Genomic DNA, 72,089 nt, shown 5'->3' with positions numbered 1-72,089 from the left:
CACTGGACAAGAGACATGTACCTGGGTGTCAGCAGGACCAGGCTGTGATCAGATCTGCCAAGTGGGGTAAGGGCAGTGGCACTGTATGTGTCCTTTATATTTGCATACAGAAGGTCCAGTGTTCCATTGCCCCATGTAGGGCAGCTGCCATATTGATAAAAAGTTGGTATTGTTGCCTCGAAAAAAATGATTAAAATCCCCAGTAACTGCTACCATAGCATTGGGATATTGAGTTTGTATTCTAGCAAGGGTCAAAGGAATAGTATCTCACGCTACATTTGTGGCAGCCGATGGTTGAATGTAAATGGCAACTTAAATGGCAGCTGAGAATTCCCGAGGCAAGTAACACGGTCGTATCCCAACAGCTAGGAGCTCGATGTCCGGGCTACAATCCCTCTTCCCTCTTTTTACCACTCAGTGTAATGTCTCTGTCCACTTGTACGGTCTTGAAGTTGTGTATTGTAGAACAATGGTCCAGAAAATGCGCATGCAGCCAGGTCCCAGTTAAGCACTTCCGGTATTCCCTCTGGGTCTTAATCAGTGCACCAAACTCATCCATCTTATTTCCCAAAGACCTCACACTTCCCATGATGATTGCTGGGATAGAAAGATTTGTCTACTATGATAGATGTCAGAAGTTTTCTAAAGTTCATGTATACAACATCTGCTGCCTTGCTCTGGCCAATTCTGTTGGTCATCTCTTCAAAAAACTCAAATTTGTGAAATATGATTTCCCACACACAAAGCCACACTGAGTATTCTAATCAGTCCTTGCCTTTCTAAGTTCTCTTTTAGAATCTTCTCCAGCAACTCACTCACCACTCACTGCATGCTCACCTTCTGCCCTTCTTAAAAACAGGCAAAACATTAACCACTCTTCAGTGCTCTGGTACCTCATCTGTAGATAAGGATGTTACAGAAACCTCTGCCAGAGCTGCATCAATTTCTTCCCTTGCTTCCTACATCATGCTATGATATACTTGGGCAGGCCTCAGGGACTTAAGCACCACCAATACCTTATTGGTAATATTGATTCACCCGCCACTTCACGAGAACATAAGAAATAGGAGCAGGAGTCGGCCATCTGGCCCGTCCAGCCTGCTCCGTCATTCAATAAGATCGTGGATGATCTGGCTATGGACTCATCTCCACTTACCTGCCTTTTCCCTGTATCATTTCATTCCCCATCTATGCAAAAATCGATCCAACCTTGTCAGTGAGGTAGCCTCCACTAATTCATTGGGCAGAGAATTCCACAGATTCACTACCCTCCGGGAAAAGCAGATTCTTCTCATCTCCATCCTAAATCTACTCCCCTGAATCTAGAGGCTATGTTCCCTAGTTTTAGTCTCACCTATCAATGGAAACAACTTTCCTGTCTCTATCTTATCTATCCCTTTCATAATTTTATATGTTCCTATAAGATCTCCTCTCATTCTTCTGAATTCCAGTGAGTACAGTCCCAGGCAACTGAACCTCTTCTCATAGTCTAACCCCCTCATCTCTGATGTCAACCTGCTGAATCTCTTCTGCACTCCCTCCAAAGCCAATATCTTCTTCCTTAAGTAAGGAGACCAGAAATGCACACAATTCCTCTTATATTGGTAATGTTTCTTCTTCCCTCTCAATTCTAATTGAGAATTTGTCTTAACCCAAATTGTCAATGAATATCTTTTGCCTCTACAGTAACTGCTTGACCTGTGCAGTCCCTCCAGCATCTGCAGCCCCCTTTGCCTTCATAGAGCTGTGGGCATACCATCGTTGTTAAAGAAGGTAACCTTCAACTACCTTCACATGGGCAAAATGGATGAGAGAAACAAGTTCTCAATTTTTCAGCAATGTCCAGAGCCAAGGAATGAATATTTTCAAATGTGTAATCAGAAACAAGAGAAAATCTGCAGATGCTGGAAATCCAAGTAACAGACACAAAATGCTGGAGGAACTCAGCAGGCCAGGCAGCATCTATGGAAAAGAGTGAAGAGTTGGGCCGAAGTGATGTTTTGGGTCGAGACCCTGCATCAGCACTCCCGTGTCCTGATGAAGGGTCTTGGTCTGAATCGGCAACTCTTTTTCTTTGTTGCTGCCTGGCCAGCTGAGTTCCTCAAACTTTTTGTGTGTGTTATTTTTAAAAAGAAGGATGGGATTGGTCGAAAGAGTTGTTCGGCCTGTTCCAGCGGGGATGTCTGGAGCAGGTGTGGGATGCAGATGGGAGTTGAGGCCAAGAGCAGCTGGTGTTGCAGGTTGAAGGTGGGAATAAATCTGGCAATCGGGGGCAGGATCAAGATCAGAAAGGTGTTGTGGAGGGATTGTTTCAGTGTGTGCTGGGAAGAGCTGAGAATTTCAGTGAAAATTTTATTTTATCGCAGCCCTCTTAGCGTGGCAAGAGAATCCCACAATGGGCATGGTCCACATGTCCTCGCCAAGTTCTCCTGCAATGCCACAGCACGAGAAAGACACCATCATGTACGTTATTGATCCTGTAAGCCATCGTAGTTGGCAAGACAATTGGAAGTATAGATCAAATTTCCAGATGGCTTTATTTGATATGGAAACTGTGATATACTCTGGGCTAAACTGATCTTCACTTATAAAGTGCTGACAAACCCAATACCAAGTGACCTCATTTCTTGGCACCTGACTTATGCACACCCTTATTCCTCAGCCCAGTCTCTCTGAATTCTCTGTTTCATTCCCTCATGCAGAAGCATCGACCATTCATCGTAAAATCAACCCCTTTTCCCTCTAAAAACACAAAATGCTGGCAGAACTCAGCAGGCCTTACAGCATTTTGTGTTTTTATTTATTTCCAGCATCTGCAGATTCACTCGTGTTGCCCTTGCCCCTCTGTGCCTTTACCTCTTCCTAGTCTTTCAGCAGCACCTTTACCACACATCCTTTTTAAAAGTAGTGGGAGAATCTAGGACCGGAGGGCAGAGCTTCAGAACAGGACGTCTCTCTAAAACAGAGATGGTGGGGTGGGGGAGGAATTTCTTTAGCCAGAGCATGGTGCATCTGTGGAATTCATTGCCAGAGCACAGATGGCTGTTGAAGCCAAGTCATTAAGTATGTTTAATGCAGAAGTTGACAGGTACATAATTAGTAAAAGTTTGGAAGATGGGGTTGAGAGAGAAAATAAAGATTCAAGATGAATGTCATTTGCTGTACATCAGTGTAAAGGTGAATGAAATAATTGTTACTCTGGACCCGATCCAGCACCAAAAAACACACAAAAATCAAAGAACACAACAGTAATAATAAAAAATTACAGTAAATATAAATACATATGATAGCTAATATAGATAGATTGATTGTATGTCCATAAAGTGACACATGGCACAGGAGTGTCTGACAGGAAATGATAAAGTAGTGGTGATTGGGGGGTGTGGAGGGATGGGTTAGTGGATGGAGGTGTTGATCAGCCTTATTGATTGGAGGAAGTAACTGGTTTTGAGCCTGCTGGTCCTGGTGTGGATGCTACATCACCATCTCCCTGATAGGAGTGGTGGGGTGGGATTTTTCATGATGTTACTGGCCCTTTTCCAGCACTTGCCTGTATTTATGTTCCTGATGGCAGGTGGGCTGGTGTCAGTCGTGTGTCGGGCAGTTTTGACAACCTTCCTGTCCACTGCAGTGCAGTTTCTGTACCAAGCAGTGACACAGCTTGTTAGGAGGCTCTTCGCTGCACACCTGCAGAATGATGTTAATAGGGATGTGCAAAGTCTGGCTCTCTTCAGCCTCCTCAGAAAGTAGAGGCGTTGGTGAGCTTTCTTGACAGTGCAGGCTGTATTCTGAAACCATGAGATGCTGTGTGAGATGTGCTCTGCCAGGAGTTTGAAACTGCTTGTGGTTTCCACCGCTGTGCCGCTGATGTAAAGGAGGGTGTGAGTGGTATGAGTTCATCTGAAGTCGATAACCATCTCCTTTGTCTTGTTGATATTAAGGGAGAGGTTATTTGCCTGGCTCCAGGCTTTGAGCTCTTCCACCTCCTCTCTGTAGGCTATCTCATTGTTGTGATGATGGGCCCCATCACCATCTTGTCATCCATGAACTTGACGAGGTGATTGCTCAGGGGTTTGGCCGTGTGAGCAGACTGTACAGTAATGGACTCAGCACACAGCCCTGGGGAGCACCCGTCTTGAGGATGACGGAATGGTGGAGCAGATTCAATGGGCCAGAAGGCCTAATTCTACTCCTGTGTCTTATGGCATAATGGATGATATTAGGAATCTCCGTCTTTCAGTGACGAATGCAGGAAATGTTGCATCTGTCTGCTCTCCAGCTGCTGCATGTTGCCCCCTTTAGGCACTCAGAGGAAGCCCAGATATTTTAATCACCCAGACCTCACACACCATGACTCGGTGATTTAGCACACTGAGCCTGTCCTCTGTCAAACCAGTTCTTGGTCTGGGTTGCTCACCCGCTTTTCCCCTAGCTTATGCACAGGCCTGATGATTCTGAAGGTTCACGTAAGCGTTGATGAGCATGTCTCTTCTGTTTTGCTGGCCTTCAAAGTCAATTTGAAAGCTTAGACCATAAGATATAGGAGCAGAATTAAGCTATTTGGCTCATTGAGTCTGCTCCACCATTCCATCATGGCTGATTTATTATCCCTCTCAGCCCCATTCTCCTGCCTTATTAAAGGTGATAATTTTTAAATTAGCCAAGCATCAGACATAAATGAAATCTTAATTATGCTCAACAATGTAAACATTTCTTTTCAATGACCTAATTTTTCTGAAAATATATATACACAGATCATAGTGTTGCTTCTTAGCTAATGGCTGCCTTGGAATGAACTAACCATGCACAATTACCTTATCTGTTTGTAGATTAATGGAATATTCTTGAAGCCTGGTTTCATCCAGTCTTACTGTGGTCATTATTCCAGTCTATTAGAGATTCTCTTCCTTTCACTAATAATCTTTTAAACATAAGAGCTAACTTCAGGAGTTCTTTTTTTAAATTAGCTGGTTTCATTCACCTTCCAAGAATCGCAGTGTAAGTGGCTTCATTATATGGAATTTGAGCTGAGCTTTCTTTGAATTTATTTTGTGCATCTGTCAATTAGGCCCTTAGGTAGACAGCTTCGTGTTTTATTTATTAATGCGCACACTCAGAGCTGATGTTACGCGAATCAGATGAAGTACAGAGGGCTGCAGTCCTTATTTTGGGACGTGGGAGTTCAGTGTGGTTTGAACATCCACGAGCAGGAAGTGACTCCAGGTGCTTTCAGTCCGGATCAAAGTCACAGAGCTGCAGGAACTGAAGCCCTTCGGCAACCAGGAAGAGGTCACCTCCCAATATGAGAATCGGAGTGGAAGATAGGAAGTGTGCCGGGGTGTGAGTGGGTGGGGGGGGGGGGGATGGAGGAGAGATCCATTGTTTCAACAGGGAACACTTGCTCATTGCAGAATAACTCCGAGTGAAGCAGCTAAAGGATAAGCTTGACTCCTTTAGAGGTGGTTTTCCAACTGGTAATTAGAGGGAGGGGGTGGGAGGTCTAACTAGGGCATTGTAATGGGAAATGCAGAACTGCTACCGACAGTAAGCAGTTTCTTTCTTTCTCGATTACTAATCATAAGTGCCATGTGATATTCTGATCAGGAAGGTGGAGGAGGGGGGGTTTTGCTGAGTGATTCGCTGTGTGGTTCCTGCATGAAAACTGAAGCACAGCCTTCCCATATTCAATACTAATCTTCATATTCCTTCAACTTCCCCAGATTCCGCTACCACCAGGGTGAATCCACAAGGCTTCTCCATTTAGATGTAGGGTTGATACTTCTCTCGCTGGGGTGTCTATAGATAGGGGTCACAGTATCATTCAAGAAACATACAGACATAGAAAACCTACAGCACAATACAAGCCCTTCGGTCCACAAAGTTGTGCCAAACATGTCCCTACCTTAGAAATTATTAGGCCTACCCATAGCCCTCTGTTTTTCTAAGCTCCATGTACCCAGCTAGAAGTCTCTTAAAAGACCCTATCGTATTTGCCTCTACCATCGTTGCCGGCAGCCCATTCCACGCACTCACCCCTCTCTGAGTAAAAAACTTACCCCTGACATCTCCTCTGTACCTACTCCCCAGCATCTTAAACCTGTCTCCTCTTGTGGTAACCATTTCAGCCTGGGAAAAAGCCCCTGACTATCCACACGATCAATGCTTCTCATCATCGTATACACCTCTATCAGGTCACCTCTCATCCTCCGTTGCTCCAAGGAGAAAAGACCGAATTCACTCAACCTATTCTCATAAGGCATGCTCCCCAATTCTCCTCTGCACCCTTCCTATGGCTTCCACATTCTTCCTATAGTGAGGCGACCAGAACTGAGCACAGTACTCCAGGTGGGGTCTGACCAGGGTCCTATATAGCTGCAACATTACCTTTCGGCTCCTAAATTCAATTCCACAATTGATGAAGGCCAATACACCATACGCTTTCTTAACCACAGAGTCAACATGCGCAGCTGCTTTGAGCGTCTTATGGATTCAGAACCCAAGATCCCTCTGATCCTCCACACTTTCAAGAGTCTTACCATTAATACTATATTCTGCCATCACATTTGACCTACCAAAATGAACCACTTCACACTTATCTGAGTTGAACTCCATCTGCGGCTTCTCAGCCCAGTTTTGCATCCTATCAATGTTCTGCTGTAACCTCTGAAAGCCCTCCACACTATCCACCACACCTCCAACCTCTGTGTCATCAGCAAACTTACTAACCCATCCCTCCACTTCCTCATCCAGGTCATTTATAAAAATCACGAAGAGTAAGGGTCCCAGAACAGATCCCTGAGGCACTCCACTGGTGACCGACTTCCATGCAGAATATGACCCATCTACAACTACTCTTTGCCTTCTGTGGGCAAGCCAGTTCTAGATCCACAAAGCAATGATCCCTTGGATCCCATGCCTCCTTACTTTCTCAATAAGCCTCGCATGGGGAACCTTATCAAATGCCTTGCTGAAATCCATATACACTACATCGACTGCTCTTCCTTCATCTATGTGTTTAGTCACATCTTCAAAATATTCAATCAGGCTCGTAAGGCACAGCCTGCCCTTGACAAAGCCATGCTGACTATTCCTAATCATATTATACCTCTCCAAATGTTCAGAAATACTGCCTCTCAGACTATCTCTACTCCCTTTCTTGAATTAAGGAACAACGTCTGCAACCCTCCAATCCTCTGGAAACTCTCCTGTCCTCAATGTGGTGAACTACATATACCTGTCTGGACACGCCCCCTGCTGACTGCTCCTGTGGCTCCTCCCACAGACCCCTGTATAAAGGCGATTGAGGTCTGAGCCCGGCCTCTCTGTCTCCAGGATGTAGTATGGTGGTCAACCACTGCTTGTTCCTTCTTCCAGTCAATAAAAGCCGATATCTTGCCTTTACGTCTCAGAGAGAGTTATTGATGGTGCATCACCCATTGATGATGCAAAGATCATCGCCAGAGGCTCAGCAATCTCCTCCCTCGCCTCCCACAGTAGCCTGGGTTACATCTCATCCTGTCCTGGTGACTTATCTAACTTGATGCTTTCCAAACGCTCCAGCACATCCTCTTTCTTAATATCTACATGCTCAAGCTTTTCAGTCTGCTGCAAGTCATCACTACAATTACCAAGATCCTTTTCCATAGTGAATACTGAAGTATTCATTGTTACGAACCCCGTAACTGGGTGTCTTACCAGCAGAGATAGGAGTAGCCGTTGAAGTCTGATGATACTATTTTTAACAGTATTTATTAGTAAAAATACACAAAAATAATATCAATGCAAATATACAGATAATATACGTCATCAATACTAAACCTAAAAGTGCGGGGTAATAATCATCAATAAGAAATCAGCTCTATCGTTGTCTAGGGGATAATGAATTGTCCGATGGAAATATAAAGTTCAGTTCCGTTCATACAGGCTGCAGTTGTTGCTGATCACCATGTGGCAATTGGAGAGAGAGAGAGAGAAAAACTTGCCGACTTTCCTTGTTACGATCTTGATCCGCATCCGGCCTTTAGCTAGACCGTTCCGTGGAGGACTCGTCACCCAGGCAAGGGTGGACACACACACAAGCCCCCACCGATCTTGTAGCGTTTCTCCTGGTGCACCTGAGGGGTGTTCCCCAGACCCGACTTTTTATCCCCACTCACGGGGTCTCAGATGTCAATCAGGCTGGGATGATGCAATCCCTCAACCAGACCACTCTGGTTGCCCCCGAGGGGTTTCAATGAATAGTACAGTACTCAATACACAATTTCTCCTTCAAGAGATAATAGCAGTAATCTCTCTCTTTGTCAATAGGAGACATTCCACCTTGTGTATTCTGCGTTGTCTATAACAACTGCCTTTGCTGTTATCCTGTGTCTCTCTCAACTCCCTTGATAACAGCATTTGAATAGTAGCGATTTGCGATTCTCCAAAAGGAGGGGGCGACTTTGCACCCTTCGGCCCATCAGAGTTGCTCCACATTCGTAACATCATTAAGTACCTCTGCTATTTCCTCCGGTTCCATACCGGAGGAATGTCACACTAGATAGGTCCTATTCTTTCATCAAGACTGAGATGAGAAGAAATACTTTCCCCCAGAGGGCAGTGAATCATAGAAATATAGAAACATAGAAAAACTACGGCACAATACAGGCACTTCAGTCCATAACGCTGTGCTAAACATGTACTTACTTTAGAAATTACCTTGGATTACCCATAGCCCTCTATTTTTCTAAGCTCCATTTACCTATCCAGGACTCTCTTAAAAGACCCTATCGTATCCGCCTCCACCACCGTCGCCAGCAGCCCATTCCATGCACTCACCACCCTCTACGTTAAAAAACTTACCCCTGACATCTCCTTGGACTTCACTACCGAAGAGGTCTGTGGATGCTCTGAGTATATTATTGACACAAATTAATAGAATTTTCAGTATTAAGGGGATCAAAGTGGGTCTTCCTCAAGAAAGTGGCACTGAACTAAAAGATCAGCTACAATCTAAATCAGGTGTTCCCTACCTGGGGTGCAATGACCCCTTGCTTAATGGTATTGGTCCATGGCATAAAAGGGATTGGGAAGCCCTGATCTTAATAGTGAAAGAGAAAGCGTTCAGGGCTGAATGGTCTACTTCTGCTTCTTGTGTTTTCACTTCATCTTATTAAAAGTTGGGGTTTCCCTGTGGGGAATTACAACAATGGAAAGTATTGGAACATTAGAAATGCAAGAGTGAAAGAAAATGAGGAAAAGTATCATCAATCTTTTAATAAACATATTAACAGTGAGAGGGAATGGGTCCTGCAGGAAACTTGGGAAAAAGTACTAGATGCTCCAGCCTTTTGTGGAAAGGAAAATTATGTCAATAGACTGGAGGGGATGGCAATCTAAATACAGTATACTGTTGAAGAAGGGCGTATGTGAGGAAGTTAGAGAGCAACTAGCATTATTTCTATTGTTATGTACCACTGGACTCTATTGAACAGGACAAAATAAGCAATCTCAATCAAGCATGCATTTATAGTGCCACAGTAAGTTTCTGTGAAATAAAGTAAGAAATATTGTATGTGGTATTTTTAGAAGTATCAAAAAGATTTTGATTTGGCAATACAATAACGATGTGGCAGATGATATTAGAAATGATGTGGTAAGATAGGAAGAGAAATTGTTGGAGGGCAAGAAGCAATGAGCAGTACTTTGCGAGCCATGACAGCTTTTAAATCAAAATCTGATCCATGGGTTCATCGTTTGCTCAAGCTATCCTCATTTCTAATGTGCAGTACCCCTACACTGTCATTGAAATTTAATAACTTCATTCATCAATGAAAAGAATATCCTGTTGTTTGACCAGATTGGTAACTTGCCTCATCTGTTACAAATTACCTGTCTTGTGCTTTCTTACTTAGAGTGGGGCCGCATTCACAGGAAGTGAAAGAAGCAAAAGATTCAATAAATTCCTACTAAAGTGAATGGTATAAACTATATTGCCAGTATGGGATTGTACTGGTGAAAATGATAGGTTATAGTAATTAAACAAATCAAAAGTTTCCTTTAATTTTGTCCTTTTAGATCATGCAATGCTTTTCCTTTTGGTGTATGGGGGAGGGAACAGGAGTAGGGAAAGAGAAGAGAGAAAAGAAGAGAGAAAATCAAAGGTGGTGATAAATTAGTATACAGGAGGGAGATTGAAAATCGGGCTGAGTGGTGGGACAACAACAAGCTCTCACTCAATGTCAGCAGGAGGAGGAAACCAGAGATCCATGAGCCAGTCCTCATTGGGGGATCAGAGGTGGGGAGGGTCAGCAACTTTAAATTCCTCAGTGTTATCATTTCAGAGGACCTGTCCTGGGCCCAGCAAGTAAGTGCAATTACGAAGAAAGCAGAGCAATGCCTCTGTTTTCCTGGAACTTGGCAAAGATTTGGTATCTCATCAAAAACTTTGACAAACTTCTATAGATGTGTAGTGGGGAGTATATTAACTGGATGCATCACAGCCTGGTATGGAAACATCAATGCCCTTTAATGGAAAATCATACAAAAAGTAGTAGATATGGTCTAGTCTATCATGGGTAAAACTTTCCCCACCATTGAGTATGTCTTCTTGAAACACTGCTGCAGGAAAAGAGCATCCATCTTCAGGGACCCCCACCGCCCAGGACCTGCTCTCGACTCACTGCTGCCCTCAGGACTCAGGCAACCAGGTACCTCTCAACCGTCAGGCTCCTGAATCAGAGGGGCTAACTCTACTCAACTTCACTGAACTCCCAACCGTCAGGCTCCTGAATCAGAGGGGCTAACTCTACTCAACTTCACTGAACTCACAACCGTCAGGCTCCTGAATCAGAGGGGCTAACTCTACTCAACTTCACTGAACTCCCAACCGTCAGGCTCCTGAATCAGAGGGGCTAACTCTACTCAACTTCACTGAACTCCCAACCGTCAGGCTCCTGAATCAGAGGGGCTAACTCTACTCAACTTCACTGAACTCCCAACCGTCAGGCTCCTGAATCAGAGGGGCTAACTCTACTCAACTTCACTGAACTCCCAACCGTCAGGCTCCTGAATCAGAGGGGCTAACTCTACTCAACTTCACTGAACTGTCCCCACAACCTATGGACTCATTTTCAAGGACTCTTCATCTCATGTCCTCGATGTTTATTGCTTTCTTATCTATGTATCTTCTGGTCAGGATAGCAACAGCGAACAATGATTGCTCGGACAACATCTTCCAGATAGTCAATCATTTTGGCTTTTCTATGTCTTCTGCTTATTCTTTTTATCTTAATTTTGCTTTTGAAATTGCTGGAGCCTGGAATTTAGTCTGTAGTTTGATCGAGTGAGCTTGCGCTCTGCTGTCCCTGAGGAAGCTCCAGGAGAGAAGCGTGAGTGCGATCTACCATGAGCAGAAGCTCAGAGACGAGATAATGGGCCATAATTTACTACATTTCTCGCTGACTAAAGCGTCAAAGTAGATTGAAGCATCGAGGCCAATGTGGAGGAGAGTGAACGGTTCCCAGAGAGGCTGCTGGCTCAGGTCACTTTCCTTGGCAGGGCCACTGGTTTGAGTCACTGCCCTCGGAGAGGCCGTTAGTTCAAGTCACTGCCCTCAGCGAGGCCACTGGTTCAAGGTGCTGCCGTTGAAGGGGCCGTTGGTTTGAGTTGCTGCCGTTGGTTCCCAATGCTCTTGGAGATGTTATCAAAATTGTGAGATTTATGGATTGGACTGTAGTCCAAACTAACTGTAGCCGATATTGTCCTCTTTCAGTTCTACGTTTCTTTTCATTTTCTCACCCATTCTTTCTTGTTGTGAATTGGCGGGCTGGGCATTTGGATGATCTGTTTGTCTTTGTGCAAGGGAGGGGTTGGGGTGCCTGGGATCTGTGAGTTTTTCTTCCTTTTTCTTTTTGTGAGGGAGGGTTTGATATCTTTCTTTCAACTACTCCTATGGAATTCTGGATTCTATGGCTATCTGGAGAAGACAAATCTCAGAGTTGTATTCTGCATATATACTTTGATAATCAAATGAACCTCGAATCTTCAAAATTTAAATATGTATTTTTTCTTTCTTTTTATACGTGTACCATTTGTTGTCTTTTGCACACTGGTTGCCTGCCCTGTTGGTGTGGTCTTTCATTGATTCTATTATGGTTATTGGATTTATTGAGTATGTCCACAAGACAATGAATCTCAGGGTTGTATATGGTGACATTTATGTACTTCAATAATAAATTTAGCTTGAACTTTATCTGATGATCATGGAATTGTACAGCACAAAAGCAGATCCTTCAACCTATATCAAACAGACATCAACCACTCTCTGTGTAAAAAATACTTTCCTCTGCAATCCCCATTAAAACAACTTCTTTCCAGTTAAATATTGCCTCTTGTATTTGATACCCTTACTATGGAAAATAAAAAGAATCTGACTCTTTACCTTATCTGTGGCTCTTATGATTTTATACAACCCTGTCAGGTCATCTGTCAGCCTCAATCAGTGCAGGGAAAGCAAACCCAGCTAATCCAATCTTTATTTCAGCTAAGGTTCTCTAATCTGGTGAAACACTGCTGCACTTTCACTAACACAATCATGTCCTTCCATAGATTGATTTCCACAGATGCTGCCTGACCTGCTGAGTTCCTCCAGCACTTTGTGTGTATTGCTCTGTATCCTTCCTATAATGTGGCAACCATAACTGTACTCAATATCCCAAGTCTAGTTTGTAAAGCTGCATCTTAACATCTCAGCTTTTATGTTCAAATCACCAGTCTGTGAAGGCATATCTGCCATCTTCCCACCTGTGTTATCTCTTTCAGAGAATAATGAACTTGAACCACATGTCCCTCTTGTTCATCAACATTCCTGAGTATCCTACCATTTGTGGTATATAACCTACTCCTATTTGACTTCCAAAAAGGTGTCGGCATGCACTTAAATTCCAGCTGAAAATACTCAGCCCAACATTTCACCTCATCTACATACTGCTGTAGCCTATGACAATCATCCTCACGAGACGTAACATCGACAACTTTCATGTCATCTGCAAATTTACTAATCCTGTCCAAGTCATTAGGGAGTGAAGGGGTTAACATATGAGGAGCGTTTGGCAGCTTTGGGCCTGTACTGACTGAAATTTAAAAGAATGTATGGTGATCTTATTGAAACCTACCGAAAGTTGAAAGGACTCGATAGAGTGGATGTGGAGAGGATGTTTCCTGTGGTGGATTTGAGAGGAAAGTATTTTTTACACAGAGAGTGTTTGATGTCCTCCAGAACTAGAGCGTACAGCCTCAAAATTGAGTAGTGACCTTTTAGAACAGAGATAAGGAGGAATTTTTTTAGCCAGAGAGTAGTGAACCTGTGGAATGCTCTGCCACAGACTGTGGTGGAGGCCAAGTCTATGGGCATATTTAAGACGGAAGTTGTTCGTTTTCTGACCAGTCAGGGCATCAGAGGATAGGGCGAAAAGGCAGGTGAATGAGGTTGAGTGGGATCTGGGATCAGCCATGATGGAATGGCGGAGCAGACTCGATGGGCTGAATGGCATAATTTTGCTCCTATGTCCTGTGGTCTTATAGTCTAAGTCTGTTATTCTGTCACATGGACCAGCCCACATTGATTGCTGTGCTAAAGTTGAAGCAGACAATGTCTACCACCCTGCCATTTTAGTTAACTTCTCACTTGAGTCTGCACTTGATTCTGACTTAAATCAAACACAAGGGAACACACTCTGATATTTGAATACAGTACTCTATTCATGTGCACAGGTGGTAGGGTGAAGATAGGTTGCTACTAAAGGAGGTGTGAGGTGCTCCTTCCCTCTAGCCCACAGGGCATCCTTGGACAAGGTGTAGCATCTCCGATCAGGGGTATGTGAAGCCATGGGAACAGCTGGTGCATATCACAAGTCCTAGCTACGTGACCGCTGATGCCAGGCTGACAATCTCTGGAGAGAATTGATAATGGCTGGGGGGGGAGTCACCTGTCTTGTAAAGACACTGTCCAGAAGAAGGCGATGGCAAACCACTTCTGTAGAAAAATTTGCTACGAGAAATCTTGGTCAAAAACCATGATCACCCACTTCATATGACACGGAACATAATGATGATGTCATATGACACAGTACATAATGGTGATGATGATGATGATTCCTGTGCACTTTAGAATATCTTTATTCTGGTCATCTGTACTATAACACTTCTTCCTGAAGGGAAAGATCCTGAGTGTGAAGAATTTCAGATTTATACAAATGGTTGATTTGAAATTTTCCACCAGATGGCAGTGTGACTTCTTTAAACTTTATATGTCACCTTTAATTATAAAACTTAAGAAATACATGGCATAATCAATGTTTATTCTTCCTGTTACAACTCAAATGGCTCAAACATTAAAATTCATGTGTTTTCTCTCCTCAGATCCTAATCCATCTGATATGCATTTCCAGAATTTGATGTTTTTAAAAATATTTTTCATGTCCATTGACTAGTTCAATTTTTATCCTTCAGTGGTTAAGAGAAATGTTAGTTCTGAAAGGTATGATGTTGTCAGCAGTTCACTGTAATGCAATATGGTAATATGATGAATGTTGCTTTGTTAATTGATAGGTTATGCTTTGATGGACATGCAATGAGAGCTTCATTTAGAGAATATGTATTTGTAGCAAGAATATAAATACAACTTCTTCAGGACTCCTTTCCTGTTGCTTTTACTGATAAATTCAATCACGGAGTATAAATCCCTGCCGTTCAGCCCTAATGTTCTCAGTCCAGACTAACTGAATTGCTCAGGACAGCTAGACCCCATTCTTCCTTGGGAAGAAAGAATCAAGAAAACATTTCATCCCGAATGGAAAACACTGCACTCATGCACCAGTACTGGTCCTCCCCAACTCATGAATATATGACTTACGTACAGCCCGAGCATATGAACAGTTTACAGGAATGGACCCCTGCCGTATCCAGGGGAGGCCCTGCACGGGTATATATCTTTTCTTGAGCAACACATGCAAAATGCTTGAGGAACTCGGCAAGTCTGGCAGCATCAACGGAGGGGAATACACAGCTGATATTTTGGGCTGAGTCCCTTCATCAGGACGGGAGAAGATGCCTTTCCATGGTCCACAGTCCTCTGCTGTTAGATTTCTTCTTCTTCAGCCCTTTACCTCTTGCACCTACCCCCTCACAGCTTCTTACTTCATTTCCCTTCTCGGCTACCCACCCACTTTCCCCCTCACTTGGTCATACCTATCACTTGCTAGCTTGTACTCCTTCCCCTCCCTCCAACTTCTTATTCCGGCTTCAGCCCCCTTCCTTCCCAGTCCTGATGAAGGATTTCAGCCCAAAATTGTGATTGTTTATTCCCTTCCACAGATGCTGCCTGACTTGCTGAGTTCCTCCAGCGTTTTGAGTACATTGCTCAAGATTATCAGTATCTGCAAAATTACTGGTGTATATAATATTTCTTCAGTTTGTATGATGGGCAAGTCGCCTGCTAAGCCAACAGTACTGGCCATTCCTAATTGCTATGAAAGGCGAGGGGCCTTATTGAACCACACAGGCTCTTCGTTCAAGTTCATTCATTCATGCATGTACACTGCCAAATGAAACAACGTTCCCTGGACCAAGGTGCACAACACATTACTTATAACTCACACACATAACACATAAAGTAATATTACCACTAGTAAATTCACTAATAATAAGGTGTATTACAACAAAAATAAACAGTATAAAGCTACTGGCGGTTCATGCATGATGAGACCAAGATGGTGTTCAGTTGTCCTACAGCATGGGCTAAGATGCTTTTACCCACCCTAACAGTTCTTGGCCTAATGCTCTGGTATCTCCTGCCTGTAATTACATTTGTAGTTCCCGCTGCTGTCATAATCTTTAATGACCACATGGGTTTCCTTCAGGTGCTCCAGTTTCCTCCCCCTTTCCAAAGATGTGCGGGTCAGAATCAGAATCAGGTTTATTATCACCGGTGTGTGTCGTGAAACTTGTTAACTTAGCAGCAGCAGTTCAATGCAATACACGATACAGAAGAGAAATAGTAAATAAATAAATAAATCAATTACAGTATACGTATATTGAATAGATTAAAAATCATGAAAAAAATATATATTAAAAAGTGAGGTAGTGTTCACAGGTTCAATGTCCATTTAGGAATCGGATAGCAGAGGGGAAGAAGCTGTTCCTGAATCGCTGAGTGTGTGCCTTCAGGCTTCTGTACCTCCTACCTGATGGTAACAGTGAGAAAAGGGCATGCCCTGGGTGCTGGGGGTCCTTAATAATGGACGCTGTCAGTTGGTTTAATGGGTGTAATTGAGTTGTGAAGGCTTGTTGGGTCAGAAGGGTCCGTACTGTGTCACGTCTCTAGAATAAACTGCTATAACTCTCTGTAGTATCATGATTTTTGTCACTAGGGGATGGTAACGCCTCATGTTCATAACCAATAATGTGCTTAGCCATATGAAGATTTCTGTAGTTTAATCAATTGCAATATTAAGACCTCTAAGGTATATTCATATTGCCTTGGCATATTTCCCATTTACGTTGTCAGGTAATTTGTAAATAGCCGAAGCAGGAGGAAAGCTGTTGGACATAGACTGTTGCTTAGGGGCCATAATTCCCAGTCTGTAGCAGGAAAAGATGTACTTGAATCAGAGAGCTGAGAAATGATTTGTGGGCTTTTGAGGTGACCTGTTGAGGCAATCAGACTGCTTGCAACCAGCCTTGGCCACCCCCTATAGACAGATCACTAATTCCCACAACCTTTGGAACATCTTTAACAAAACAGTGCACTGAAACTCAGCAATGAAATCAATCCCTTGTGAAAATCCACTTATTAATTTTACTTACTTTTGAATTTATCCACATTTCTCAGGGCTTTTGGTAGTACAGGAAATAACTGAACAGGCCATCTAGAAGTTAAGCAGCACCATCTTCTCCAGGCATATCACTAAAAGCATGATCAAATAAAGGTTGATACAGCCACATAAAGGAACCAGACAACTACCTGGCCGAGTGCTGAGGGAATGTGCGGCCCAACTAACAGAGGTCTTAATGGACTACTTTGCAATAGTCCACTACCTCCTGGGTAGTCAGCCACCCAGGGAGGCAGCCACCATCATTCTGGTGCCCAGGAGAGCAACAGTAACTGGCCCAAACAATTACCGCCCAGCGGCACTGACCTCAGCAATCATGAAGTGCTTTGAGTGATTGGTAATGGATTGTATGAAATCTCACCTTCCAGCTACATTGGTCCCTTTTCAGTTCACCCATCACTCAAACCGGTGCGTTGATGATGCCATAGTCTTGTCCCTCCATCCCGTCCTGTCCCACCCGGAAAACAGTGCCTCATACGCTGGGATGTTGTTCATCGGCTTCAGCTCGGCGTTTAATATGATCATCCCTCGGAGTTGGCGGGTAAACTGTTCTCATTGAAGACTCAACACTCCTCTCTGTAACAGGATCTTGTACTTCTTGACGGAAAGACCCTAATCGGTCCGAGTTGGCAGCAGCCTCTCAAGCTCCTTCACGCTGAGCGCTGGTGTTCTTCAGGACAATATGCTCAGCCTGCTGCTGTTCACACTGCTGACTCAAGGCTGTACTGCCAGATCCTTTTCAAACTGAATCATCAAGTTTGCTGATGATACAACAGTGTTTGGCCTTATCAACAACAATGATGAGTGGACACACAAAGAGGAAGTAGTGAGGCTTTTCAAATGGTGTGAGAACAACAACCAGCGTCTCAATGTGGACAAGACTAAAGAGATCATTTGGACTTCAGGAAGCTGCAGGTTGACTACTCTCCGTTGCACGACAATGACTTTGCTGTGGAGAGAGTGAAAAGCACAAAATTCCTTGGTGTGCACAACGTGGATGATCTAACCTGGATCCACAGCACCTCACTAGTCAAGAAGGCACAGAAGTGTCTACACTTTCTGAGGAGACTGATGTGCACAAGGCTCCCCGCCCCCTTTCTAACAATTTCCCACAGGAGCACCATCAAGTTATTTCTGCCTGGGTGCATCACTCTGTGGTACAAGAGTCACAAGGCATCAAACCGCAAGATCATACAGAGGACAGTAAAAATCACAGGGAGGATCACCAGGGTCTCTGACCCCTCTTTGTGGCACTTACAGGGAGTGTTGTACACAAAGGGCCCGAAGCATTGCTAAGGGTCCCTACCACCCACCTTACAGTGGGTCTTTGACCCACTGCCACCAGAAAGGAGGTACAGGAACATCAGGACTTGGGCTGGCAGACTGGGCAGCAGCTTCTCCCCTCAGGCTGTGAGACTAATGAATACCCTGTCTCCAGCAAGGTCTCACTTTTAGGACAACGAGCAGTTTACTGTTTATCAGTGCTGCGAACTACATGTACTTTGAATAATATTTTATTGACTTATTTGTGGTGATATTTTGTTTTATGTGCTGCGTGTGAGATATGTTTTGTGGTCTGGTGGAACGTTATTTCCTTTGGTTGTATGCGTGTACAGTCAGATGATAAAAAACTCGAATTTGATGAGGAGCCATTAAGCTGGATGCTAAAAGGTTAATCAAAAAGGAGGCCTTTACTGGATCGTCTTAGTGGAAGAAACAGAGATGCAAACATTGGAAATTTGGAACATATAGTATTGGCAACTGAAGGAACTGTTCCCAGTGTGGGAGGGAGTAAAATCAGGAGTTCTAAGGAGAAAAAAATGAGAAAGTGAAGATATCACAGAGGAAAGTAAGACTGGAGAATACAGAGAAAGGAAAGCTCGACCATGGGGGTAATTTGAAAACAGAAGTGCAATTTTAAAATCATTACAATTGTAATTGGAAGTCAATGTAGGGTGTTAAACTTAGGGCGATGCGCAAAAATGGGTTGACTCGAGTTAGAAGAAGGCAGCAGCTTTTTGCATGGTCTCAGGTTACAAGGAGCAGAACATGGAACCTCTGACAGGAGTTTAACAGTGCCAGGTCCAGAAGTGATGAGACAAGGCAAGATGGAAATAGATGACTTTATTCATGGTGTGGAAATAAGGTCAGAAGCTCATAAGACCAAGGAGCAGAAGTCAGCCGTTTGGCCCATCGAGTCTGCTCCACTATTTTATCATGAGCTGATCCATTCTCCCATTTAGTCCCACTCTCCCACCTTCTCACCATAACCTTTGATGCCCTGACTACTCAGATACCTATCAATCTCTGCCCTAAATACACCCAATGACTTGGCCTCCACTGCCGCCCTTCCAGCGAATTCCACAGATTCACCACCCTCTGGTTAAAAAAATTTCTTCGCATCTCTGTTCTGAATGGGCGCCCTTCAATCCTTAAGTCAAGCCCTCTCGTACTAGACTCCCCCACCAAGGGAAACAACTTTGCCACATCCACTCTGTCCATGCCTTTCAACATTCGAAATGTTTCTATGAGGTCCCCCCTCATTCTTCTAAACTCAAAGGAGTACAGTCCAAGAGAGGTCAAACGTTCCTCATATGTTAACCCTCTCATTCCCGGAATCATTCTAGTGAATCTTCTCTGAACCCTCTCCAACGTCAGCACTTCCTTTCTTAAATATGGAGCCCAAAACTGCACACAGTACTCCAAGTGAGGTCTTACCAGTGCCTTATAGAGCCTCAACATCATATCCCTGCTCCTATACTCTACTCCTCTAGAAATGAATGCCAACATTGCATTCGCCTTCTTCACCACCGACTCAACCTGGAGGTTAACCTTAAAGGTATCATCTTAGATTAAGTATCAGCAAAGTTGCATGTAGTACGGTTTGGTTTCATGCTGTTGCCAGGAAGTTGGATAGCATTGGTGTTAATGGAATAGAAGTTGTAGAGAAGTGAATAGCCTGGACCTTCATCCCTTCATCATGTTTAATTGGAGGAAATTGCTGCTCACAGGACACATTGTCTGGTGATATAGAGACAGATGACAGGTCAATGCAGACAGTGGTGAGTAGGACTTGGAACTGACATTGCCTTTGGATCATGTCACTGAGGAGCAGAAAGGTGTCAAGGTAGATACTTGGGAAATACCAGATGTGGGAGTGGGGAAAGATTGCAAGATCAGGCTTGTCAATAGCTGTAGAAAGATTAATAAGCATGAGGAGTGATTGTGAAGATGTCTTGCAAGGAGCATACATTCACATTACCTGGAATCAATCCATTGCTGTTTTTCTTTCCACATTGGGGAACAGATATACAGGCAGATTAAAGAAAGGTGTAAAAACAATAGGGTTGTTGTCATGGGGAACTTCAACTTTCCTGATATAAACTGGCACTTTCTTAGAGCAAGGGTTATATGGAGCAGAGTTTGTTAGGTGCATCCAAAGGGTTTCTTAAATCATGTGTAGATAGTCTAATGGAGAAGGGGCTGTACTAGGCCTAGTGTTGGGTAATGAGCCTGGACAGGTGACAGTCCTTTCAGAGGGTGAGCAGTTAGGGAACCTTAAGTTTTAAGATAGCTATAGATAAGGATATGGGTTGCTGGGTTGAGATAGGTCTCTACCAAAGGAGGTGTAAGACACTCTTTTCCTTTGCTAGTCTACAGGTCACGCCTGGGCAAGGTGTAGCATCTGCTTAGCCCCCTGATCAGGGTCACGTGAAGCCATAGGAGCAGGTGGTGGATGGTCATATGAGCAGCCGTTCCATATCTCAAGTCCTGGTTATGCGACCACTGATGCCAGGCAGACACTCACCAGTCTTGCAAAGACACTGCCCAGAAGAAGACAATAGCAAACTGTAGAAAAATTTGCCAAAAACAATCATGGTCATGAGACCATAAATGCCCACGTCATATGAAACGGCACATAATGATGATGTCATAGGACATGGCACATAATGATAGTGGGAGATAAGGATAAGTATGGACCTTTTGAGAGAGTATTAGATTGGACCAAGGCAAATTATGAGAGCTTTTGGCAGCGACTAGGGGGAGTTAATTGGAAACAGCTGTTTTAGGCAAGTCCACACACGACACGTGGAGGGTGTTTAAAGACCAACTGCACAGAGTACAGGACAGGTAAGTTCCAGTCAGAAGGAAGGACAAGGAGTGCATAGTAGGAGAACCTTGGATGTCAAGGAAGGTGACAAATTTAGTCAAAAAGAAAAAGGAAACATATGTAAATCTTAGGAAGCTAGAATCAAACAGAACTCTTGACAATTATAAAGAAGCCAGAAAAAATACTCAAGTATGGAATTAGGAAAGCCAGAAGGGGCCATGAAAAATCCATGGCAAGAAGGATTAAAGAGAATCCCAAGGCATTCTAAACATACATTAAGGACAAGAGGATAACTAGGGGTAGAGTAGGACCACTTAAGGGTAAAGCAGGGTGGGGGGGGGGGGGTTAACATGTGCTGGAATACAGATGTGGGTGAGGTCCTAAATGAGATTTACCAAGGACAAGGATTTGGAGAATAGGGAGATCAGTGCTGAGGGCATTAATATGCTAGGATATTTCGAAGTAAAGGAGGAGGTAGTATTGGGTCTTTTAAAGGGCATAAAAGCAGGTAAGTCCCCAGGGCCTGATTGGATACTCACCAGGATATTGAGAGAGGCAAGTGAATAGATTGCTGAGGCCTTGACCACTATCTTTGTTTTCTCTTTGACCACAGGCGAGGTCATGGAGGACTGGCAATTAGTTGATATTCTTCCATTGTTCAGAAAGGGAGCCAGAGATAATCCTGGAAACTATAGACTGGTGAATCTTGCATTAGTTGTAGGGGAGTTATTGGAGAGAATTCTTAAGGAATGGATTTATGAGCATTTGGAAAACCATGGCCTAATTAGGGAGAGCAAGTATAGCTTTGTGTGGGGCAAGTCATGTTGTACGAACTTGATTGAGATTTTTTGACAAGGTAATGTGGGTGATTATGAAGGTAGAGCAGTAGATGTTGTCTACATGGATTTTAGTAGGGTTGACAAGGTCCCTCATGGGAGGCTCAACCGTAAGATTAAGATGCATGGGATCAAAGGTGCATTGGCTGCTTGGATTCGGAACTGGTTTGCCCATAGAAGACAGAGAGTGATGGTTGAAGGGGTTTATTCTAGCTGGAGGTCTGTGACTAGGGCTGTTCCACAGTGATCTATATTGGGACCTCTACTGTTTGTGATGTACTGTATATATGAGCTGGATGAAAATGTAGATGGGTGGGTTAGTAAGTTTGCTAATGATACAAAGATTGGTGGTGTCGTGGATAGAGTAGATAACTGGCAAAGGATCCAGTGGAATGTACAGTAGATCATTTGCAGATATGGGCAGTGAACTGGCAAATGGAGATCAACATGACCAAATATGAAGTTCTTACCTTGGTAGGCTCAATGTGCCTTGTTCTCCAGGTGTGGTCTTAGCAGTATCCTAAAAATTGTAGAAATACTTCCCTCCAACCCTCTTGCAATCAAGGTTAGTATATAATTTGTCTTCTTAACCACTGACAACACCTGCCTGCCAACTTCTTGCACTTCACACACGAGAGCACCAGATCCCTCTGTACATCACTCATTTGCAATATTTCTCCATTTAGATAGCTGTCACCCTTTCAATTCATCTTGCAGGTGCATTACATCACACTTTCCCACATTAAATTCCATTTGCCAAATTTTCACCCATTCAGTTACAGAGTCCTAATATCCTTTTCATAACGTGCCTTTCTACTTATTTTCATGTTTTGATCAAACTTGAATACTTTACACCCTGTCCCCCTCCTCTTAGTTATGAATATAAATTGGAAATAATTGCTGGCCAAGAACTAATCTTCAGCGCGCTCCACTAGTTAATTCCTTCCAGCTGTAAGAGACCCATTTATTCTGAAACTCTGCTTTCTATTCTCAGCAATCTTCAATCCATACTAACACACTTCTCCTCATGCAATCAGCTCTTATCTTGTGCATCAGCATTTTATGTGGCACCTTGTCAAACGCCACATGGAAATTCCCTCTGTCAATTCTGCTCGGTACATCCTCAAAGAACTCTAGCAAATCTGTCAAAAATGATTTACCTTTCATAAAACCTTGTTCAACTCAGTCTGACTACAACAAACTCTCTAAAGGCTCAGCCATTTCTTTCCTGATTATAGACCCTAGTATACATTGTCACTCAAGTTAGAATAAATAAATGTGTGTGGTATTAATACGTCAGTGTCTTCCATATTACCGCTTAACAAAAATCAATAACCGACTCTCAATCAGTCATGGCAATGATGATGTAGATTCCTCTATCTCCAAGACTATAACATTTGAAAGTTATGTTCTATAAATTTCAAAGATATAGGTGTCCTCTTGTCAAAACATAGTTTTGATATTTGTGTCTGCCTTTGGCTGGATTGAAATCTCGGATATCAAACATTCAATTAAAAGGATCAGGATTGAAACTCAAAAAGAGGAAGAATATGCACTATTAGATTGGTTTAGCTAGCTTCCATTTGGTGGTGACATCAATCTCCTAATCGGACCCATTTTAATGTTAATAATTTCAGAATTATAATGATTTAATTCAGAATATCACTCTAAGTGACAATACCAATGTGTTTTCTGGAAATTACTGAATGTTTAATTCATAGTGTTTTGTACCATGCTGTACAATATAATAATAGTTCCATAAATTAACCATAAATCTATTTCCTATGAGTATTTAGATTTTCATTTGTAAATATGAAAGATATACACAGTACAATGATTTCATTATAAAAGTGAATTTATATTCAACTATGTGAAGACTCGGGAGTGAATTACCAATGTCTGGCATTGATAAAAATGTTGGCTGCAGTGATTTAATGTAAATTTGCTCAGAAAATGTTCTGCCTCCTGTCTTAGTCTTTGCAGCTGACAGTGATTTATTTTTTGTTTTGGTACTTAGCAGAATGAGATATAATTGTTCTAACTGTGAAGCAAATATCTTTTCACAGCTAGTGCCAATTTAAGAATAACTTGTTACCAAGCAATGCTGAATGGATTAGGAATTGTATTATTCATGTTTCATATTGTGACATCAACCAATCCCAATCAGGAACTATGTAATCTGGTAGGACTTGGAGAGTATCTAAATTTAAATCTACCTTTATTTATTTATTTATTTATTGAGACAGTATGGAATAGAGCCCTTTGGCCCCTCGAGCTGCATCGCACAGCAATCTGCCAATTTAATCCTAGCCTTATAACAGAACAATTTACAATCCCAATTAACCTATTGCCTTCTTGGACAGTGGAAGGAAACCGGAGCACCTGGAGAAAACCCATGTGGTCACGGGGAGAACGTACAGGCAGTGGCAGGAATTGAACCCTGGTCGCTGGTACTGTAAGGTGTTGTGCTAACCACTATGCTACCATACTGCCTCACAGTTAAAAAAGAAATATTTAAGAAATGCTTTTTAAAATTCATTCTGTGGCATTTGGGCCTCTGTATGTCCACATGATCAATGCCTCTCATCTTATACACCTCTATCAGGTCACGTCTCATCCTCTGTTGCTCCAAGGAGAAAAGGCCGAGTTCACTCAACCTATTCTCATAAGGCATGCTCCCCAATCCAGGCAACATCCTTGTAAATCTCCTCTGCACCCCTCCTATGGCTTCCACATCCTTCCTGTAGTGAGGTGACCAGAACTGAACACAGTACCCCAAGTGGGGTCTGTCTAAGGTCCTATATAGCATGTTTGTAACGGAGATGGGAGTAGACTCTCACATGGTGGATTGGATAGTGGACTACTTGACAGATAGACCTCAGTATGTGCGGTTGGGAGACTGTAGGTCTGACACGGTGGTCAGCAGCACAGGAGCGCCGCAGGGAACCGTACTCTCTCCGGTCCTGTTCACCCTGTACACATCAGACTTCCATTATAACTCGGAGTCCTGCCATGTGCAGAAGTTCGCTGATGACACGGCCATAGTGGGGTGTGTCAGGAATGGACAGGAGGAGGAGTATAGGAAACTAATACAGGACTTTGTGATATGGTGCAACTCAAACTACCTGCGTCTCAATATCACCAAGACCAAGGAGATGGTGGTGGACTTTAGGAGATCTAGGCCTCATATGGAGCCAGTGATCATTAATGGAGAATGTGTGGAGCAGGTTAAGACCTACAAGTATCTGGGAGTACAGTTAGATGAGAAGCTAGACTGGACTGCCAACACAGATGCCTTGTGCAGGAAGGCACAGAGTCGACTGTACTTCCTTAGAAGGTTGGCGTCATTCAATGTCTGTAGTGAGATGCTGAAGATGTTCTATAGGTCAGTTGTGGAGAGCGCCCTCTTCTTTGTGGTGGCGTGTTGGGGAGGAAGCATTAAGAAGAGGGATGCCTCACGTCTTAATAAGCTGGTAAGGAAGGCGGGCTCTGTCGTGGGCAAAGTACTGGAGAGTTTAACATCGGTTGCTGAGCGAAGGGCGCTGAGTAGGCTACGGTCAATTATGGAAAACTCTGAACATCCTCTACATAGCACCATCCAGAGACAGAGAAGCAGTTTCAGCGACAGGTTACTGTCGATGCAATGCTCCTCAGACAGGATGAAGAGGTCAATACTCCCCAATGGCATTAGGCTTTACAATTCTACCGCCAGGACTTAAGAACTTTTTAAAAGCTATTATTAGTGCTTTTTGAGATAGTGATTTGGATGCATATCATATTTTTTGCTGAGTTAAGTATTGTATGTGGTTAGTTTTGCTACAACAAGTGTATGGGACATTGGAAAAAAGTTGAATTTCCCCACGGGGATGAATAAAGTATCTATCTATCTATCTATCTATCATAACCACTCGGCTCCTAAATTCAATTCCATGATTGATGAAGGCCAATACACCGTACGCCTTCTTAACCACAGAGTTATTCTGCACAGCTGTTTTGAGCGTTTTAAGGACTTGGACCCCAAGATCCCTCTGATCCTCCACACTGCCAAGAGTCTTACCAATAATAGTATATTCTGCCATCATATTTGACCTACCAAAATGAACCACTTCACACTTATCTGGGTTGAACTCCATCTGCCACTTTTCAGCCCAGTTTTGCATCCTATCAATGTCCCGCTGTAATCTCTGACAGCCCTCCACACTATCCACAACACCTCCAACCTCTGTGTCATCAGCAAACTTACTAACCCATCCCACCACTTCCTCATCCAGGTCATTTATAAAAATCATGAAGAGTAAGGGTCCCAGAACAGATTCCTGAGGCACTCCATTGGTGACCGACCTCCATGCAGAATATGACCCATCTACAACCAACCTTTGCCTTCTATGGGCAAGCCAGTTCTGGATCCACAAAACAATGTCCCCTTGGATCCCATGCCCCCTTACTTTCTCAATAAGCCTCGCATGGGGTACCTTATCAAATGCCTTGCTGAAATCCATGTACACCACATCTACTGCCCTTCCTTCATCAATGTGTTTAGTCACATCCTCAAAAAATTCAATCAGGCTTGTAAGGCACGACCCACCCTTGACAAAGCCATGCTGACTACTCCTAATCATATTATACCTCTCCAAATGTTCATAAATCCTGCCTCTCAGGATCTTCTCCATCAACTTACCAGCCACTGAGGTAAGATTCACTGGTCTATAATTCCTGGGCTATCTCTACTCCCTTTCAGAAATAAAGGAACAACATCTGCTACCCTCCAATCCTCTGGAACCTCTCCCATCCCCATTGATGATGCAAAGATCATCGCCAGAGGCTCAGCAATCTCCTCCCTCACCTCTCACAGTAGCCTGGGGTACATTTCATCTGGTCCCAATGACTTATCCAACTTGATGCTTTCCAAAAGTTCCAGCACATCCTCTTTCTTAATATATAACCATATAACAATTACAGCATGGAAGCAGGCCATCTCGGCCCTTCTAGTCCATGCCAAACAACTATCTACACGCTCAGGTTTTTCAGTCTGCTGCAAGTCATCACAACTATCACTAAGAGCCTTTTCCATAGTGAATACTGAAGTAAAGTATTCATTAAGTACCTCTGCTATTTACTCTGATTCCATTCACACTTTCCCACTGTCACACTTGATAGGTCTTATTCTTTCATGTCTTATCCTCTTGCTCTTCACATACTTGTAGAATGCCTTGGGGTTTTCCTTAATCCTACCTGCCAAGGCCTCCTCAGGGCCCATTCTGGCTTTCCTAATTTCCTTCTGAAGCTCCTTCCTATTAGCCTTATAATCTTCTAGATCTCTAACATTACCTAGCTGTCTTAACCTTTTGTAAGCTTTTCTTTTCTTCTTGACTAGATTTATTACAGCCTTTGTACACCATGGTTCCTGTACCCTACCATAACATCCCTGCCTCATTGGAATGTACCTATGCAGAACTCCACACAAATATCTCCTGAACATTTATTCTATACTTTTCCCTGAGAACATCTGTTTCCAATTTAAGCTTCCAATATCCTGCCTGATAACCTCATAATTCCCCTTTCTCCAATTAAACGCTTTTCTACCTTGTCTGTTCCTATCTCTCTCCAATGCTATTGTAAAGGAGATAGAATTATGATCACTATCTCCAAAATGCTCTCCCACTGAGAGTTCAGACACCTGACCAGGTTCATTTCCCAATACCAGGTCAAGTACAGCCTCTCCTCTTGTCGGCTTATCTACATATTGTGTCAAGAAACCTTTCTGCACACACCTAACAAACTCCACCCCATCTAAACCCTTCGCTCTAGGAGATGCCAATCGATATCTGGGAAATTAAAATCTCCCATCACGACAACTCTGTTATTATTACACCTTTCCAGGATCTGTTTCCCTGTCTGCTCCTCGATATCCCTGTTACTATTGGGCGGCCTATAAAAAACACCCAGTAAAGATATTGACCCCTTCTTGTTCCTAACTTCCACCCACAGAGACTCAGTAGACAATCCCTCCATGGCGTCCACCTTTTCTGAAGCCGTGACACTATCTCTGATCAACAGTGCCACACCCCCACCTCTTTTGCCTCCCTCCCTGTCCTTTCTGAAACATCTAAAACCCGGCACTTGAAGTAACCATTCCTGTCCCTGAGCCATCCAAGTCTCTGTAATGGCCACCACATCATATCTCCAAGGACTGATGCAGAATAAAATGCAAAAAGGCACCAACAAAGTGTAGTGCATGTAAAAAGTAAAATGCAAGACCATAAAGAGGTAGATTGTGAGGCTAAGAGTCTATCTTACTATACAAGAGGTCCATTGAAGAGTTTGATAACAGTGGGATTGAAGCTGTCCTTCAGCCTGGTGGTACATACTTTCTGGACTTTTTATCTTCTGCCAATGGTGGGGGGGGGGGGGGGGGGAGAAGAGAGAATGAAGGGATGGATGGTGGTTTTGATTATGCTGGATGCTTTACTGAGGTAGGGAGAATTTTTGACAGAGTCCATAGAGGACAGGCTGGCTCCTGTGATATTCTGAGCTGTGTCCACAACACCCAGTAGCTGCCATGCTGACCTGTTATGCATCTAGATAATGCTTTTCCTGGTGCATTGATAATTTGGTAAGAGTCAATGGAGGCATGCTATACAGCGCATTCTAAGGCTATTTGTCAGGAGTCATAGATAGGAAGTGCGTTAGACAGTAAGCCAGAAGCATATGTCTCTTTAGCCATGGGCGAACGTGGAATAAATTGGCAGAAGGTGATGATTAGTGGAATGTTTACACATGTCACCATAGGTTGAAGAACAGATCTTCAAAACAAAGTAACAAACTGCTCAGATAATTAGAAAAGGGTGAGGGGTCCCAGAAAAAGAGAGATTTTATGTTGGACGTCTGACGTTAATCTATTTTGAGAGACCTGCGCCATAGGAATCCATTATACAGTGACTGAGCCACCTTAGGACAATGGGACTTTCACAAGCCTTAAGATCATGGAGTTTAAAGGAAGAGTTTGTAATTTGTACAACAAAGAGAGCCAGTTGACATAAGTTTCAGCGTAACAGCGATGTCACATTAAAAGCTGATGAACAAGATTAGACACAGTGGACTTAGCATGAGGTGCTGTGGTATTGATATTGATTGGGACTGGCATGGATGATATTAACAAAGGCAACTGGTGAATTCTGGTGAAGACCTTAGAATCAATTGCTATTTAAGGAAATTGTTAAATGGACTCCAGTACAGACTGAGTTGTATGCTCTATGTAGAGGCAGTTCCAAAGTTCCAAAGGTTTGCACAGTAGACACCGATTGACCAATGTCTTCAACAGTAAGGACAACAAAATTAATTGACAACATGGCTGAATTGAATGCTTTGGAGATAATCCAAAAAGAGAAGGCCATCTTGGATCTGACTGTTTAATTCTTAGATTGGACTGTTTAATTGTACTTTCTTTGCATTTTAACAGTTCATTATCTGCTTGTATTTTAAGTAGTTCTTATATGCATACAACAGTTTAATAATCCTCTGGTGGCTATACAATGTATAATTATGGAAAACTCTGAAAGTTTCTTTGTTTTGCATTATTTGAGTAAGTGCTTTCTCATTGGTTAACTTGGTACTACAATATTCAAATAAAAGTTTTCTGATTGGTTAATTCTTATCTATAGATTTGAATGGATGGTTTACTTATCCCTACAGTATAAAAATAGCTGTTCTGTGCTAGGCACCATCTTTGTTCTTCTGCCTCTCTCTTTGCTTACTGTCACCATCTGTTCACCCTTCCTCTGTTCAATAAGTTCTTAATAAAACGCTCATGAAGCAGCAGGCTTAGTGTCTCTTTCCTGACCTCTAAAAGTACCTTGGATTAAATCACCAGAATCCCACAAGTGACATAGTTGGATGGATCTCGGAGATACTCGGAAAAATTGAAGACAAAGGGGGAATTTTCAGCATCTAAACAAAAGGGGTCAGAACTTCTCTGTTCCTCTGTTGTCTTGGAGAGAAACAGGTGCTGGCTTTGAATATCAAACGGGAGTTAGGAGTGAGGAACTGCAGCATTGCTATTTTGAAAACGGATCTGTAAAAAAGAAATGCAACCTGCTGGACCCATGTGCAGAACCAGTAGAGCACGGATTGAATATGCAAGCTACTTGAGCATGAAAAATTAAATTCATACAAGCAGTGGAGCACGGATAAAAAGATAATAAATTTGTGTGAGCCTGTGGAGTGTGTTGGAAAACTTAAATACATGCAAGCTAACAGAGCATGGGGAAAAAAAGAATTAATTCTGGTTGCAGGACAATTTGTAAACTAATAATATTCATGGCAAATGTAATAAAAACTACTCATGAAATAAGATCAAATCAAAACAATGACCAAAGGCGCAAAAACCATGTAAGGAATCTCCAGCTAACTGGGAACAGATAATTGAGAGTTTGAGCTCCTACTTGAATAAAATATTTTGGTTTGATAAGGTTAATGAGAGAATCCAGACAAAATATACCTTCAATGTTGAATCTAATGAAACATTGCTCATCAATGTATTGACAAGCTAGTAGCAGATTCATCAACTACTGCTCTACCAATCAACAATCTGCTGGAGAACAGACAATGCTCAGAATAAACCTGTGACTCTTAATGAAGAACAACTGAAAGCATTTCAAACTTTAAGGGTGGCATTGTGTGCTGCACCTGAAACAGGTGAGCCATTGTCAATGAGAAACACAAGATCAGTCTAAACCCAGGAACATGGAGACCGTCAGCATTCTGTTGGTTATTAATCTGCCTAGGGTCTCAACACTGATGGCTTCTCAATGATTGAGAGGGGAATTCGAATGGCTGTCTCTGGAACTGTATTGCTGGCATCAGGAAACAGGACTCCTGGTAGCTCTGTACAAAAGGCAGAACTGAAAGGTCTGATTGAAGCTTGAAAGTTGGCAGAAGGAAGATTAGCTAATATCAGAACTGATTCTTGATATGCTTTTAGAGTTATTCATGATTTTGGAAACTTATATGGAGACCAAGAGGATTTGTTATGGCTGTAGGAACTCCAATCTGGAATGACCAACTAGTACAAGAATTTATGGATGTCATACAACTGTTGTCCAAAGTTGTACTAAAATGTAAAAGCCATTCCAAAATGACTACAATGGAAAGTTGTGAAAATGCATTTGCAGATGAAATTGAAAGAAAGGGCAGCACCGAAAGAAATAAAAGAAATACAAAGAACTTATCCAGTGAAACCGATTGTGTGGAACCTTGTCAAATGCCTTACTAAAATCCATGTAGATCACATCCACTTCACTATCTATATGCCTGGTCACCTCCTCAAAGAACCCTATCAGGCTTGTTAGACACGATCTGCCCTTCACAAAGCCATGCTGACTGTCCCTGACCATGATTCTCTAAATGCCCATAGATCCTATCTCTAAGAATCTTTTCCAACAGCTCACTGGTCTATAATTACCTGGACTATCCCTACTACCTTTTTTGAACAAGGGGACAACATTCGCCTCCTTCCAATCCTCCGGTACAATTCCCGTGGACAATGAGGACATAAAGATCCTAGCCAGAGGTTCAGCAATCTCTTCCCTTGCCTTGTGGTGCAGCCTGGGGAATATTCCGTCAGGCCCCAGGGACTTATCCATCCTAATGTATTTTAACAACTCCAACACCTCCTCTCCCTTAATATCAACATGCTCCAGAACATCTAACTCACTCATATTGTCCTCACCATCATCGTTCCCTCTCAGTGGTGAATACCGAAGAGAAGTATTCATTGAGGACCTCGCTCACTTCCACAGCCTTCAGGCACATCTTCCCACTTTTATCTCTAATCAGTCCTACCTTCGCTCCTGTCATCCTTTTGTTCTTCACATAATTGAAGAATGCCTTGGGGTTTTCCTTTACCCTACTCGCCAAGGCCTTCTCATGCCCCCTTTTTGCTCTTCTCAGCCCCTTCTTAAGTTCCTTTCTTGCTACCCTATATTCCTCAATAGACCCATCTGATCCTTGCTTCCTAAGCCTCATGTATGCTGCCTTCTTCCACCTGACTAGATTTTCCACTTCACTTGTCACCCATGGTTCCTTCACCCTACCATTCTTTATCTTCATCACCGGGACAAATTTATCCCTAACATCCTGCAAGAGATCCTTAAACATCGACCACATGTCCATAGTACATTTCCCTGCAAAAACATCATCCCAATTGATAGCTGCAAGTTCTAGCCTTATAGCCTCATAATTTGCCTTTCCCCAATTAAAAATTTTCCTGTCCTCTCTGATTCTATCCTTTTCCATGATAATGCTAAAGGTCAGGGAGCGGTGATCACAGTCCCCCAGATGCTCACCCACTGACAGATCTGTGACCTGACCCGGTTCGTTACCTTTTTCTTTCTTTTTACAATATTTTTATTCAGAAGAAAAAAACAAAAACATAGATACATCTCAACATAACTTGTGTACATTCATATATTGTAATAAAATTGATCAAAATGTTATAGCATAACACATAAAGAAAGGTATACCACTCTGTAATCAAAAATTTAAAGATAGGTCATACATCATAAAAGAAATTTTTTATATAAAAAAAAGTCAACCCCCTACCAACTACCAAAGAAAAAAGCTGATGGATGATAATGGATAATTAGAAAAAAAAAATTTTCACTTAAGAAGAGAAGATAAAAATATACATAAAGGTCTGTGCACTGTTAAACTTCATAAATTGGAAAAGTAATTTAGGCAAGGTCCCCAGATATCATAAAAAGATTGTTTCAAATTTAAGACTGAGCAGCGGATCTTTTCTAAATTTAAATAAGACATAATATCACGTAGCCATTGAAGATGTCTAGGAGGGGTAGACTCCTTCCATTTAAGCAAGATTGCTCTTCTTGCTAAGAGAGAGGTAAAAACTAAAACCTGTAGGTTAGGAGTATTTAAAGTTATATCTTCATTTGCAATAATACCAAACAAGGCAGTAAGGGGATTTGGGTCAAATTGGACCCTAAAAAGTTGTGAGAAGGTATAGAATACTTCCCGCCAAAACTTTTCAATTTTAGTGCAAAACCAAAACATATGAATTAAAGAGGCATCAGCAGAGTTGCATTTATTACAAAGTGGAGAAACATTTGGATAAAAACTGGACAGCTTCTGTTTAGAAATGTAAGCTCTATGAACCATTTTAAATTGTAGAAGAGAATGACGAGCACAGAAAGATGATTTATTAACCCGTTTAAGAATTTTATTCCATCTATCATCAGAAATCTGACAATTTAGGTCATCCTCCCAAGCTTTTTTTATTTTATCTCAAAAGTCTTGTCTAGAATCAATCAACAAGTTATAGATACCAGTAATAGATCCATTAACAAAAGGTTTTAAATTTAGAAGATCGACCAGTAAATTTTTATCAGAACCTATAGGAAAAGTAGTTAATTGGAAACGTAAGAAATCTCTAATTTGAAGGTATCTGTAAAAATGTGTTTTTGGGAGTGCAAATTTAGTTGACAATTGGTCAAATGAAGCAAGAGATCCTGAGATAAACAGGTCCCAAAAACACTTAATACCTACGTTACCTAATACTAGATCTAGTATGGCATTCCCCCTAGTCGGCCTGTCAACATACTGTGACAGGAATCCATCCTGGACACACTTAACAAACTCCGCCCCATCTAAACCCTTGGAACTAATCAAGTGCCAATCAATATTAGTATGACAATGTATTTTGGTAAAAGGAACAACAGTGCAGACTATTATCTAAGGCAAGGGGGAGGAGTGGGGGTGGGGAAGAAAATTCAAACATCAGAGGTGCAAATGGACTTAGGAGTCCTTGTGCAAGGCTCCCAGAATTCTAATGTACAGGTTGAGTCTGTGATAAAGAAGGCAAATGCAATGTTGGCATTCATTTCAAGAGGAATAGAATATAAAAACAAGGAGATAATGCTGAAGCTTTACACGACACCAATCAGACCACACTTGCAGTATTGGCAACAGTTTTGGGCCCCATATCTCAGAAAGGATGTGTTGTCATTGGAGAGAGTCCAGAGGAGGTTCTCGAGGATGATTCTGGGAATGAAGGGGTTAACATATGAGGCACTTTGGGCCTGTACTCACTGGAATGTAGAGGAATGTGTGGGGATCTCAGTGAAACCTACTGAATGTTGAAAGGACTAGATAGGGTGAATATGGAGAGGATGTTTACTATGGTAGAGGTGTCCAGAACTAGAGGACACTGCCTCCAAATTGAGGGGTGGCCTTTTGGAACAGAGGCAAGGAGGAACTTTGAGAGCAGTGAATCTGTGGAATGCTCTGCCACAGACTGGGTGGAGGCCAAGTCCTTGGGTATATTTAAAGCAAAAGTTGATAGTTCCCTGATTGTTCAGGGCATCAAACGTTATGACGAGAAGGCAGGTGTATGGGGTTGAGTGAGATCTGGAATCAGCCATGTTGGAATGGCGGAGCAGATTTGATCGGCCGAATGGCCTAATTCTGCCTGTGTCACTGTCAGTAAGGTTAAGGAATTAATTATGGACTTCAGGAAGGGGAATTCAGGAGAACACACACCATTCCTTATCGAGGGGTCAGCAGTGGAAAAGGTGAGCAGTTTCAAGTTCCAGGGCATCAACATGATAGAGGATCCATCCTGGGCCCGCCATATTGAAGCAATCACAATGAAGGCATGCCAACGGCTACACTTCCATTGGGAGTTTGTGGTGACCCCGGCAAATTTCTACCGACGTACCATGGAGAGCATTCTAATTGGTTGCATCACTGTCTGTTACAGAGGTGCTAATACACAGGATTATAAGAGCCTTCAGGGAGGCTCCCTCCCATCGAGGATATCTTACGAAGGAGATGACTCAGAAAAAAGTGGCATCCATCATTAAGGACCCTCACTATCTGGGCCATTCCCCCTTCTCATTATTTCTGTAAGGGAGGAGGTACAGGAGCTTGAAGACCCAAATTCATCATTTAGGAACAGCTTCTTCCCCTCTGCCATTTGACTTCTGAACCATGCATGAACATTATCATTCAGCACCTCTGCTCCATCTGCCAAAAGGGGAACTTACTGGTGGCCAAATATCTTGTGCCAAGATGAGGCCACCTTCAGTGTGGATGAGCAACACATTATTCTGTCTGTGTAGCCTCCAATCTGATGGCATGAATATTGATTTCTCATTCCAGAAAAATAAATTTCCCTCCTCCTCCATTCCCCACGCTGACCTTTTTCCTCTTCTCACCTGCCTATCATTCTCCCCTGGGTTCCCTCCTCCTTCCCTTTCTCCTATGGTCCAGTCTCGTCTCTGAGCATATTTCTTTTTCTCCAGCCCTTTTTCTTTCCCAGCTTCCTGGCTTCACCTATCAACTTGTAGCTCGTCCTCCTTCCCCTCTCCCCACCTTTTTTAATCTGGTGTCTTCCTCCTTCCTTTTCAGTCCTGAAGAAACACCTTGGCCTGAAGAGTCAACTATTTATTTACTTCCATAGATGCTGCCTGACGTGATGAGTTCCTCCAGAACTAACTTGCTATTACTCGTTTGCACTATTTATTTATTTTTATTGTGACTTACAGTAATTTGTTGTGCCTGCACTGTACTGCAGTCATAGAACAACAAACTTCATGACGTATATCAGTGACAATAAACCCGAGTCCGATTTTGATGAGGAATCAGAATGTGGCCATGGATTTGTATATCAATGATGGATAAGGAGTGGGGATCACTCGGGATTTAGAGATGGAAAGGCTTAGTGTGACTGTGGAAATTCAATTGATGTTAGCTTGAAAGAATTTTATTGACTGAGAAGCATATTTATCTAGAGCAGGGGCTCCCAACTTTCTTTGTGCCGTGGACCAATACCATTAAGCAAAGGGGGTTTGTGGACCTCAGGTTCCGAATCCCTGATCTAGAGGATCTGCTTCTTCTTTCCTTCCTAGAGCCCAGAAAACAGCAAAACCTGGATAAAAAAGTAAAAAAAGAACCCTGTTAAAATGAAGGCATGTAAGCTTCTTCAACCATTTTATGTTGTCCAGCTGGAAGTGGAAGGGTCAGATTTCCCCTTGGCAGATCCAGATCCAATTTTTTGGTTTGGGTTTAAAGCAATTCATGTTGGGTTTGGATTGTGGACGGTAGAGCAAGTAATAGCATACTGTGGTAGGAGATCTGGAAAGAGACAAACCAGATATATTGAAATGTAGGAGAGATAGGCAAAGGAGGCTTTGGAATATGATGTGGAGGTACCTGAAGCAAAGGTGGGAACAGGATAAGCACATAGGTTACTTCTTACACGTAGAGCAGCAATCGCAGATATAGGCAAGTACCTGTTTCCAAGCAGTCATTTCAGTTTAGTTAGTTCCCATATAATTTTCAGAATTTTGTTCTATGCTTCTGCACTATCTTTTGGCTATCCCTTTTGATTTTGCCTCTTTTTGCCATCCCACACTGGTAGGAGCATTTCATGAAAATATGTAGAAGCACTTTTGATGACCTATCAGAACAGGCAAGCATACTAAAAATAACAAATGGACGGTCATGGATAAGAAAAGAACTTTCTCACAAAACTGTGATTACTTGTGAAACATAATTTGTGAGCTCTTCACTCCACCCCAGGTTCAATCATAAGAGGTAAACAAAACAAACAGACTGATAAAGGAGAAAATGATTCCGGAATATTCTTCTCTAACCTTCCTAGATGATCAAAACTAGGCTAGAGAATTACTCTCTCTCTGCTAATACAGACCGTTTGCAAACAGTAATTAGATTGGGTATTCTCTCAGCATCTCCCTTGTCCTTTCCCTTCTTTGTCTCTTATTTTTCTTCATTAATTTTCTAAGTCACTCTCTCTCTCTGTTTTTCCTCATGTTTTTCTCTTTCCTTGTTTAATCTCTACTTCAACCAACAAAACATGACAAAATGGTTATGAAGCCACAGTCATCATCTTACAGGAGTAAACAGTGAAAATGTTTCGGTGCACATAGGTGATATGCACAAAAATTTTGACTTCTGCTGAAAGCAGTTTGTAATTTGGGAAGCAACTGCCGTCATCTTATTTTACCAGTCTAATAAAACACATAAAGCTTCTCTACCAAAATACGTCTTGACATTTGTTACATAATCTTTTCTCTTCAGATTCTCAGTTGAAATTGTCACCATTTCCTATTAAAAATATTCAACTCTTTAACATAACAAATCCATTCAATTAAAAACAGAAGACTGCAAACGTTTTCCTGGTAATATGTACAAAACGCTGAAGGAACTCAGGAGGCCAGACAGCAACTACGGAAAGGAGCAAACAGTCAACGTTTCGGGCTGAGACCCTTCATCAGGACTGGAAAAAAGAGATGAGAAGTCAGGGGAAGAAGATGGGGGTGGGGCGGGGGTAGGAGAGGAAGAAGTACAAGGTAGTAGGTAATAGGTGAAATTGGGGGGGGAGGGGAGATCTAAAGATTTGCGAAGTCGATTGGAGAAAGAGATAAAGGGCTGGAGAAGGGGGAATCTGATAGGAGGGGGCAGAAGGCCCTGGAGGAAAGAGAAGCAGGAGGAGCACCAGAGGGAGGTGATGGGCAGGTAAGGAGATAAGGTGAGAGAGGGAAATGGGATTGGAGATTGGTGAAGGAGAGGGGTGTGGGCTATTACCAGAAGGTCGAGAAATCGATGCTCATGCCATCATACTGGAGGCCTGCTCAGCACACCAGTGCAGGAGCAGAGGCACCCAATGCTCCCTCAGCACCAACACCTCCCCTCTCCAGTAGCAACACAGGCTACCACTGTCTACCTCCCTCCACCTACCACCCACATCTCCACATACAACTGCTAACGTCCCAATCTTCACCTCCCCGGCCATCACAGACTCACCTTCACAGCCGAGTGGGTGAGAAAGGCTCTGGGGAGGCTCATACCCGGAAAAAGCTGGGGCCGGATGGTGCGGGCCCCAAGGCCCTGAAGGAGTGTGCTGAGAGTTTGTGTAGAGTTCTCCAGTGTATTTTCATTCTGAGTCTCAGCCTGGAAAGGGTCCCAACTGTGTGGAAAACATCAGGTGTGGTCACAGTACCCCAGTAGGGCCAACCAAAAGTCATGAAAGACTACCGTCCAGTGGCCCTGACCTTGCACATCATGATGACCCTAGAGAGGCTGGTCCTGGCTCACCTCCAATCCCTGGTGAGTTCAGCCCTCGATCCCCTACAGTTTGCCTCCCAGAAGTACATTGGAGTCGGCAGTGCTGTCACCTACCTACTGGGAGCCTTCTCTCATTTGGATAAGCAGGGCCACACTATGAGGATCATGTTTTTTGATTTCTCAAGTGCCTTCAATACCATACAACCCTCATTGCTGGGGGAAATGCTCCATTCCATACAGATTGGCACCTCCATTGTATCCTGGATAATGGTCTACCTGACTGGCAGACCACAGTATGTGTGGCTTCAGAACTGTGTGCCAGAAATGGCTGTAAGTAGCACTGGGGCCCCAAGGGGACTGCATTGGCTCCCTTCCTGTTTACCCTGTATACCTTGGACTTTAGATATAACAAAGTCATTTCAACAGAAATTCTCTGATGGCTCAGCAATAGTTGGGTGTATAAAGGGAGGATGGGAGGATGAATACAGGGCCCTGTGGAGGACTTTGTCAAATGGTGCAAGCTGAATCATCAGCAGCTCAACATCAGTAAGACAAAGGAGATGGTGATGGACTTTAGGAAGACTAAGCCTGCACTGCTCCCTGTTACTATTGATGGTGAGGACGTGGATGTGGTGAGGAGCTACAAATACCCCTGGGTGCACCTGGATGACAGACTTGAGTGGAGCACCAACACAAAGGCTGTGTGCAAGAAGGGCCAGAGTTCCCTATACTCCCTGAGGAGTCTGCGATGTTTTGGAGTATGCAGGCCTCTCCTTCACATGTTCTACCAGTCTGTTGTTGCAGGTACAGTCCCGTATGCAGGCTCAATAAACTGATTCGAGGCTGGCTCTGTTATAAGAGTCAAATTGGACTCACTGGAGGCTGTGGTAGAACAAAGAACTTGATGGAAAATTCTGGACAGTGTTTCTTACCCTCTGCATGCCACCTTGTTTGAACAGAGGAGCACTTTTAGTAATAGACTAAGACAACTGTGCGGCTCCAAAGAGTGTTATATGAGACCATTCTTACCCTTGGCCATTAGGCTCTATAATGAGGCAGTCTCTAGCTGGGGAAGTGATGAACCCTTCCTGTTAGACTGTTGTAACTTATTTTTTATTCTTTCTACCTCTCTTCTAATATTTATATCTGTGCACTTGTGTACAATGTCCTGTGTATGTTACTCAAAATGGCTTCTTTGGTTTGTTAAGAGTAGGAATGCTTCTTTGTCTGATAAGTGTTTCTCTCGCAGTTGTTTAGCTTTAGACTTGCTGATATGGGGATTGTATTCATTTGTTAACCAATGGGGACTGTTATTTTGTCTTGTGAGGCTGGGAGCTTGGGGGTTTTCGCGTTTTTTTCCAGGAGAGTCGAGAGGAAGATGCCGAGGAAGGTGGACGTGCACTGCACTGCTCGGTTGACCACCCGGGTGGTCCCAGGTGCGAGGACGTGGAGGTCGGAGGAAAGTGACGAGGGGTCGAATGGTTCAATGGTTGAGCTCCAACGATGTGAACTAAACTGACTGAACTTTGATAAGTTGGCGCCTTTTACTTTTTCTTTTCTTTCATATATACTGTATTGCATAGTACTCTTTTAGTTTTAGTAAAATCTTTAAAGTGTATTCCATAACGGTATCTGGTGTGAGTTTGATATGGTGTGTGTGCGCGCGGCATAAACTTGATTCCCACAGCACCTGCGTGTACGGGAGGTGGAGTTGGTGAGTGGCTGGACCTCCTTTTCCCCTAGACATATACCAGCCTGTTGGGTGAGTGTTACACTTGTAACGCTGCGGTGACACTGTAATTTCTTTGGGATCAATAGACTATCTATATCTATCCACAAGGTGTTGCTCCTCCAACCTGAGCGTGGCCTCATAGTGGCAGTAGAGGAGGCCGTGGACTGACATGTCTGAATGGGAACGGGAAGTGGAAATAAAATGGGTGGCCACCAGGAGATCCTGCTTTTTCTGGCAGATGAAGCATAGGTGCTCGGTGAAGCGGTCTCCCGATCTACATTGGGTCTCAGTGACATACAGGAGGCCACACCAGATAGAGTAGATAACCCCAACAGACTCACAGATGAAGTGTTTGGGGCCCTGAATAGTAGTGAGGGAGGTGTAGGGGCAGGTATGGCACTTGTTCTGCTTGCAAAGTTAAGTACATACACATACACACACACACACACACACAATCATACACACACATTCACATATATAATCTCTATTTAATTGACACACGCACGCACGCGCGCGCGCACACACACACACGCGCACACACACACGCGCACACACACACACACACACACACACACACACACACACACACACACACACACACACACACACACACACTCACTCACTCACTCACTCACTCACTCACTCACTCACTCACTGGGAAAGGTTCCTGTTCCTGTGCTGTATTAAGACATGTTTATTTGAAAATAATTTGCCACTTTAACCTTTCAATAAGACCATAAGGTTTAGGAGCAGAATGAAGCCATTTGGCCCATCGAATCTGCTCTGCCATTTCACCATGGCTGGTTCTTTTTCCCTCTCAGCCCTGATCTCCTGCCTCCTCCCCGTATGCCTTCATGTAAATCTCTACCTTGGTATCCACACTATATGAATGGATTCGAGAAACTAATGAGATAAGTTGACAATTAGTTTTTCAATTCATTAATCTAGATCAGGTGAATTGTTTTTTTACTTGCTTGCAAAGCTTTGAGTTGAGGGATTCTCTTTAAAAAAAAAACCAGACTGACCATCAGGAAGAAGATAATCAATTTAAAGTCATATAATAGTATTTAACTCCGTCTTTTACCAGCTTGAATTATGACTGTACATTGTTTATTGTACAGAAAGATACTTCTGCTTCAGCAATTGTTTGGCTTGAATGGGATAGCGTGAGAGTGAAATGTCCCTAATATTGAATTCTTAGCAAAGCAGTTATTGATTTTCTTCTATTCACAATGTAATTCCATTGCAGCTCTCTGCTATGATAAAGAGAGTATTTTGACACAAATTATTGGCTTTGCAATCCATTTACTTTTGTCAGCTTTGCATGTGAAAGACAAAAGATGCCAATAGTTTGCTTGGCTGCAATCCTTAAATGTAATTTCCTACCAGTGTTCCATAAATAAAGATGTAATTCTGTGTGCCAGCGGCTACTGAGAATGTGGTAGCGAGCCGTTTTCTTACTTCTCTTCCAGTACTTGTATATCTGTGCACTTGTAATGTTACTGTGACACTGTAATTTCCTTTGGGATCAATAAACTATCTATCTATCTTTCCTGAACTGGTGAGTCGATCTGGTGAAGGAAGTGCCCCACTGTTATTTGTTAGTTTATGAATGTAGACCTAATAACAATGAGGGAGTGGTGTTGCTGAACAGAGATCTTAAAAGAGGCTACATGGGTCAATAAGGTGGTTAACAAGGCTTATGGAATGCTTGCTTTTATTAGTCGAGGCATTGAGTTCAAAAGTCAAGAGGTTATGTTGCAACTTTATAAAACTCTGGTTAGGCCACATCTCGAGTACTGCATACAGTTCTAGTTGCCCCACTACAGGAAGGATTTGAGGCTTTGGAGATGGTGCAGAAGAATTTTTCCTGGATACTGCCTTTTTTAGAGGGCATGAGTGCTGGAGGCTGATAGAGGTTTATAAGATTATGAAAGACAGAGAGAGTGGACAGAGAGTATCTCTTTTCCAGGGTTGAAATTTTTAATACCAGAGAAAGTGAGAGAGGGTTGTGAGGGGTAAGTTTTTTTTTCAGAGAGTGGTGGATGCCTGGTATGGTGGTAGAGGTAATTACAATAGAGGCTGCTAAGAGACGTTTGGATTGGCACATGGATGTAAAGAAGATGGAGGGATAATGACATAGTGTAAGTAGGAGGGATTGGTGCTCGGGTGTTTTTGATTTGCTTTTCAGCAGGTTCAGCACAACATTGTGGGCCGAATGGCCTGTTTCAATGCTGTACTCTTCTATGTTCTATATTCATTTACAAATCAGGATGGGTATGCGACTTGGAAAAGACGCACGTTTAAAATCTGTTGTAGTTTAGCTGAGTAACTCCAGGGCAATTTGTATGTGGTATACAACGTAGCATGTTGCGGAGTGAACAGATGAAGTGCCAATCAAGTGGACAGCTTTGAGATCGGGCCTGGAGTGCCTTGGAGCTTCATTAATCCAAGCAAATGGAGAGTTTGCAATCACACAGCAAACTTGTGGAAAGATGGTGAGTCATTCCACACAATTTACCCTCACTTTATCTTGTTCTTTCAAACATAAGTAGTAGGAGCAGGAGTACAACTTTCAATCCTTTGAAAATACAGATGAATCAAGTTACATTCCCAGATGACTCCAGTTTGGACAAGTTAAAGTTTATTTTCCATTCGTATCTCTGCCGCACAATTCGATTCTTCTTTTCGTTGTATTCTGTTATCATATTCTTCGTTATAGATTCCATCAAGAAGTGAATGACTCAGCTCTTCAGCTGTCTACAAAGCACATGTCAGGACTGCAATAGAATTATTTCTATTTATCCAGTTGAGTACAGCTCCAAAAACCCTTGAAGCTCAATGCCAATAAGGATAAGCCAATTCACTCGATGTCCCATCCACCACCATCAAATTCTTTCCCTCTAGCTTGGGGTTTGACTGGAGTTTATTAGCCACAATATGCTGTGCAGTTACTTGCTTGGCTTACTCCGACAGCACCTCCCAAACTCATTAACTCTGCCATCCTGGTGGGTAAGGGCAGGGCAGCTGATACATGGGAACAGCACCACCTGCTGGTTCTCCTCAAACTTGCAAGTCATCCTGGCGTGAAAATCTATCGTTTCATGGCGTTTAGTTCCTGGAACTCCATCCAGCAATGCTTTTGGAGTTACTTCACCAGAAATACTGCAGCAATTAGGCCTGAGTAAAAGTCACGTGCTTTGCCAGGAGGTCTATTACCCAGGATAATAATGATAAATTCATCAGGATTTTTGTACTAAACTATGTAAGTGTAAAATACCATAGTTGCTGCTTATTTCATGGAGCAATGCTGGTATTAACCTACCAGGCAGTCCAGCACAAAGGGATGGAATTTGAGAAGAGATGAACAGTGATGAATTTACCAATGTACTAAAGATGACTTTCTGTTTCTGAGAGTCACCATGCTTCCGTCAATGAAGGGATCATAGATGACTATTCTAAAGAAAATGTGAATTAGTGGTTGCCATGTGCTGGCTCATAATTTATTGTCTACCTTTATCCTGTGGGAGAAAATTCTCAAATCCAGAACTAATGCCAGATGAGGATAATTACCAGTGAGCCAAGGAATGAACCAATGACCTTCGGGTGTTCAGATGTTCTTTCTGATGCAGGACCTTGATTGTCCATCCCTTTTTCTGCACAGATGATGCTTGGCCTGCTGAGTTCCCTCAACAATTTTTTCTCCAGACTCCAGCATCTGCGGTATTTTGTGTCCCCTTTTTAACCTAATTATGCATTTCTTTTACCAGATAAACACCCATATTCCTACTGTTTTTACATCCAACTATCTTATTTTTCTCATCACACCTGATATAGGGATATGTATCTTACCTGAAGCTTAAAGGTGGACATGCACCTGGATTCTTTAACCTGGATCTTAATTTGAGCTGTCTTGCCACAAAGTTGCTACAAAGCCAGCAAAACGAAAGATCAAACAGGCTTCAGAATCTGTTGTCCTCTTGAAGCCAACATATCAGCTGTGAAGGCTTCTCTCTTTCCGTAGTTTCCTAGGATTTATTCTTGGCTTATTCTGTGGTGTCCCATTATTTCCAAGACCATAGTATTTTGCTGAGACACAAATTTTCACTGAAGGCTAGTGAGATCAAATACTCCATTGCTCACCACTGGCTCCTTCCTGTCCTCACCTAGGTAATCTAATTATTTGTCTACATCATAAGGAACATGTTTGTCTACCAACATTATACTGGTTGCCTCAACATAGTTGTCACTGAAATCCTTAAACAAGGATTCCATTACAATGATAGAATAATTGGATCAAGCAATGATGACCATTGGCATACCCCTAGGCAGTTGATAACACTTCCTTCTGATTGCCGGTGGTGGATGGCAGAATTCAAAAACCCAGCATCACGAATGTATCCCCATCACACATTCTCCAGATCTGAATAGTAACATCTAATAGTAACAATAGTAATAGTAATTTATCACAATATTCCTTCTGTGAAGTCTGCAGATTTGAGAAGTTCTCTCTATAAATACTCTGGTTCAATATCACAGTTGATATCTCTGCACAAACAGCTCTTAGAAACGGCAAGTAATACATTTCCTCTTCTTTGTTTTGGAACTGGAATTTTATTTAAGATCACATCTTGGCTCTAAGCAACAATCAAAATGTCAAGACAACTTCCCAGATTCACCTGTCAGTACAATATGGGAGAAATACTAATATGTTCCGTATATCGCACCTTTTACAAACTAGGGATGTCCAAGGGATTTATTTTGGTCTGCTGTGGGAAAATGCATTAATTTGAGCATTTTCTCAAGCAGCAAAGTGACAAGGACTAAATGACCTTTTACCCAGAAATTTTATTTAAGGAATAAATATTCACCATGACAATAAGATCTCCAGTCCTCCTCTCCACTAAAATGAGCCCGAAGGCCTGGAACATACATAATCTATTTGAGAGAAAGTGGTTTTCCCATGTATTGTCTAATCAAAATGAAAGCACCTCCAAAAGTAAAGCACCCTCCTCCTCTTAGGCAGTCTCTCAATACTGATTGGCTTTGAGGGTTCTGAGGTGACTGATGAGGCAATGTACAAATATAGACTCTGCCAGAGCTGGTGCAGGAAGGGTCTGACAGGGTCGGAGGGTGGTTAGTTTGTAAAGTGGTTCTCTCCTTTTGTTATTTAGGAAATATTTTGTCTGTCCCCACCGATGCATAGACCTGAGGTTCTCAATATCATTGTGAGTGCTCCTTTTTCTCACGGATCACGTATTTCCAGGGGCCAGTGCAGATGTTAAACTTCTTCACGGTAGTTTTCAACAGATCCTTGATTATTTTCTTCTGTCTGTCTGGCAATCCCTTCCCATGACAATTTGGAATAGAGTGTCTATTTCCAGAGTATTATTTCTGATTCATGTCTCCCACTCTCAAACTGAATACAAAATATGATGATGCTACAACCACCACCTCCAAGAGGATCTTTTACTCTAATGTCCCTTATTAAATCTACTTCATTACCTAATGAAGAAAGATAGCATGTATCTAGGAGAGTAATTTCCCTGGCTGGCCCTACAAAGTACTGCTCTGGCAAATTTTACTGAATGCCCCCAACTGATTTGTTCTTGTTGCTGCTTTCTCCAACTTGATGGACTCAATCTACTTGAAGATGAAGTCTCCCTTAATTATTGCCCTGCTCTTTCTACGTTCCACCTTCATGACTTGATTTGTACTCTTCTCTAGCATTATTGTTCGTAGGTTTACACACCATTCTGACCAGTACGGGAAAACAAATAAAACCACTGGAATTTGAAGCAAAAACAAAAGTGCCCGAAGAACTCAACCATTCAAGTAGCATCTGTGGAAACAGAAACCAGTTAATAGTACAGGTCAGTAAGACCATGAGCAGGACTTTTTAAAGAAACAAAAGCAATGACAAATATGTCTGTGTGAGGTTGGAGAATTCGGTATTGATTCCAGAGTGTTGCAAAGAGCCAAGATAGAAGATCCATTGTTCTTTTGGTTTATAGAAACATAGAAAAAACCTACAGCACAACACAGGCCATTCAGCCCACATGCTGTGCCGAGCATGTACTTACTTAGAAATTACCTAAGGTTACCCATAGCCCTCTATTTTTCTAAGCTCCATGTACCTATCCAGGAGTCTCTTAAAAAACCCTATTGTTTCCGCCTCCACCACCATTGCCAGCAACCCATTCCACGCACTCACCACTCTCTGCGTAAAAAACTTACCCCTGACAACTCCTCTGTACCTACTTCCCCTATAAAGTACTGCTCTGGCAAATTTTACTGAATGCCCCCCAACTGATTTGATAAAACTGTGCCCTCTCGTGTTAGCCACTTCAGCCCCGGGAAAAAGCCTCTGACTGTCCATATGATCAACTTGTACCTCACTGAAACGTTGGGACAGGTCTCAGATCGGCGTGGGAAGGGGACTGAGAATTAAAGTGACATGCAACAGGAAGCTGAGGATTACCCCTGTGGCTTGAGTACAGTGCATCTGCCAAGCGACCACCAGATCTGTGTTTAGTTTCTTCATTGTAGGCAAGACCAGACTGTGAACACTGAATTCAGTACAATGAGTACACGCAGTAAATTTCATGGATGAAAGGCAAGTGAATTGTTGCTTCACATGGAATAATTATTTCAGAGGATAAGTCACTCGCTTGAAACACTGACTTGTTTTTCTCTCCACATGTTTTCTGACTGACTGAGTTCTTTGACCGTTGCTACTCCTAACAGTGTTTTATTTCCCTTCACCTAAATGGACGCCCCCAGCCAGGACATGCCCCCTTAAGACCATAAGACATTGGAGTAGTATTAGGCCATTCAGCCCATCGAGTCTGCTCCACCATTCCATCATAACTGGTCCCGGATCCTACACAACCCCATGCACCTACCTTTTCACCATGTCCTTTGATTCCCTGACGGATCAGGGAACGATCAGTTTCCACCTTAAATATACCCATGGACTTGGCCTCCACTGCTGTCTGTGGCAGAGCATTCCACAGATTCACTGCTCTCTGGCAAAAACAATTCCTAGTTACCTCTGTTCTAAAGGGTCACCCCTCAATTTTGAGGCTGTGCCCTCTAGTTTTGGATACCCCCACCAGAGGAAACATCCTCTCCACATCCACCCTATCTAGTCCTTTCAACTTTCAGTAAGTTCACTCTGCATTCTTCTAAATTCCAGTGAGTACAGGCCCAAAGCTGTCAAAAGCTCCTCATATCTTAACCCCTTCATTCCTAGAATCACCTTCGTGAACCTCCTCTGGACTCTCTCCAATGTCAATAGACAATAGACAGTAGGTGCAGGAGTAGGCCATTCGGCCCTTCTAGCCAGCACCGCCATTCACTGTGATCATGGCTGATCATACACAATCAGTACCCCGTTCCTGCCCTCTCCCCATATCCCTTGACCCCGCTATCTATAAGAGCTCCATCTAACTCTCTCTTGAATGCATCCAGAGACTTGGCCTCCACAAAATTGTTGACAATACTCCAAGTGCGGCCTGACTAGTGACTTATAAAGGCTCAGCATAATCTCCTTTCTTTTATATTCTATTCCCCTCAAAATAAGTGTAAACATTGCATTTGCCTTCTTTACCTCAGACTCAACCTGTAAATTAACCTTCTGGGAGTCTTGCACAAGGATTCCCAAGTCCCTTTGCACCTCTGATGTTTGAACCTTTTCCCATTTAGATAATAGTTCACACTATTGTTCCTTTTGCCAGAATGCATTATAATGCATTTCCCAACACTGTATTCCATCTGCCACTTCTTTGCCGAATCTTCCAATTTGTCTAAGTCCTGCTACAATCGCATTGCTTCCTCAGCTCTACCTACCCCTCTGCCTATCTTTGTATCATCTGCAAACTTTGCCACAAACTCATCAATTCCATTATCTAAATCATTGACAAACTATGTGGAAAGTAGCAGTCCCAATACTGACCCCTGAGGAACACCACTAGTCACTGGCAGCCAACCAGAAAGGGCCCCTTTTATTCCCACTCGTTGTCTCCTGCCTGTCAGCCGTTCCTCTATCCATGCTGGTATCTTTCCTGTAACACCATTGGATTTTATCTTGTTAAGCAGCCTCATGTGTGACACCTTATCAAACGTCTTCTGAAAATCCACGTGAATGGCATTCACTGACTCTCTTTGTCCGCCCTGCTTGTTACTTCCAAGATTTCCCTTTAAAGAAACCATGCTGACTTTGATTTATTTTATCATAGTCTCCAAGTACCTTGAAACCTCATCCTTAATAGTAGATTCCAATACTATCCCAACCACTGAGATTAGGCTAACTGGTTTATAATTTCCTATCACGAGGAAATCTGCAGATGCTGGAAATTCAAGCAACACACATAAAATGCTGGTGGAACGCAGCAGGCCAGGCAGCATCTATAGGAATGCATCTCCGTCCTGATGAAGGGTCTCGGCCCGAAACGTCGACAGTGCTTCTTCCTATAGATGCTGCCTGGCCTGCTGTGTTCCACCAGCATTTGGTGTGTGCTGCTATAATTTCCTTTCTTTTGCCTTCCTCCCTTCTTAAGGAATGGAGTGACATTTACAATCTTCCAGCCCTCTGGGACATGCCAGAATCAAGTGATTTCTGAAAGATCATGACCAATGCATCCATTATGTCTTCAGCAAATTCTCTCAGGACTCTGGGATGTCGTCCATCTGGCCCAGGTAACTTATCCACCCTAAGACCTTTCAGTTTGCCTAGCACTTTTTCCTTTGTAATAGCAATGGCACTCACTCCTGCTCCCTGACACTCTTGGACCTCTGACACACCGCTAGTGTCTTCCACAGATGCAAAGTACCCATTAAGTTCATCTGCCATTTCTTTGTCCCCCAGTATTACCTCTTACCAACAGAGCCACACCACTGCCTACACCTTCCTGCCTGTCCTTTTGATACAAAGTATATCCTTTGATGTTAATCTCCCAGCTATGGCCTTCTTTCAGCCACGACTCAATGATGCCCACAACGTCACATTGACCAGTCTCTAATTGCGTCATGAGTTTGTCCACCTTATTCTGAATGCTACGCGCATTTAAATATAACATCTTCAGTTTTGTATTCTTCACCCTTTTAAATTTTTCCTCATGGTACAATGTAACTCTTTGCTCTGTCTGCATTTGTACCCAGTCACTGGCTTGTCCTTCCTTATATTCATGTTACACCATCATCTCCTTGTAAACCTGTTGGCTCATCCTCAGCTCTGTCATACTGGTTCCCATTCCCCTGCCATGTTAGTTTAAAGCACTCCCAACCACCCTAGTAATATACCTGCAAGGATATTGGTCCCCCTCAGATTCAAGTGCAACCCGTCCCTTTTGTACAGGTCCCACCTGCCCCAGAAGAGGTCCTAATTATACAGTAGTTGAGAGTGTCAAGCAGATAGCCAATGGTTTCCTGCTGCTTTTAGATTGTGTACTCATTAAGGTGAACAACTTCCTTTAGACAAGCTAACTTTGTTGGGTCAATCACTGGTTCACTTATCCTGTCAGGAAATGTATAGGAAGCTTGACTCTTAGAGCAGCGGAGATGATCTGACAGTGAGTGATCTCTTTAATAATAAACTGTGTAAAAACAACCGTGAGGGGCCAAAAAACAAGAGAGAACAGATACTTAACACAACAAGGTAACTGAAGGCTAGGAGCAATGGTTGAGGATGGCTTGTTCATTTGTGTGAACAAAGATTGTGGACGCGAGCTGGGTTTAAATAGGCTGCAGGTAATGAGTTGGAAATGAGAGGCAGGTGACTCCTGTTAGCTGGGTGGAGACTGGGAGGTGCCTGCTTGTGCATGCCTGACACTTTTTTCTTGACCTTCCATTCTTCTGCCTCCAATTTTGATGCAAACTCCACTCCCTTCACTCTATCACTGCAGATAACTCTCCAGACACCTAAATGCAAAACTTTAGATTCCTTTCTTAAATATATCTAACACTTTTAAATGTTATTTTAAACAAATTTTCTGGCAACAATATACTTGAATAATGTTTATATCTCTTCCCCTGCTATTTTTTTCTTCAGGCAGCCTTCTATGTTCTCTGTACAATGACACAGAACATCAGTCAACACTCTTCCAGCTTAATGGTGCTACAATAATACAAGTTATTATTATATTCATTATCTTCTCATACACTCACTATTGAACCTTAGGACTGTAACTGAAGATGGTTTGCAATCATGGCAGTCACGTCAGTGATGACTATGTCCTCGTTTGCTGCCCGCGTCTTCACCAGCTGTAAGAGAAACTGTGGGTGACATCCACTTAGCCTGCTCATTCTCCGTTACATGAAGGTGTCCTCTGGTGATATCTCAAATGAGCATTTAACGTGAGAGTGACAGTAGCAGCCTCCAGTAATTAAAACTTGATTCTGATAAATATTTCTGCTCCTTGAGGATCCCAAGCTGACTTGTAAGTCAGCTGCACCTGGTGTGCAGGCATATTAGCTGGTCAGTCATTGGTATCATGTGAATGGGATATAATTATGGTGAGCATCAAACTGGTAATTTTTATCACTCAATAAAGCACCATCTGTCATTCTATTAACTGTTTTTTTCTAATGGAAACAACAGTGATTATCATTGCATCTGTTCATACATATCTAGTTTTTCTATCTCCTCCAAGGTTAATGGAATAAAACCATACCTACACCGGGTTCTATTTTATTGCTCACTAAAAAAAGGAACCTATTTTTAATGGATAAAGTGTAAAGAGAAAATGCTTTCAAAGTGTTCAATTTTATATAATCCTCAATATGCCAGGGTGTCAACTCCAGTACGTTTATGACTTGCACTGAGAATCAAGGAACAGCTCGCCCATGACTTCCTCTTATTTGGGTCATGTCTGCTTTAGATCAACAACTTACTTAATATGTGCAGCATGTACAAGATTTACCACAAGTGGCTTGTTAACTGGTATAAAGTCAGTAGCGGACTGTCAAATCTGTCAGAGTTCACCCTGCACTAATTTTTTCCATCTTGCCCACATCTGAGCACAGTACTGGGCATGCGAAGTTTCATTAGGTCACAGAAGCGATTCAGTACCACAAAAAAAATCTTGTATCTACCAGAAGCTTTTACAGAAATGCAAAAAATTCTGAGAATGAGAGAAGTCTGCAGTGGGTCACCGCAGCCAAATAGAGCTTTGACTAGCGGCTGATCTGGACATTGGAGATTTTGAGAGGAGAGGACTTCAATCAGGTCCACTGCCCGAGTATAAAAGGTAGCTGTGAGTCACTGCAGTGAAAAAGGGCTTTGACCAGCTGCCGGCTGGTGTTTGGGATTGATTAGCAAGAGGAAATTAAAGGAAGGCAGGGGCCATCATTACAGCAGCTGTCCTCTGAATGGACAGAGTCAAAGTGGTAATCTTGAGGCTTTAGCTCTTTGAAGCTTCCACAAAGAGAGATTAAAGTCAGAGAAAGCAAACGAAAAGCTCAATTTTATTTTCTACCCTTCTTTATGCCTGTTCAGCTAGGATAGTAGAGATGACAGGCAGGATAGTGGAGTGATCCTTTTGCAGGATGTGGGAAGGCAGGGAGACCTCCAGTCCCTGATGACTACAGCTGCGAGAAGTGCATCCAGCTACACTTTCCAGCAATCCCCGTTAAGGAGTTGCAGCTGGAACTCGACGAACTTTGGATCATTCGAGAGGCTGAAGGGGTGATGGATAGGACATATAGATGTGTGGTTACACCCAAGGTGCAGGTCACAGGAAACTGTGTGACAGTCAGGAAAGGGAAAGGGGTTAAGCAACCAATGCAGAGTAACCCCATGGCCATCCCCCTCAGCAACAGGTGTATCAGTTTGGATACCGACCATCTCCTCAACAACAGGTGTATCAGTTTGGATACCGTTGGGGGAGGATGACCGAACAGAAGAAAGTCACGGTGGTCAGGTCTCTGGTACTGAGTCTACCTCTGTGATTCAGAATGGAAGAGAGGTAGATAGGGGATTCATTATTTAGGGGGACAGATAGGACGTTCTGTGGGTGAGAATGAGATTCCTAGATGGCGTGTTGCCTCCCGGATGCCAGGGTTGGGGATAATCTCAGATCAAATCCTCAGAATTCTTAAATGGGAGGGTGAACAGCCAGAAGTCGTGGTCCAGATAGGTTCAATGACATAGCTAGGGCGAGTGATGAGGTTCCGCATAGTGAGTTTAGGGAGTCAGGTGCTAAGTTAAAGGGCAGGATCTCCAGGGTTGTGATCTCAGGATGGCTACCCATGACACGTGCTAGTGAGGCCAGAACTAAGAAGATTAATACGTTTAATATGTGGCTAAGGAGTTGGTGTAGGGGGGAGGGCTTAAGATTTTTGGATCGTTGGGCTCTCTTCCAGGGAAGGCGAGACCTGTACAGAAGGGACAGTTTGCACATGAACTGGAGGGGGGCTAATATCCTAGAGGGAAGGTTTGTTAATGCTGCACGGTGAGGTTTAAACTAGAGTTGCGGGGGGATGGGAACCAGAGTGTCAGAACAGTTAGTGGAGAGTTTGTGGAGGCAGATGTTGGTAGGACCACAGACCAAGTTAGGAATCAGAGGTTGAACAGGGTGTGACTGATGTCCTGAACTGCAATGCAAGAAATATCATAGAAAAGGCAGATAATGGTGCTGAAGATGAGGCAGCTCAGAGGCAGTGTGTAGTGAGGAGGGGAGGCTGATAATAGGGAAAAATTGCAGTCAACAGGATGAGTTGCAACATAAGAAGTGGACAAAATCGAAAAGGGTGAATACAGGACTGAAGGTGTTGTATTTCAATGCGCACAGTATACGGAATAAGGTAGATGAACTTACATCACGGTTGCAGATTGGCAGGTATGATGTTGTCGGCATCACTGAACCATGGCTGAAAGAAGATTATAGCTTGATATCCAAGAATACACATAGTGTCGAAAGGACAGGCAGGAAGGCAGAGGGGGTGGCATTGCTCTGTTGGGAAAAAAGTGAAATCAAATCATTAGAAAGATGTGACCTAGGGTTGGAAGGTGTTGAATTGTGCTGGGTAGAGCTAAGGAACTGCAAGGGTAAAAAGACCCTGATGGAAGTTATATACAGACCCCCAAACAGTAGTAAGGATGTGGCCTACAAATTACAACGGGAGAAAGAAAAGTTATGCCAAAAGGGGAAGGTTACAATAGTCATGGGGAGTTCAATATGCAGGAAAATCAGGTTGGTGCTGGATTCCAGGAGGGGGAATTTCTAGAATGCCCACAAGATGGCTCTTTAGAGCAGCTCATGGTTGAGACCACCAGGGGATCAGCTATTCTGGATTGGGAGTTGTGTAATGACCCAGAATTGATTAGAGAGCTTAAGGTAGAAGAACCCGTAGGGGAGAGTGATCATAATATGATCGAATTCATACTGAAATTGAGGAAAAGCTAAAGTCAGATGTATCAATATTACAGTGGAGTAAAGAGAATTACAGAGGCATGAGAGAGGAGTTGGCCAAAATTGATTGGAAAAGAACACTGGCAGGGATGACAACAGCAATGGCTGGAATTTCTGGGAGCAATTTGGAAGGCACAGGATATATACATCCTGAAGAGGAAGAAGTATTCTAAAGAAAAGATGCTACAACTGGGGCTAGCAAGAGAAGCCAAAGCTAACTTAAAAGCCAAAGAGAGGGCATATAATAGAGCAAAAATTAGGCATAAGTTGGAGTAAGGGAAGGCATTTAAAAACCAACAAAAGGCAACTAAAAAGTCATTAAGAAGGTAAAGATTGAATACAAGAGTAAGCTAGTGAATAATATTAACAGAGAATAGCAAAAGTTTCTCCAGATACATAAAGTGTAAAAGAGAGGCGGGGGTGGTTTTCTGACTGCTGGAAAAGGATGCTGGAGAGGTAGTAATGGGGGACAATGACATGGCGGACAAATGGAATAAATATTTCGTATCAGTCTTCATTGTGGAAAACACTAGCAGTATGGTAGAAGTTCCACGTGTCAGGGGTCATGAAGTGTGTCAAGTTACCTGAACTAGAGAGAAGGTTCCTGGGAAATTCAAAGAATCAGAATCAGAATTAGGTTTGTTATCAATGGCATGTGTTGTGAAATTTGTTACCTTAGCAGCAGCAGTTCAATGTAATACATAATCTAGCAGAGAGAAAGAAATAATAAACAAAATAATAATAATAAATAAATAAGTAAATCAATTAAGTATGTTGAATTGATTTAAAAAACATGCAAAAACAGAAATGCTATATGTTAAAAAAAGTGAGTTAGTGTCCAAGGGTTCAATATCAATTTAGGAATTGGATGGCAGAGGGGAAGAAGCTGTTCCTGAATTGCTGAGTGTGTGTCTTCAGGCTTCTGTACCTCCTACCTGATGGTAACAGTGAAAAAAGGGCATGCCCTGGGTGCTGGACGTCCTTGATAATGGACGCTGCCTTTCTGAGACAACGCTCCCTAAAGATGTCCTGGGTATTTTGTAGGCTGGTGCCCAAGATGGAGCGGACTAGATTTACAACCCTCTGCAGCTTCTTTCAGTCCTGTGCAATAGCCCCTCCATACCAGACAGCGATGCAACCTGTCAGAATGCTCTCCACAGTACAACTATAGAAGTTTTTGAGTGTATTTGTTGACATACCAAATCTTTTCAAACTCCTAATGAAGTATAGCCACTGTCTTGCCTTCTTTATAATGACATCGATATGTTGGGACCAAGTTAGAACCTCAGAGATCTGGTCACCCAGGAACTTGAAGCTGCTCACTCTCTCCACTTCTGATCCCTCTACAAGGATTGGTATGTGTTCTTTCATCTTACCCTTCCTGAAGTCCACAATCAGCTCTTTCATCTTATTGATGTTGAGTGCCAGGTTGTTGCTGCGGCACCATTCCACTAGTTGGCGTATCTCACTCCTGTACGCCCTCTCGTCACCACCTGAGGGTTGTATCATCAGCAAATTTATAGATGGCATTTGAGCTATGCCTAGCCACACAGTCATGTGTATATAGAGAGTAGAGCAGTGGGCTAAGCACACACCCCTGAGGTAAGCCAGTGTTGATTGTCAGCGAGGAGGATGTGTTATCATCAATCCACACAGATTGTGGTCTTCCGTTTAGGAAGTTGAGGATCCAATTGGAGAGGGAGGTACAGAGGCCCAGGTTCTGCAACTTCTCAATCAGGATTATAGGAATGATGGTATTAAGTGCTGAGCTATAGTTGATGAACAGCATCCTGACATAGGTGTTGTCCAGGTGGTCTAAAGCCATGTAGAGGGCCATTGAGACTGTCTGCCGTTGACCTATTGTGGCAATAGGCAAATTGCAATGGGTCCAGGTCCTTGTTGAGACAGGAGTTCAGTCTAGTCATGACCAACCTCTCAAAGCATTTCATCACTGTCAATGTGAGTGCTACCGGGCAATAGTCATTCAGGCAGCCCACATTATTCTTCTTAGGCGCTGGTATATTTGTTGTTGCCTTTTTGAAGCAAATAGGAACCTCTGCCCATAGCAGCGAGAGGTTGAAAATGTCCTTGAATACTCCTGCTAGTTGGTTGTTCATTTTTTCAGAGCCATACTAGGTACTCTCCATTGGGACCTTCCGCCTTGCAAGGGTTCACTTTCTTTAAAGACAACCTAATATTGGTCTCTGAGACAGAGATCACAGGGTCATTAAGTGCAGCAGGGATCTTCATAGCTGTAGTTGTGTTCTCCTTTTCAAAGTGTGCATAGAAGGTGTTGAGTTCATCTGGTAGTTGTTACGTACCCGTGGGTATCTTGTGCCTGTCACATGACCATGATGTAAGTGAGGCTATGCTGGGCATGATGTAATGGTCTTGATGGTGGAGTGATGTAATTTTCCCGCCAGTGAGAGGTCATGTGATAGTTTTTTCAACAGGGTATAAAAGGAGAACCCCTCCCTGTGACGCAGGGCAGTTTGTGGTTGAATTCGCCAGTGACTCCGTTTTGCTGCGTATTCGTTGTTATGACGCAATTTTGTTTTAAAGTGGAGTTCTACTTTCTGCCTTAAGTCTCAAAGGTTATTGCCGGCAGTTTTACTACAATACTGCCAGTTCAGTTCAGTCCAGTCGGAGAGTGAAGATTTATCAAAGTTCGGGAAGCTGGAAGAATCGAGGAAAGTTGGTGTTGTCGGCTGTAAAGCAGGTTCGACCTTATTTAATCTTCGTATGAGGAATTAGTAACTTGTGTCCATGATAACTCCTGCTTTGCCAAAAAAGAGCAGAAAGATTTGGATGCAGAGTTTTGTCAAGGAAAGGTCAGTGCCTTTAAGCCGTTTTATTTCCTTCAATCGTAAATCCCTTGGGAAAGCATACTTCAGCTGGGACAACAGTAATGTCGCAAAAGAGGATTTAATTACTGCAAGAAAAGTCTCTCCCTTAACTGACTGTGTAAATCATTTTGGACTTTTTGCAATACTACTTTAAAGAACTGTGTTTACATTTCTCGCTTTAAGAACTGTTTGAGCTGCCGTATCGCAGCCAACTTCCGGTTAAGCTAGTCGTTTGTTTACTTTTGGGTTTTTTTTAAGCGGTGTTTAATAGAAGTTTTATTTGTTATAAAAAACCTGTCTCAATTAAATATTCATTGTTGCTGGATCATAACATAGTGAAGCATCGCTGCCATTCATGCTATTGGGTTTCTTTTTGTAGGAAGTAATGTCTTGCAGACCCTGCCAGAGTTGCCGTGCATCTGATGTCGCCTCCAACCTCATTTGAAATTGTCTTTTTGTCCTTGAAATAACCTTCCGCAAATCATACCTCGTTTTCTGGTACAGGCCTGGGTTGCCAGACTTGAATACCACAGATCTAGCCTTCAGCAGACAATGCACTTCCTGGTTCATTCATGGCTTTTGGTTTGGGAATGTACAGTAAGTCTTTGTAGGCACACGCTCATCCACACAAGGTTTTAATGAAGTCGGTAACAACTGCAGCATACTCATCCAGATTTGAAGATAAATCCATGAATACAGTCCAGTACACTAATTCAAAGCAGTCCTGTAGGTGCTCCTGAGCTTCCCTTGTCCAAACCTTCTTGGTCCTCACTGCTGGTGCTGCAGTCTTCAGTCTTTCTCTGTACTCAGGGAGTAGAAGTACAGCCAGGTGATCAGACTTCCTGAAGTGAGGGCGTGGAATAGCACGGTAGGCATTCTTGATGGTGGTGTAGCAATGGTTCAGTGTGTTGTTCCCTTTAGTATTGCAAGTAATTTGTTGATGGTTGTTGCTTGGTGACTTTTTCAGACTGGCCTGGTTAAAATCTCCCAAAACGATGGTGAAGACATTAGGGTGCTCTGTTTCATGCACGTGGATCCCATTGTTCAGATCATCTAAAGCCTGCTTGACATTGTCCTGAATGTAAACTGCTACCAAAATGACCCCAGAGAACCCCCGTGGTAGGTAGCACTTTACTGCTAGATATTCCAGGTCTGGTGAGCTGAAGAAGAGGCTGAAGAGATTTTCGAGGCATTAATAATGATCTTTCAAGAATCACTAGATTCTGAAATGGTTCTGGAAGACTGGAAAGTCATAAATTGAGAATTGCAAATTTTCCAATATTGAAGATTAAAAATGTCACTCTGCAAGAAGGGAGAGATGCAGTAGAAAGCAAACTATAGACCAGTTAGACTGACTTCAGAGGTTAGGAAAATATTGGAGTCGATTAAGGATAAGGTTTCAAGGTACTTTGAGGCACATGATAAAATAGACCATAGTCAGCATGGTTTCCTCAAGGGAAAATCTTGGCTGGCAAATCTGTTTGATATCATTGAAGAAATAACAAGTAGGATAGACAAAGGAGAATTGGGTTGATGTAAATTTGGATTTTCAGAAAGCCATTGACAAGATTGCGCACAAGAGGCTGCTTAACAAGCTACGAGCAGGAAAGATTCTAGCATGGATAAAGCTATGGCTGATCGGCAGGAGGCAAAGAGTGGGAATAAAGGGAGCCTTCTCTGGCTGGCAGCTGGTGAGTAATGGTGTTGCACAGTGGTCTGTGTTGGGACAAATTCATTTTACATTACATGTCAATGATTTGGATGATGGAATTGATGGCTTTGTTGCAAAGTTTGCAGATGATATGAAGATAGTGGAGGGGCAGGTAGTTTTGAGGAAGTAGAAAGGCTACAGAAGGACTTAGATAGTTTATGAGAATGGGCAAAGAAATGGCAGATGGAATACAATTTCAGGAAGTAAATGGTCATGCATTTTGCTAGAAGAAAAGAAGGAGTTGACTATTTTCTAAATGGAGCAAAAATACAAAAAAAAAAACTGAGGTGCAAAGGGATTTGGGAGTCCTTGTGTAAGATTCCCTAAAGATTAATTTGCAGGTTGAATGTGTGGTGAGGAAGACAAATGCAACGTTAGCATTCATTTCAAGAGGACTAGAATATAAAAGCAAGGATGTAATATTGAGACTTTATAAAGCACTGGTGAGGCCTCACGGAGTATTGTGAGCAGGTTTGGGCCCCTTAGAAAGGATGTGCTGAAACTGGAGAACGTTCAAAGGAGGTTCACGAAAATGATTTCAGGTTTGAATGGCTTGTCATATGAAGAATGTCTAACAGCTCTGGGCCTGTATCCATTAGAAATCAGAAACATGAGGGTGACCTCATTGAAACCTATTGAATGGTGAAGGGCCTTGAAAGCGTGGATGTGGAGAGGATGTTTCCTATGGTGGGAGAGTCTAAGACCAGAGGACACCACCTTAGAATATAGGGGCGTCCTTTTAGAATGGAGATGAGGAGGAATTTCTTTAGCCAGAGAGTGGTGAATCTGTAGAATTCATTGCCACAAGCAGGTCATGTCTTTCTTTATATTTAAGTCAGACGTTGATTGGCCAGGGCATGGAGGGATGTTGGGAAAGGGAGTAGACTGGGGCTGGATCCTACATGATGAAATGGAGGAGCAGGCTCGATGGACCAAATGGCCTAATTCTGCTTCTGTATCTTATAGTCTTAAAACAGATAAAAAAATAGGATCCATTTAACACGCAAAGAGTAATTTCGCCCCAGTAATATGCACGAAAACTTTGGGGCTTGCAGCTCTGAGGAAAACTGGCAATATATCCCATAGGAGACCATAGGAAGAGCCATAGGCCATGATACACCTTCCTCATGATACTTAGTGGTTGCTTGATGGTTCCATCATTTGTTTGACTTGTCCTGTTGACTCAGGGTGATGTGGACAATGAAAGACCATTCAATGTTCATCAATCAACATAGGTCCTGACAAACACTCCCAGTGAAATGTGTTCCTTGGTCAGAGTTGATATGGCATGACAATCCCCATCTAGGAATATAGTCCTTGATCAGAGTTTTTGCTGTGCATGTGGCAGTGGCTTTCCTTGCTGGAATAGCTTCCAACCATCTTGAAAACTTGTCCTCTATTACTGGTATGTCTGAGTATTCTTGACACTTTGGCAAAGTAATATAGTCAACTTGTAAACGTAAAAATGGGCCAGTTGGGGCAGGAGCACTTAGTTGTGGTAGCAGTCAGCTGCTACAGGATTCATTTCCTGGCATGTCATTCATCTTTCAAAAGTTTGTCAAGCTTGTGCCCTGAATTTTGGACTCCACCACCATTAGGAGAATCTGTCAGTCATCTTCGGCAGCTCTACTGTGCAAAAATGAGGAAGCAACGTAGTTGAAGCTGCTAGTCTATGTGAGGCCTTTGGTGGTTAAGTTTGACCATGGATGTTGCTTACTACTTCTCCATCTGATTGCAAGCCAGCACAGAAGCCAGGACAGTATAATATGGAGAACAAGCTATTGCCCATGCAGTGGGCTCCCGCTTTCCATGCAACGGAAGAGACCGATTTAGTTTGGCACCATGGCGTCACAGGAGTTGCCAGTCAGTGTTGAATTCAATGTAGAATTGCATTAGGGACTCCAGCTCTGGATTTTTCCTCAGGGTTTGCTCCTGAAGCCTTCTCCATGAGTGGGTATAGTCTGTGACTAGAGGCGTATCTCCATACTCCATCACTGTTTACCTTCCCACCATTCTCCATCGAGAACCACTTTTCCCCGTTGGAGCATTGAGTTTGCCTTTCACAAGTATCTTGTATGTTTGTCTCTGATACAGAGTTCATCTTTGTTTCCATAATTTCATTTGTTGGGTTCACTGCAGGTGTTCTTGGTACTTTTACTCATTTTATTTTTTTATCCCCTCCCTGTGCTATTTTTCACAATTTTATCTACTAATGTATTTCACAGCTTTCCATTGTAGTCATTTTGTAGTGGCTTTTACATTTACTACAGCAACTGACGGCAATTGTATGACATCCGGAAATTCTTGTACTAGTTGACCATTCTTGATTGGGGTTCCTACAGCCGTAAGAAATCTTCTTTGTTACCATAAGTTTTGAAAATCATGGTCAACTCTAAAAACATATCAAGAATGAGTGTAGATATTACCTGATCTTCTTTCTAGCAACTTATAGGCTTGAATCAAAGCTTTTAGTTCTGCTTGTTAACAGAGGTGCCAGGAGCTGTGCTTCCTGATCCCAGCATTTCAGTTCCAGAAACAAAGGCCCATCCAGCCATTCAAATTCCTCTCTCAATCATTGAGGAGCCATCAGTGTACAGAATCAGATCTGGGGTTGTTAAAGGTGCTTCTTTGTAATAGTTTGCAACTTCGTGGCATGTTATTGCTTTAGCACAGTCATGGTCATCATAGGCTACATTCACACTAGATCGGATAATTTTGAAAACGCCGGTTTCGCGTAAAAACTATAGGAGTCCACACTAAGCGTTTAAAAAAATATCTCTGTCCACATTGAAACAGACATTTCGGCGAATCTCCTCCTACTGCACATGCGCAGGACACATCTACCGAAAACAAGTGACATGTTTGGTGTTGAATCTTGCTGTGAAAGACGGTGTGTGTTTGCTCAATTACAGACTAGAAAAACTTAAAACGACGGACAGCTGTTGGCTGTCGCGCAGGAGGACTTAAAAGTAAAAAAAAAAATACTGGAGTGTATGAAGGCAACCGACAGGGAGTTCACGGACATTATAGCCCGGCTGACGACGAACATTGAAAAACTGACTCTGTTGCTTTAATAAAGCACCTTGTTAAATGTATAAAACATGTCTGCATCAGTGTTATCTTGTATTTCCATACAATGTTACATTATGCTGTTACACATCTATTGTCAAAGAAGGACTTGCATAAATAGGTAAACCACCTTCATACAAGCAAGGACAGAAAACTGGGCAAAGTGAGTATACTTATTTATTCAGTAAGTTATGGGTCAAAATATTTGGTGAGTACATTTCTAACTCTTCTGGCTTCAGTCTCGTTGCTGTCTGTTCTGAAATGGTTAGGTTGCATTCAAGAAAACAATGAAATGGCGCGCTGCTGTCTGACAGCGTTTTCAGATTTCTCCAGTTACCCCGTCCACACTGATTTGCCCAAGCAGCGTTTTCAAAAATACACACCCTGGAAAGCGTTTCTGAAAAGCTCTGGTTTTGGGGGACGAAAATGCCGTTTTAGCATGGACAGAGGGTAAAAACAAAGAGAAAAAGCTTTGATTACGGATTTATCCGGCGTAGTGTGGATGTAGCCATGGTCTTCCATGCCCGATGGTAACAATGTAGCTGGATTCACTGGACTCATTCTTCGAATAATGATATTAGGTGCCTCAAGAACAACAGAGCACTCGGTGCACTGAGCAGTTGTTAATGGAAAGGCCCTATTCACAGTCAATAAAGTGTGCTCAGAGGGTGGACTTTGAATATTTAACATTTGATCAAGCACCATGACTGCCAGATAGGTTGCCTGCACTGCTTGTAAACACGGTGAACCAGGTCCAGGTCCAGGAACAGGAACAGTTGTTAATCCTCAGTCATCAGACTCTTGAGCCAAAGGGGATAACTTCACTCATCTTCACTTGCCCCATAACTGAACTGCTTCCACAACCTTGGACTTAGTTTCAAAGACTCTTCATCTCATGTTCTCAATATCTATTGCTCATTTATTTATGATAATGATGATGATGATTATTATTTATTTTTTCTTTTGTATTTGCACATTTTGTTGTCTTTTGCAAATTTGTTGTTTGTCCACCCTGTTGGGTGTGGTCTTTCAATGATTCTGTTTTGGTTCTTGGATTGACTGAATATGCCCACAAGAAGACGAATCGCAAGTTTGAACTTTGAACTTTGAACCACATCCTAATGCTGCATTATCCAATTTAGCAGAGCAATAACTAACAGTATATTATCATTCTCCATATTCTCAAGTTAAGTCTGCCATCATAAAGCCATGTTTCTCGTTGACGTTCAGGGTAAATGGTTTACCTGTGTCAGTGATTCATAATATAGGTGCAGTACACAATGTCACCTTTAAAGTTTGAAACACTTTCATTTGTTGTTCATTAAGAGTCACAAGGTCACCTGAGCACTTACTGCCTTTCAGCAGATTGTTGAATGGTTGAGCAATAGTTGATGGAACTGCCACTAAAGGGGTTAACTTGTCAATTCATTGACTAGCAACCCAGTAATCCACTGTCAGTCTCCTTTCATAGGTTTCATCTTCAGTTCTGTGTGTCTTCATTCCCTTGGTCTTTATTGGAGAAACCACTATGATAGCTGCCAATCTTATTGCTTCATCACTGTCATCCTCACTTGAGTCACTAGGGGCCGCTTTAGAGTCCATGTGTTGTGATGGAACTAACTGGTTCTTTGAGTCTCAACAGTAGAGGCCTGGACACACACAGTTTTAATAATAAGGAATTTATTATTAAAGGGGAAGTCGGGTCAACACAAGCAACTACAATACACAGGAAGCGGTGTGGGGACAGGGTATGGTTACACATACAAAGAACAAGGGAAAAGCACTACAACAGCTATCCCCCTTGACCTTGAATAGCTGCAGCTCCCTTACCAGGACAAACGATAGACCTTCCCAAGCATAAATCAATGCACTTACCTTCAGTGAGGTGGTCTGTAAGAGAGAGCGAGCCAGGGACAAGTCTCACCTTTTATAGCATGGGGCTGGGCGAGATAATCCAATTAAGGTGACCAATAATTTAGGTGTGCATTGATTAGTTGGGAGGGACCAAATGTTGATTGGCATGTGGTGTGTCCTCCGACCAGCCAGGTGGCAGTGCATCTGTCACGTGGCCGGTATCTCTGGATACACCATGTCATGTTCATCCGTGACAGTTCGGTTGGTGGCGGTGTCTCGGGAGACTGTCCAATGTAGACTGTAATTCCTCGGAGTTTGGATAGTGGTGCTGTTTCCCGGGATTGTTCAATATAAGAGGTGTTTCCCAAAAAAACCATCACCTGGAGGACTGCCCACTTGAAGTCCCAACTGTTCTTTCTCTGACTGACTCACCCCACATCGAGTTAATTACATTCATTGTGCTGTTCTCCCACCCATTCGGTTAATGCAGAGATTTGCTCTTTAGACTTTTTTAACTGTCTATATCATGCTGTTTTTGTAGTTTTCTAGTTTATTGCTTGTTTCTTCCTCTTTCCCTAATCGATTAGTTATTTACTCGCTCAGTTAACTCACAAATTCGATTATCAAGCTTAAATTGTTCTTCTAACCCAGTGCATTCGCACTTCCTGAACTGCATTAAAATTGCCTCTTAGGTGGTCTTTTTTTTGACTGAAGTCATTTTCAGAATCTCAATGGTTCAATTTAATATTGGAGAATGTATATAGTATATAGCTTGAAATCCTTACTCTTATCCCATACTTTCACAATATCATCTAAGAGTCACGTTTCATTGGACTCAACATAGGTGGCATATTCTGCTTGGATTTTTTTTATTAAACCTATCAAACCAGAATGTTACATTCGAATAAGAGCCCAAAGCACCAGTTCTTGTTCCCATGTAACTGGAGATTCTGTAATTAGTTTCATAACTTTGGCCATTGTTTTTATTCGATTTTGATTTGTTTGTACTTTTCATTACTTTGACAGTAAACTCAAAATATTAATAGATTGCAACTGAAATTTTAATAGGCTGTCCTACAGTCCAATTTCCCCCACACACTTGCACATATTGTGCTCTACCACTTGTATATATTGAATTTTTTTCCTTGCTCCAATAGCTTGTACATGGTGCCACTGTTTCCACATATTTAACACTCTACCAGCTTACCTATTAAAATAATGCTCATCTGGTTTGCAAGTGGCTCCAGTGGTTTGCATATTTAATTTTTGTAGATCTGTTTTTTTCAAAAGAGCAACACAATAGTTTCCTCAATCCTATTTCTATCCACTCTATCTGATGACGTATGGAAGCCAGAACTAGTCGATTTTCTCAGTTTGGAATTGGGAGAAGCTCTTACTTTCTTTGTTGAGTGCTAAAAAGTTCCACTTTCCAAGTCCTTAAATCATCTCAATCATCCTGCCGACTATGCCAAATTGTTGGATTCTGATGCTTTTAATACAAGAATATTTTGGAAGTCAGGAAAGAGGCAGAGAACCTGTTGCTTTATGATCATTTTATTAAGCATTACTACAACAAAGAACATTGAAAAATGGACAGAGATAGAGGCCTAGTAAGTGAAGGGAGAGAGAAGCATGGAAGTTGAGTTGGTACTGCTGCATGGTCAGCTCTTTTTACATCCTTAGTGATGAAGTATTCCATTCAATAAGTGTCAGCTAATTAAATACATCTTCCATACTCCACATCTTCTTTGATTGAACATGTCCAATTGTGTTGCTGCCACTGTGACTGCATAAATAAAGCACCAGCTAAGCCATAGTGATATCACAGGTGACAGTAAGCACGACAGTCATCTCGATGGGTTTTTTCTTAACAAATAAATTAACATAATTACACAAACTATGCTTACCAATGAAGGTCTGTCTTTTCTTTGTTCAGTCATCACTGTAATGACTTTTCTTCTGAATCAAGTCAAATCAAGTCGCTCTTTATTGTCATTTCGACCATGAACTGCTGGTACAGTACACAGTAAAAATGAAACAACATTCCTCCAGGACCCTGGTGCTACATGAAACAACACAAAACTACACTAGACTATGTGAGACAACTCAAGGCTACACTAGCCTACATAAAACAACATGAAAACTGCACTAGACTACAGACCTACACAGGACTACATAAAGTGCACAAAAACAGTGCAGTGCAGTACAACAATTAATTAATAAATAATTAACAAATAAATAATTAATTAATAAACGAGACAATAGGCACAGTAGAGGACAAATCCTGCTCCATTCTATTGGCAGCAATGATCTATCCTTGGCCCTCTCCTGTTTTGCATACATATACTTTCCTGAAGTGACATCACCTCATAAAATGTCACAGATCACTTTTCTTAAGCAATGCATACAGAATGCTGGGGGATTCAGCAACCTTTGGGCAACATCTCCTAACTGGTTACCATGCTGCTTCCCGACATCTAGTACTAAAGGAGCAGAAGCTACCTCTACATTAATATTGAGAAGATTGAAGCCATTGTGTTAGGAATGTCGCCCACTAAATCCATCTTTCTCCCTAACTAATGCTTGAGTGTGTACAAGTCACTTACAACATCAGTGTCTTATTTGATACTGAAATCAGCTTTCCTCACATATGCTTTTCTGAACCTAAACACCCCCTATGACACAAATGTTGTTTAAAATCACCTACTGCTGGAGCATAGGTCTATGTTGTCATTGCATCTGAACTTGACCATCCATTATGCTTTGTCAATCACTCACTTTTCACTTCATCCAAATTTCTGCTTCCTATGAACTGATCAATCAAAATCTCATTCACTCAATATGAGACCATAAGATACAGGAGCAGAATTGGGCCATTTGGCCCATCGAGTCTGCTCTGCCATTCAATCATGGTTGAACCAATTTTTCTCTCAGCCCCAATCTCCTGCCTTTTCCCTGTATCCCTTCATGCCCTGACCAATCAAGAATTTATCAACCTCTGCCTTAAATATACATAAAGACTTGACCTCCACATCTGCCTGTCGCAAAGAATTCCATTTTCACAGATTCACCACTCTCTGGCTATAGTAATTCCTCCTCTTCTCTATTCCAAAAGGATGCCCCTCTATTTTGAGGCTGTGTTTTCTGGTCTTAGACTCTCCCACAAGAGAAATATTCTCTCCACATCTACTCTATCAAGGCCTTTTACCATTCGATAGGTTTCAATGAGGTCAACCCTGATTCTACAGATTTCTAGTGAACACAGGCCCAGAGCCATCAAACACTCTTCATATGACAAGCCATTTAATCCTGTAATCATTTCCATGAACTTCCTTTGGACCTCTCCAGTCTTAGCACACCCTTTCTAAGTTAAGGGGCCCAAACAGGCTCACAATACTCCAAGTGAGGGCTCACCAGTGCTTTATAAAGTTTCAACATTATATTCTTACTTTTATACTGTAGTCCTCTTGAAATGAATGTTTATATTGCATTTGCCTTCCTCATCACAGACCCAACTTTTGCACCTCAGCTTTTGTATTTTCTCTCCATTTAGAAAATAGTCAACTCTTACATTTCTTCTACCATACACTTCCCAACTTTGTATTCCATCTGCTGTTTCTTTGCCCATTCTCTTAATCTAAGTTCTTTTGTAGCCTCTCCACTTCCTCAAACCTACGTTCCCCTTCAGCTATCTTCATATTGTCTGCAAACTTTGCAACAGAGCCATCAATTCCATCATTAAAATCATTGAAATATAACGTAAAAAGAGTTGGAACAACACTAGTCATTGGCAGCCAGCCAGAAAAGGCTCCCATTTTGCCTCCTGCCAATCAAACACTGCTTTATCCATGCTGGAACCTTTCTGTAATACCATGGGCTCATAGCTTGATAAGCAGCCTCATGTCTGGCACCTTGTCAAAGCATTCTGAAAATCCAAGAACACAACATCAACTGATTCTCCTTTGTCTATCCTACTTGTTACTTCTTCAAAGAATTCCAACAGATTTGTCAAGCAAGATTTTCCCTTGAGGAACCCATGCTGACTATGCCCTATTTTATCATGTGCCTCCAAGTACCCTGAGACTTCGCCCTTAATAATTGACTCCAACATCTTCCCAACCACTGAGGTCAGACTAACTGGCCTGTAGTTTCCTTTCTTCTGCCTCTCTGCCTTCTTGAAGAGTGGAGTGGCATTTGCAGTTTTCCAGTCTTCCAGAACCATTCCAGAATCTAATGATTGCTGAAAGACCATTACTAATGCCTCCACAATCTCTTCAGCCACCTCTTTCAAAACTCTGGGGTGTACAGCATCTGGTGTACTTACCTACCAGGTGACTTACCTACCCTCAGACCTTTCAGTTTCACAATAACCTTTTCTCTAGTATGGTAACTTCACACACTTCATGCCCCTGTCACCTGGAACTTCCACCATACTGCTGGTGTCTTCCACAGTGAAGACTGACGCAATATACTTATTCAGATTGTCCGCCATTTTGTTGTTCCCCATGACGACCTCTCCAGCATAATTTTCCAGCGGTCCAATATCCTCTTTCACCTCTCTTATACACTTTAGGCATCTGAAGAAACTTTTGGCATTCTCTTTAATAATATTGGCTAGCTTACTTTCATGTCCCATTTTTAGCAACTAAGGTAAACCCCTAAGGGTTCTTTTACCCCAAGCTCTCTAATCAATTTGGGTTCATTACACAACACCCAATCCAGAATAGCTGATCCCCAAGTGGGTTTAACCATGAGCTGCTCTGAAAAGCCATCTCATAGGCACTCTAGATAGATAGATAGATAGATAGATAGATACTTTATTCATCCCCATGGGGAAATTCAACTTTTTTTCCAATGTCCCATACACTTGTTGTAGCAAAACTAATTACATACAATACTTAACTCAGTAAAAAAAATATGATATGCATCTAAATCACCATCTCAAAAAGCATTAATAATAGCTTTTAAAAAGTTCTTAAGTCCTGGCGGTAGAATTGTAAAGCCTAATGGCATTGGTGAGTATTGACCTCTTCATCCTGTCTGAGGAGCATTGCATCGATAGTAACCTGTCACTGAAACTGCTTCTCTGTCTCTGGATGGTGCTATGTAGAGGATGTTCAGAGTTATCCATAATTGATTGTAGCCTACTCAGCGCCCTTCGCTCAGCTACTGATGTTAAACTCTCCAGTACTTTGCCCACGACAGAGCCCGCCTTCCTTACCAGCTTATTAAGACGTGAGGCGTCCCTCTTCTTAATGCTTCCTCCCCAACACGCCACCACAAAGAAGAGGGCGCTCTCCACAACTGACCTATAGAACATCTTCAGCATCTCACTACAGACATTGAATGACGCCAACCTTCTTAGGAAGTACATTCGACTCTGTGCCTTCCTGCACAAGGCATCTGTGTTGGCAGTCCAGTCAAGCTTCTCGTCTAACTGTACTCCCAGATACTTGTAGGTCTTAACCTGCTCCACACATTCTCCATTAATGATCACTGGCTCCATATGAGGCCTAGATCTCCTAAAGTCCACCATCATCTCCTTGGTCTTGGTGATATTGAGACGCAGGTAGTTTGAGTTGCACCATATCACAAAGTCCTGTATCAGTTTCCTATACTCCTCCTCCTGTCCATTCCTGACACACCCCACTAGGAACTCCCCCTCCTGAAATCCAGCACCAACCTGATTTTCCCAATCTACATGCATATTGAAGTCCACCATGACTATTGTCATGTTGCCTTTTTGTTATGCATTTTCTGTCTCCCATTGTAATTTGTAAGCCACATCCTTATTACTGTTTGGGGGTCTATCTACAAATCCCATCAGAGTGTTTTTACATTTGAAGTTCCTTAGCTCTAACCGTTATGATTCAAACCTTCTGATCCTAATTCTCCTCTTTCTAATGATGATTTCATTTATTTTTACCAACAGAACAATGTTGCCCCCCTCTGCCTTCCTCTCTGTCGTTTTGAAACTATGTGTATCCTTGGACATTAAGCTCCAGGCAATAATCTTTCAGCCTCGATTCAGTGATGCTGACAACATCATACCTGCCAATCTGCACTGTGCTGTAAATTCATCTACCTTATTCCGTATACTGCGCACATTCAAATACAACACCCTCAGTCTTGTATTCACCCTTTTTGATTTTGTCCACCTTTTACATTGCATCTCATCCTGTTGACTGCAATTTTGCCTTATCAACAATGTGTAGTGAGCCTGGCCTCTCTACACTTTGCCTCTGTTTGTAAACCAGCTCCCTCATCTTCAGCACTATCTTCAGCACCGCCTTTCCTACGATACTTCTTGCATTGAAATATAAGCAGATCAGGACACCAGTTGCACCATGCTAAACCTTTTGATTCCTAACTTTGTCTGAGGTCTTACCAATATCTGCCTCCACAACCTCTCCACTAATTGTTCTGGCACTCTGGTTCCCATTCCCCTCAAATGTAGTTTAAACCCCACTGTGCAGCATTAACAAAGCTTCCCACTAGGATATTAGTTCGCTAATATATCCCTGTGCTCGCTAACATCTAGTAAATAGTACATAGCCTATAAGGAAATTCACTTGCATCCTCTTTAACTGCTGATTAACTGTTTTCCTGAATCAAACAAAGGTTGCTGGCAAATCAAATCAGAGGCCAGAATGATTGAAATATCCCTCTCTAGGAAGTAGTTTTTGTAATGAAATGTTCATTGTGTTGTAGCCAAATGTCTAAATAACAACAACCATAGTAATTCATGGAAATAGCAAAAAAAAGCAAGCAAGCAATAGAAATCTTAATGATCCCTTATCCTGTATTCCAGTGGGAACCAAACGGAAAGGTCACCTGTCACTGAAGTAATTACTTGGTTTGTATTCAGTTAAATAATGGAGCCGGCAACAGAAATTGCCTGAAACCTGTCTTGTTGACGAGGTGAAGAGGCTTAGTCTATTAATTCACTTGCCCAAGAAACGCAAAACGAACTGAATGAAAAGTGAGTTGTGGGTTCTTATTTTGAGCGTAGTTTAGATACATACTAGATTAGAATGTACCCATTTTTGGCTAGTCTAAATATATTTTCTTTGTCAATGACAGGTCTATGACCCCTTTGCAGATTGGCCTCAATTAATTCACAGCTGAGTACTTCATTGATGGTTCTCATCAGTTCTTCATTTTCTGCCATCTTCATTATTTTGCCAGTGCCTGCAGCTGGCCACGATGAAAGAGTGAGCCGTTACAGTTAGACTGATAGGGAGGACACCAGTATAATTATTGTACTTCAGGCTAAAATAAAACAGAAAGTACTGGAATTCTCAACAAACTATGCAACAGCAGTAGAAGGAGAGACAGAAATAACATTTTGTCAACAGAGCCAAGATGCTGGAGGAGCTCAGCAGGTCAGGCTGCATCCATGGGGAGGAATAAGCGGAGGAAGTGCTGGCTGACACCTTTCATCAGGACTGGAAAGGAAGGGCGAAGAAGCCACAGGAAGCTAGGAGGAGGGGAAGCAGTGCCCGCTGGCAGGTGATAGGTGAAGCCAGGTGAGGGGGAAGAAACATCTGCCAGTGTGTGTGTGCACTCTTGGAGACAAGAAAAACACCTGCCAAGATTTTGTCAATTACATTTCAAGAGATTAATTCCATTGACATTTTTTGTACAAAGTTCCGATGAAGTCATCAGTCTGAATTTTAACTAATTTCTTTCCCTATGGATGTTGCAGCATCTTTTGCTTTTATTTCAACTTTCGGATGTCCAGCTACAGACCTAGCTTTTGAATGGGTGTAAGTATTATATGAAAGTAAAATCAAATTTCAGGGCAAACTGAAATAGGGAAGATTCTGGAAAGGCTTAACGTGTCAGGCTGTATCTGGCTGATCTGCTGAGTTTTTCCAGCATTGTCTGTTTTCATGCAGGTATTATTTGCCCAGATAAATGTTTTAAAAATGGACTTTTAATCATTGAATTGGGATTGTTCAGGAAAAATGGAAGTAAGTAATAGGAAACTCCAAGATGGAGACACAAAATAGTCTGATGGCAAGTGACGGAGTGATACAGGTGAATATTCAGTGTTTGATGTCTGGCTAATGGAGTGAGCATGATAAGTGTTGCTCTGTGTGCCCTTCCTACAACACGATGATGTCATAATCTGGTGCCAGGCAACACTGGGGCTGTTGCCGTTCATGGTATCTGGAAGATCTGGCAGGTCGAGATGGTGGCACTTCTTAAGCCAAGAATATGGAGCAGCACGGTTAACCATGTAAATGTAGGTCAAAGGCAAACCAAGGAGACCCCGAGGATGTCCTCTGATGGAGATTCCAACACTCGTGCTGACTGAATGTTGAAAGAATTTGCAGCGGGAGCTGGGGAATACCCGCAGGGGTTTGAAACAGACACATGGAAGATCGGAGCAGCAGTAGTCCATTGAGCTCGTTGAGCCTACTCTGTTACTGAATACAATCATGGTTGAATGGTCTATTTCAGATTCAGATTTATTTATTGTCCACACACCCAAAAATACAGTGAACGGCAATGCTGGTGTTAACAACCAACGCAACCTAGGGGTGTGCTGGGGGCAGCTTGCAAGAGTCGCAACACGTTCTGGTGCCAACCTAGCAAGTCCACAATGCTTGGCAGAATAACGTCGAGCACAACAAGCAACAAAACAACAACAACAATACATGCCACTCTCCTCCCTCTCAGCGACCCGCAGGTCTCCAGCCTCCAGACTCCAGGCTTTTGCCATTGTGCTTCAACTTCTGGACTTCTGAATGACCTTTGGGCTCCGATCTTTGGTATTGATCCCTGGATTGGTCGATGATGGCACCTGCGCTTTAGGTTTGAACTTAGAGGTGATAAAGATAATGAGAGGCCTTGATCGTGTGGATAGTCAGAGGCTTTTTCCCAGGGCTGAAATGGCTAGCATGAGAGGGCACAGTTTTAAGGTGCTTGGAAGTAGGTACAGAGGAGATGTCAGGGGTAAGTTCTTTACGCAGAGAGTGGTGAGTGCCTGGAATGGGCTGCCAGCGATGATGGTGGAGGCAGATACAATAGGGTCTTTTAAGAGACTCCTAGATAGGTACATGGAGCTTAGAAAAATAGAGGGCTATGTGTAAGCCTAGGTAATTTCTAAGGTAAGGACATGTAAAGCATTGTGGGCCTAAGGGGCTGTATTGTGCTGTAGATTTTCTATGTTTCTATGCCAACAGACCAGTCCTTCTCATGCATTCTGCTAGCACAGATGTCCAATCCTGGGGCACACCAACTGGGACAGCCCAATGTCCATGGATGTCCTTCATCACCCTATCACATCGTTGGCCTTTGAGTGCAGAGTGGAGGCCTGGACTGCAGATGTCCTTCATCACCCTATCATGTTGTTGGCCTTCAAGTGCGGAGTTAAGGCCTGACTGCAGATGTCCTTCATCACCGGTTCCTTGTTGCTGGTCTTCAAGCGCAGAGCAAAGGCCTGGATTATAGATGTCCTTCATCCCAATGCCATATTCCCACTCTCCTCTTGTACTCCTTGTCATTTTTGCCTTCCGTAACTTCTGTTTTTCTTCT

The sequence above is a fragment of the Hemitrygon akajei genome, chromosome 10 (assembly GCF_048418815.1).
Source record: "Hemitrygon akajei chromosome 10, sHemAka1.3, whole genome shotgun sequence".
NCBI classification, from domain to species: Eukaryota; Metazoa; Chordata; class Chondrichthyes; order Myliobatiformes; family Dasyatidae; genus Hemitrygon; species Hemitrygon akajei.
The sequence above is the reverse complement of the archived record's forward strand: the minus strand, read 5'-3'. Positions refer to the sequence as shown.